The 72089-nt window shown below is 43.3% G+C and overlaps 1 protein-coding gene across 1 annotated transcript; it reads right to left on the bottom strand.

The window, feature by feature from the left end:
• Positions 1–30948: 30948 nt before the first annotated feature.
• On the bottom strand, positions 30949–44334 carry LOC103351983 (cancer/testis antigen 55). The gene is made up of 5 exons (XM_017349691.3): positions 44025–44334; positions 42502–42665; positions 36097–36241; positions 32227–32339; positions 30949–31336 (listed from the first exon to the last, which is right to left on the bottom strand). Exons 1-5 carry the CDS (start codon positions 44113–44115, stop codon positions 31151–31153), a joined length of 699 nt encoding a protein of 232 aa, XP_017205180.2. The 5' UTR covers positions 44116–44334; the 3' UTR covers positions 30949–31150.
• Positions 44335–72089: the final 27755 nt, after the last annotated feature.

The raw sequence follows: 72089 nt of genomic DNA, 5'->3' as shown, positions 1-72089 counted from the left end.
GGGACCTAGAAGAAGCTCCTGTCTCCTGGCTTCAGATTGGCACATCACCAGCCGTTGCGGCCATTTGGGGAGTGAACTAGCAGATGGAAGAACTCTCTCTCTCATGAACATTGCTTCTCTGTAACTCTTTCTTTCAAGCAAATAAATAATGCTTTTTAATAAAAGAATTTATTCCTAGGAAGCTTCCACTGTCCGTAGTTCAGCCTCCTAACTGTCCCTGCTGGGCACCCATGAATTGCTGTGTGAAGCTGTGGACTCAGCCACTCCTCCTATCCTGTCTCCCAGTGTGCCCCAGCACAAAACCTTTTCCACGCCTACCAGGAAGGGTCTCCCACATCTCTTTCCCAGTTATACTTCCCTGCCGGGATGATGGTTTCTCACCAAACTCTGCTGGGCTGTCTGCCCTCACAGGCAATTGAGTTAAGACGTGTGTGACAAGATGGCCCTAAACAATAGCCAGGTGCCACATCCCTGATAATCTGCAGCTGGTTTAACATCAGACGCTAGTGCTGAGGGTACAGGCCTTGAGCAGTGGTCAGGGAGGAGGTCCCCACATCCTGCTGCCATTGGGACCTGGCCCAGTGTGCAGTGAACTCCCCTGCATTCCTAGAGGGCCTGGGATGTGAGGGGTGAAGGAATTAGAGGGGGCAGAGAGGGGTCTCAGTAGGGGCAGAGAAGGGGGAAAGTCCCCAGGGTGCTCAGTGCATGTGGGAGGGGCAGTATCTGCTGGTGGGCAGTTACAGAGTCAGCACTCTGGAAGCCTCTGGAGACTGAGGAGAGACCCCTGCTTCCTGATGGCTGCATCTGCAGGGACTGGCTTCCAGGTCCTGGTGAAAGATGGCCCTGAGTTGTGGGGCTGCTTATGCTCTCCGAGGAACAAGGAGGCCTTGGGACAGGGAGCCCTTTAGTCAGCGCCCTGAAGGTGGCAGGTCAGGGTCTGGCCCCTGTGTTGGCTGGAATAGAGGGTGCAGTCTTTGGCAGACTTCAGATTTCTCAGGTGCACACTCCATGAGAGTTTAGGGTGGTCCTAGGCATATGGCCTTGAACCTCCAGAAGCAGTGTCCCAAATCATTTGTGTTGAGTCTGTAGATTTATAGCCCAAGGCTGAGATGGGTCATGAAGAGACCTCGGAGGAGCCTGGGTACAGACTTGTTGAGGGGATAATGAAGCTGTACCTGTGGGCCTGGGCCAGGTGCCACACCTGGGTAGGAGGAATCGCCACTTGTCACCCAGGGCTGCGTTTTGCACAGCTGGGGCTCTTTGTGGTGGGAACTTCATCGTCAGTGGTGCCAGTCCCAGGCGTCTTTTAGCAGTAGACCAAATGGGAAGTGGGCCCTTCTCTGTGCGGTGAGAGGCTGCAAGAACCATCTCTCTCTTTCTCCCCTCCTCCCTCCCTGTCTCTCCCTCTCTCATTTTCCTTTCTAATCGATAAGGAAACGTTTTAAAATGCAATGTGCATCACAGGCCTTTGGCAGACAGGACATAGGCAGGTGCTCTGAGGACGACCTGTAGCTGCTTCCCAGACAGCACGATGTTTCAACGGACTCCAACACTGACCAAGGAAACCTGTGCTGTGCCCAGAAAAGGGGTGAGCTTTCTGTCTCAGGACCTTTAGAAGAAGATGGATTCACAGCCCCATCCAAGGCTTGCCTCGCCCTGCTTGTAGACAGCATGAGTGTGGGGATGAGTGTGGGAATGGCATGTGCCTCCTGTGTCAATAATCCAGTGTGCTGTTAACAGGGTGTTCTTTGGTTTTCCCTGACGAACTCTTCAATTTTCCCTGTGTCAGATCACCACACATGAGTCTGTGCTGTGTCTACACCTGACTCAGTGCACACATGCACCGAACACAACCCTGTAACAACACTCGGGCTGCCTGGTGGAGAAGCCAGCCAAAGCAGCTGAGCCTTGTTTCCAGGTTGAAGTGCATCGCCTGATTGGCTGAATAAGCCCGTGATTCCCTGCCAGACTCTGTTGCATCCAACAGAAACCGTGTGGAAAGTGATGCAGAACTGTTTCGTGTGGAGCGCAATGATGGCATTGGACAGGGAGGGGCTTCCCCGCAAGAATGACCTGGTGTTTATGACTTTGGGTGCCATATTTATTCCCTACCAAATCGTTAAGAGAACGCCCCTATTTTATTCTCTCCACCCCTCATCTTGGGAGCTCCCAGTGTGCACAGTGCCCTCCTTGAAACAATCTCTGCTTAGCATTAGGGATGTGCTCACTCCACTTGCATCAGAGAACATATAGGAAAGGACGTGAAGGTCCTGAAAAGGAGTGTTGGAAGTTGAATTCATCGCTGGTCAATCCTGTAAGGTTGCTAGGAGCTAGCTCCTATGCTGTTGATTTCCCCTGCACATTCTAGAATGGTAGAAACCTCACTACATCTGCCAAACCACAAAGGTAAAACACTGTGTCAATCACACCATGCCCAGTACAGTGCTATGTGATCCCGGAGACAGCATCCTTTTCCTGCTGGGTCTGGCAGACTGGGCGAGTCAGATTTCAGACATGAGAAAAGACAAGACATGGGGACTAGGGTAGGTGCAGAGGTCTGAGTAGTGGACCTGGACATGTGGCAGTGGGCATGGGTGTTATAAACAGTAACACTGTAGGAGGTGAATTCATTTACTTACTTCGGTTTGAGATTTGAGTGGTGTTTCCAGGAGTATGCCAAGAGAGTGTGGCCTGTTTTCCAGTCAATTATTTCAAGTCATACAAAGATAATTGTGCTAAGGCAGGTCCATAGAGTGGTGTATCAATTTTGTTTATTGTTTTTCAGATCATCTCTGCATTTTGCTGGTCTTTTATATTTTTTGGTTCAATTTTGTTTATTTCTTCTCTAATTGTAATCCTTTCTTTCATTTTACTAATTTTGGGTTTGGTCTGTTGTTGTTTTTCTAGGTCCTTGAGATGCGCAGATAGCTCATTTATTTGATGATTTCCAACTTCTTCATGTAGGCACTAATTACTGTACACTTCCCTCTTAACACTGTTTTTGTTGTATCTCCTAAGTGTGATATGTCCTGTGTTGTCATCATTAGACTCCATGATCTTTTAATTTCACTTTTAGTTTGTTCTATGACCCACTCTTCTTTCATGTGTGTGTTTTCAGTCTCCATATGTTTGCATATTTCCTAAAATTCTTAGGTTGTTAATTTCCTGTTTCATTGCATTGTGGTCAGAAAAGATACACGATGTGACTTCAATGTTTTAAAATTTCAAAGACTTGCTTCATGGCATGGCATATGGTCTCTCCTAGAGGAAGTTCCATGCAGTGATGGAAAGAAGGTATAATCTTCAGCTGTGGGATGAAATGTTGTCCAGGTATCAGTTAAGTCCATTTGGACCATAGCATGAATTAGCTCTGTTGTTCCTTTCTTGATTTTCTGACTAGCTGATGTGTCCATTGATGGAAGCAGGGTGTTGAAGTTCTGCATTACTATTACATTGTAGTCTATGTCTCACCTTACATCCGTTAGCATTTGTTTTACATAGCCAGGTGCCCTGGAATATGATGCACATACATTTATCATAGTCACATCATCCTGGGGAATTGATCCCTAAATCATTGAATGATGCCCTTCTGTTTGTCTTTTAACAGTTTCTGTGTTAAAGACTATTTTGTCTGCTATCAGAATGGCTAAACGTGCTTGTTTCTGCTGTCCATTAGCATAGAATATATTTTTAAACCCTTTCGCTTTCAGTCTACATGTATCTTTGTTGATGAGCTGTGTTTCTATTATGTGTGCAATAGAATAGAATTCAGTTGCACAAACACATGAAGTACTGACACACACTACAACAAACATGAATCTTGAGACACATGTTAAAAAAGCAAGCACAAATCTCATGCATTGCTGTGACTCCGCATACATTTGGCATACGTTAAAGTGCGAATTGTATGTTTGTGAGTTTTATGACAATATACCTGCTTAAAATACACAGCAGACCCATAGAATGGCAGATGTCCTAAACAGCACTCTGGCCTCAGAATCAGCCCTTAAGGCATGCGGATCCGGCTGAAAAGCCCATGAGAGTATTTCAGGCATGGAAAGCCAAGACACTCTGGGGAAAAAAGAACCTAAATGAAAGATCTCCGCAAGTGAGATCTCAGTGGAAAGAACGGATCATCAAAGGAGGTACCTTTCTCTGAAGGGAGGAGAGAACTTCCACTTTGACCATGGCCTTGTCTAAATATGATCAGAGTCAGTGAACTCAGGGGGCTTCCATAGCCTTGGCAGCTCATGACTAGAGCCTCGGGTGATTACTGATGCCATAAACAAGAGTGTCAATTTGTTAAGTCAACAACAGGAGTCACTGTGCACTTACTCCTCATGTAGGATCTTTGTCCTTAGTGTGTCGTACATTGAGATTTAATGCTATAACTAGTACTCAAACAGTATTTTTCACTTTATGTTTCTGTGTGGGAGCAAACTGTTGAAATCTTTACTTAATGTATGCTAAACTGATCTTCCGTATATAAAGAGAATCGAAAATGAATCTTGATGTGAATGGAAGGGGAGAGGGAGTAGGAAAGGGGAGGGTTGCGGGTGTGAGGGACGTTATGGGGGGGAAGCCATTGTAATCCATAAGCTGTACTTTGGAAATTTATATTCATTAAATAAAAGTTAAAAAAAAAGAAAATTTCTAATTATTAGCTTGGTTTCAAAAGGTACCATCTTATAATGTGGGTACTTTGATAACGTTACGATCAACATGGGAGTGTAGATATTGAGGTGGTGATTTCCATTTTAGTATTCAAGCTACTATGGAACTAGTATTTGTTACTTCATGTCCTATGTCCTGCCGCATGAAATTTAGCCTTTTGAATCCATTTCAGCATAACAAAACAAAGGAGGCAGTGCAAACTCTGTTTTAGAGCAGATCAGTTAAATTTGTCATTCTAGTTATTCTTCATCAGTGTTTTCGTTTTTGAACTACTTCCTTTGTAATTGGAAATTTTTGGAGGCAATCATATCTTTCTTCGTTCCTTTTCTAAATATTCTTTATTGGTGTATTTATTTGAGATGTAGAGTGACACACACACATGTGGAGAGAAGGCGGGGAGCTCCTTCATCCAATGGTTCTCGCTCCAGGGCTAGGCCAGGCCACCAGGAGCCCAGAGCTCCATCTATGCCTACCACATGGGTGGCAGTGTCCCAAGCACTCGAGCCATCTTCTGTTGCCTTCCCTGGCCCAATAGAGGGAGCTGAGTCCACCACATAGCAGCTGGGACTGTGGACTTAAACCAGTGCTCCCATATGACATGCCAGTGTGGCAGGAGGCAGCCTAACCCGTTGTGCCACAACTGGTCCCCTTCATCCATTTTAAAAGCATCCTTCCTTCCCCCGGGTTAATTTCAAGTTTTCCAGATAGTTTGAAAAACTATCAATAGTTCCCAGCTTATGAACTGCATTGGACTGAATTCTCCCCCCCCCCCCCCCGAAGATATTATGTCAAAGCCCTAATCCCCAATGTGATGGTATTAAAATAGGGACTTCTGGAAAATGATGAGGTTTACATGGATCATGGTGAGCAGCCCCAATATGGGATTAGTGCCCTCACGAAAAGACAAAGAGACACCAAGTTGTCCTTTCTATTTGCATGCACACACCAAAGAAAGACTATGTGAGATTATATATGTGAGATTATAACCAAGAAGACGCTCTCACCAAGAATCCAACCACCCTGGCACCCTGATGTCAGGTATCTTCCCTCAAAATCATGAAAAATAAGTATTTGTTGGTTTAGATATTCTAACTATGGTGTTTGTTTAGCAGCCCAAATTGGTTAAAACATCAAGACTATATTGAGATTCCCTTCTGCAGAGATTTCATTTGCATCTGAAATAGCAACTTTGTTTTGCTCCCTCCTAACACTGGTCACCTAAACATTGTAATGGGTTCACTGTTGTGGTGCAGTGGTTAGGCCATGACTTGCAACACAGACACACTTATCAGAATGCCTGTTCTCTTCCCGGTTACTCTGCTTATCGTGCAACTCACTGCTAAAGCACCTGAAAAAGCAGAGGCAGATGACCCAAGTATTTGGGCCCCGGCCACTCACGTGGGAAATGCAGACAGTCCTGAGCTCCTGGCTGTAGCCTGGCCCAGCCCTGGCTGTTGCCGACATTTATGAAGTGAGCCAGCAGTGGATGAACTCTTTGTCACTCTGCCTTTCTTGAGACAAATACATGTTTTTAAAAATTGTAACACTGGCTCTGTTTCTCTGTCTTGCAGATCATGAACTTGTTCAAACTTGAAATATTCTCTTCATGTTACTTCCACCTACAAGTGGTTTCCATCACCCCCTCTCCCCTGTCCCTTCACCATCTCTGATTGTTGTTGTTATTTAGATAGACACTACCTTACCCACAAGACTAGTAAGCATTGCTGGAGATAGAAAATGAATGCAATATCCGTGTACCCATGGAAGCATAATGAGGTAGAAAAAGCACAGAATATAAAAACAGGAGACCAGAATTCGTGTGTAAATATGCCAGTAGTAGTTTATGGAATCCTGAGAAACTCATGTCCTACGTTTCCTTTAGTTTCTATGTGAAAGAGAAATAGATAGGGAACCAAGCTGAAAGAAGTATGTATGAACTATATTGATTCTGTTCTCTTTTTATTAATATCACATTAACATGAGAATTGGTTAGAATTTTAGAATAGCGGTTACCATACATTTGCTGTGATCCTGAGATTCCAATATGTTACTGAAGAACTTAAAAGTTATATAAAATAAATCCTAGGGACTTGCATTGTGGCACAGCGGGTAAAGCCACCCTCTGTAGTGCCAGCAACCCATAGGACACAAGACTTTAAAAAGTATAAGGCATTATGGTTCGTGAAGTAGCCATGGGGCCAGTCAAGACCAAAGTGGATGGGTGTGCTCTTGAGGAAGCACCAGAACGCGCTGTTCCCTTTCTGGTGGGGGCAGGTGCCACTCAGGGATCACACAGGAGTCAGGGTTTAGAGATAGAGACACGGAAGTGCCCGGGCGCGGCTCCTAGGGAGCCAGTGGAATCGCCCCGTTCCCTTTCTGGTGGGGGCAGGTGCCACTCAGGGATCCTACAGGAGTCAGGGTTTAGAGATAGAGACACGGAAGTGCCCGGGCGCGGCTCCTAGGGATCCCACGGAAGCGCCCCGTTCCCTTTCTGGTGGGGGCAGGTGCCACTCAGGGATCACACAGGAGTCAGGGTTTAGAGATAGAGACACGGAAGTGCCCGGGCGCGGCTCCTAGGGAGCCAGTGGAAGCGCCCCGTTCCCTTTCTGGTGGGGGCAGGTGCCACTCAGGGATCACACAGGAGTCAGGGTTTAGAGATAGAGACACGGAAGTGCCCGGGCGTGGCTCGTAGGGAGCCCGCGGAAGCGCCCCGTTCCCTTTCTGGTGGGGGCAGGTGCCACTCAGGGATCCTACAGGAGTCAGGGTTTAGAGATAGAGACACGGAAGTGGCCGGGCGTGGCTCGTAGGGAGCCCGCGGAAGCGCCCCGTTCCCTTTCTGGTGGGGGCAGGTGCCACTCAGGGATCACACAGGAGTCAGGGTTTAGAGATAGAGACACGGAAGTGGCCGGGCGCGGCTCGTAGGAGGCAGCGGAAGCGCTCCGTTCCCTCTCTGGTGGGGGCAGGTGCCACTGAGGGATCCTACAGGAGTCAGGGTTTAGAGAGAGAGACACGGAAGTGGCCGGGCGTGGCTCGTAGGGAGCCCGCGGAAGCGCCCCGTTCCCTTTCTGGTGGGGGCAGGTGCCACTCAGGGATCACACAGGAGTCAGGGTTTAGAGATAGAGACACGGAAGTGGCTGGGCGTGGCTCATGGGAGCCCGCGGAAGCGCCCCGTTCCCTTTCTGGTGGGGGCAGGTGCCACTCAGGGATCACACAGGAGTCAGGGTTTAGAGATAGAGACACGGAAGTGGCCTGGCGCGGCTCGTGGGAGCCAGCGGAAGCGCCCCGTTCCCTTTCTGGTGGGGGCAGGTGCCACTCAGGGATCACACAGGAGTCAGGGTTTAGAGATAGAGACACGGAAGTGGCCGGGCGTGGCTCGTAGGGAGCCCGCGGAAGCGCCCCGTTCCCTTTCTGGTGGGGGCAGGTGCCACTCAGGGATCCTACAGGAGTCAGGGTTTAGAGATAGAGACACGGAAGTGGCCAGGCGTGGCTCGTAGGGAGCCCGCGGAAGCGCCCCGTTCCCTTTCTGGTGGGGGCAGGTGCCACTCAGGGATCACACAGGAGTCAGGGTTTAGAGATAGAGACACGGAAGTGGCCGGGCGCGGCTCGTAGGAGGCAGTGGAAGCGCTCCGTTCCCTCTCTGGTGGGGGCAGGTGCCACTGAGGGATCCTACAGGAGTCAGGGTTTAGAGAGAGAGACACGGAAGTGGCCAGGCGCGGCTCGTAGGGAGCCCGCGGAAGCGCCCCGTTCCCTTTCTGGTGGGGGCAGGTGCCACTCAGGGATCACACAGGAGTCAGGGTTTAGAGATAGAGACACGGAAGTGCCCGGGCGCGGCTCCTAGGGAGCCAGTGGAATCGCCCCGTTCCCTTTCTGGTGGGGGCAGGTGCCACTCAGGGATCACACAGGAGTCAGGGTTTAGAGATAGAGACACGGAAGTGCCCGGGCGCGGCTCCTAGGGAGCCCACGGAAGCGCCCCGTTCCCTTTCTGGTGGGGGCAGGTGCCACTCAGGGATCACACAGGAGTCAGGGTTTAGAGATAGAGACACGGAAGTGGCTAGGCCTGGCTCATAGGGAGCCAGCGGAAGCGCCCCGTTCCCATTCTGGTGGGGGCACGTGCCACTCAGTGATCATACATGGAGGCGGGCTTCTGAGATAGAGACACGAGACACGGAAGTGGCTGGGCGTGGCTCTTGCGAGGACCGGAAATGCCTCAGTCCTTTTATGGTGGGGGCAGGAGCCACTCAGGGAACATACATGAGGCAGGGTCCTGATAGAGGAACAGAAGTGCATGGGCGTGGCTCTTGGGGAAGCCCCAGAGACGCACTGTTCTCTTTCTTGTGGGGGCAGGTGCCACTCAGGGATCACACAGGAGTCAGATTTTAGAGATAGAGACACGGAAGTGGCCGGGCGCGGCTCGTAGGGAGCCAGCGGAAGCGCCCCGTTCCCTTTCTGGTGGGGGCAGGTGCCACTCAGGGATCCTACAGGAGTCAGGGTTTAGAGATAGAGACACGGAAGTGGCCGGGCGTGGCTCGTGGGAGCCCGCGGAAGCACCCCGTTCCCTTTCTGGTGGGGGCAGGTGCCACTCAGGGATCACACAGGAGTCAGGGTTTGGAGATAGAGCCACGGAAGTGGCCGGGCGTGGCTCGTAGGGAGCCCGCGGAAGCGCCCCGTTCCCTTTCTGGTGGGGGCAGGTGCCACTCAGGGATCACACAGGAGTCAGGGTTTAGCAATAGAGACACGGAAGTGGCCGGGCGTGGCTCGTAGGGAGCCAGTGGAAGCGCCCCGTTCCCTTTCTGGTGGGGGCAGGTGCCACTCAGGGATCACACAGGAGTCAGGGTTTAGAGATAGAGACACGGAAGTGGCCTGGCGCGGCTCCTGAAAGCCAGCGGAAGCGCCCCGTTCCCTCTCTGGTGGGGGCAGGTGCCACTCAGGGATCCTACAGGAGTCAGGGTTTAGAGATAGAGACACGGAAGTGGCTAGGCCTGGCTCGTAGGGAGCCAGCGTAAGCGCCCTTTTCCCTTTCTGGTGGGGGCAGGTGCCACTCAGGGATCATACATGGAGGCGGGCTTCTGAGATAGAGACAAGAGACACGGAAGTGGCTGGGCGTGGTTCTTGGGAGCACCGGAAATGCCTCAGTCCTTTTATGGTGAGGGCAGGAGCCACTCAGGGAACATACATGAGGCAGGGTCCTGATAGAGGAACAGAAGTGCATGGGCGTGTCTCTTGGGGAAGCCCCGGAGACGCACTGTTCCCTTTCTGGTGGGGGCAGGTGCCACTCAGGGATCACACAGGAGTCAGGGTTTAGAGATAGAGACACGGAAGTGCCCGGGCGTGGCTTGTAGGGAGCCTGCGAAAGCGCCCCGTTCCCTTTCTGGTGGGGGCCGGTGCCACTCAGGGATCACACAGGAGTCAGGGTTTAGAGATAGAGACACGGAAGTGGCCAGGCGCGGCTCGTAGGGAGCCCGCGGAAGCACCCCGTTCCCTTTCTGGTGGGGGCAGGTGCCACTCAGGGATCACACAGGAGTCAGGGTTTAGAGATAGAGACACGGAAGTTGCCGGGCGTGGCTTGTAGGGAGCCTGCGAAAGCGCCCCGTTCCCTTTCTGGTGGGGGCCGGTGCCACTCAGGGATCACACAGGAGTCAGGGTTTAGAGAGAGAGACACGGAAGTGGCCAGGCGCGGCTCGTAGGGAGCCCGCGGAAGCGCCCCGTTCCCTTTCTGGTGGGGGCAGGTGCCACTCAGGGATCACACAGGAGACAGGGTTTAGAGATAGAGACATGGAAGTGGCCGGGCGTGGCTCGTAGGGAACCAGCGGAAGCGCCCCGTTCCCTTTCTGGGAACCCTTGTTTAGATTGTTAAGGAACAGGTTTCTTATTTTTTTTTACTTTACTTTTTTCTTTTTTTTCTGTTTCCTTTTCTTTCTCAGACCAAACCCGAGACAGAGAAGTGAGAAGGGGAGTGGGTTGGAGGATGGGGGCAGTGGGAAGAATTACTATGTTTCTAATGTTATGTTTACGAGATGCATACAAATAAATGAAAAGAATGAAATAAACCAACTGGCTGATGGTTTCTCTGAAAACTCCTGGGTTATCTACCCTCACAGGTCTTTCAGTAAAGCTGTGTGTGACAAGAGGGCCACAGGCAATGGCAGGGGCCACATCCCTGATAATCTGCAGCTGGTTTAACCTCAGACGCTAGTGCTGAGGGTACAGGCCTTGAGCAGTGGTCAGGGAGGTGGTCCCCACATCCTGCTGCCATTGGGACCTGGCCCAGTGTGCAGTGAACTCCCCTGCATTCCTAGAGGGCCTGGGATGTGAGGGGTGAAGGAATTAGAGGGCGCAGAGAGGAGGCTCAGCAGGAGCAGAGAAGGGGGAAAGTCCCCTGGGTGCTCAGTGCCTGTGGGAGGGGCAGTATCTGCTGGTGGGCAGTTACAGAGTCAGGATTCTGGAAGCCTCTGGAGACTGAGGAGAGACCCCTGATTCCTTATGGCTGCATCTGCAGGGACTGGCTTCCATGTCCTGGTGAAAGATTCCCCTGAGTTGTGGGGCTGCTTATGCTCTCCGAGAAACATGGAGGCCTTGGGATAGGAAACCCTTTTAGTCAGTGCCCTGAGGAAGGCATGTCAGGGCCTGACCTCTGGTGTGCATGGAACAAAGGTGCAGTCTTTGGCAGCCTTAAGATTTCTCAGTTATACGAAACATGGAAGTTTAGGGTTGTCCTCTGCATGTAACCTTGAAATCTTAAAAACAGTGACCAAATAATTCATGTAGAGAGTCTGTACATTTGTAGTCCATGGTTGAGACATGTTAAGAAGAGGTCTCAGTGGAGCCTAACTACAGCTTCTTCAAGGAGGGGATGTCAGCCGTATCTGTATTCCTTGGGTCACAAAGGCAGCTTTGTCCAGTGCAGAGTGAACAGTGAAGAATTGCTTTTGACATCCACAAGGAGGCAGCATCACCCCAGCACTTAGTATTAGTTCTGCAGTTGGATCAATGGCTGAAGTAGGGTTATCCTTTTGAATTGAATCTATGAAATATGTGAAACTTGTTCTCTTCATATCAATAAAATTATTTTAAAGGTTTCAAGTAAAAAATAAATCTTTTCTTGTTCATAGTAGACTATGAAATGCACACCATCCATTTGTACTTTTACTGCAGTTTGTCTCTAAGCAGCATCATAGTACTCCATATATTAAATAAAACAACTGCCACATGAGTTTGGACATAGTTCCCTGGGGAGAAAATTATTGGAATGATATACAGAGAAAATGAAACGCAGTTCTGAATAATTCACTTTTTTAAAAAAAAGATTTCTTTTTATTTGAAAAGCAGAGTTACACACAGAGAGAAGGACGGGCAGGGAGAGAGAGAGAGAGAGAGAGAGAGGTCTTCCATCCACTGGTTCATTCCCCAGATGGCCACAATGGCTGGAGCTGCGCTGATCTGAAGGCAGGAGCAAGGAGTTTCTTCTGGGTTTCCCACGTGGGTACAGGGGCCCAAGGATTTGGGCCATCTTCTACTGCTTTCCCAGGCCACAGCAGAGAGCTGGATCAGAAATGGGATGCTGGCATTGCAGGTGGTGGCTTTACCTGTTACGCCACAGTGACAATCCCAAATAATTCTCTCTTAAGTGACAAGTATATCTCTGGACTTTTATGGGCAATGTACACCTAACCAAAGTTTCTTTATTCTACTATTAGATGTAGTTTATTTTTTAAAGATTTCTTTTATTTATTTGAAAGAATTAGAGAGAGAGGTCTTCCATCTGCTGTTTCACTCCCCAGGTGACAGCAACGGCCAGAGCTGAGCTGAGCCGAAGATAGGAGCCAGGAGCTTCTTCCAGGTCTCCCACGCAGGTGCAGTGACCCAAGAACTCGAGCCATCTTCTACTGCTTTCCCAGGCCATAGCAGAGAGCAGGATTGGAATTGGAGCAGCTGGAACCTGAACTGAGGCCCATATGGGATTGCTGGCACTGCAGGTGGCGGCTTAACCCACTACGCCACAGTGCCGGCCCCTAGATATAGTTTAATGTCTGGGGCTCATCCTGGTAAGTTAGGAATGGTAAGACTGATGTGTATCTGTCTCTAAAACCTAGATTCCTGAAAGTACCAACCATATAATGTGGGTGGGCTTTTGAGAGAGTAATTGGCACAGGGTTCTGGTAGGACATGGTAGCTACTTCGAACCAGGTTGTAGAAAAGAATTCATGGGGCTGAAAAATGTCTTGTGTGGAAGGTTAAAGGGTAGACCTCAACAAGGAGAGGTGCTCCATAGGAGGAGGCAAGAATGTTGCACAGGAGCTGGGCTATGAAACATGGTCTCTCAGGGAGGAAAGTTCCCTCCTACCTGACTGGGCAAGACTGTGAGAGACATAAATGGGCAATAATGAGCATAGAAGAGAAGCCCAGAGCAGAGGATCCTAGATTGTGTGCTTTAGGATCTTTGAGAGTGAAAACATGAGTAACCATATCTCATTTTCATTTCAAATGTAAAACTTGAGTGTTAAATGTGAAGATCTTACTGAAATAGTAGAAAATGGGGGCCACAGATAGTAACATCCTTAGGAGGATTTTTGTGTCCAGGTGTGACAGGATGACTGCTGAAGCTTCCAAAAATGCAGGAATGATGAAATGAAAATCATGGGTAAAACACATAGAAGCTGATATTGAAGAGTTAAAATTGTATATGTGCAGGTGTAAAAAACTAAACTTAAGCTTACAGGTTTAAACCTTCCTGGTGCAGCTGTGAAAATAAGACAGAGTAAAGTAGCACCTTGACAGTAGGGACTCCATTTTGGAGCACTTGAGACTGCATTCTGAGAAAGCAACCCCCCACCGTGAGACTCTGGTCTGAAACTATGATCTCAAATAGTCGGACAATAGCAGTGCACTACATCACCCTTGGCAATGCACAAAAACCCCCTAGCATGATTGCTCAAGCTTAAAAGTAGAAAGGTTGCACCTGGGTTACCTGGGCTAATAATGAAGATGTGATTTGTCTATGTCTTAAAATCATAATTGCTGATTGTAAGATTTTAGCAACCGCTTAGCAACCGTGTATTCTCTCCCTCCTCCCGATTTTGTGGTTTTTGCCTTTATAAACCCTATGCTGTAGTTCCTCACTGCTCCTCTGTCCTTGTCAGAGGGCCCCAACATGTTGGATCAATAAATTTAACCCTTTGCTGGTTGCATGAGAGAATAAGTCTCTTGGAGTCGTTCCTCGGGCGGTGGGCTTTTTCAGACCCTAACATTTGGAGGTTCCACCGAGATCTGACTGCTGCCTGTGGACGCCTCCAACGGATATCTCTCGGGGTGAGTAAGGCAACTATTGTTTTTATTAAACGTGTACACTTTGATTTGTTGTTTGGTAAGGTTTGTTATTTGTTTGTAATCGGCAGCGTGGTTGTCAGGCTCGAGCGAGAGCTCCACCCGACTGTGGCGGGCAGACGTGCTCCAGAGCCACAGACCACATCCCGGGGGACGCCCTGGGAGAAAGGGAGAACTGGGGACGCCCAGTGTTTCCTGTTTGGTGGGTCGCCTACAGTAGGGAAATAGACTGCAGAGACTCAAGTTTTGTTTGTACTGCCGAAACTTTGGTATTTGATCGAGCTCATTAGTCTTTTGTATTTGTATGGGATGCCATAATGGCTCCCGTTTGGTAGACACTTTGTGTGGTCCTTGTGTTCTGCTTCTCTACGCTGTTTGTCTGTTTGTGTGCATTGTGTTGTTTGCTAACATGGGCCAGACTGTGTCTACACCTTTGTCTCTAACTTTGAATCATTGGTCAGAGGTAAGCCACTAGGCACATAACCTTTCTTTGTCAGTCAAAAAGGTAAAAGTGGCAGTCTTTCTGTGACTCTAAATGACCTGCTCTCAGAGTGGATTGGCCCCCGGAGGGCTCATTCCATTTACCACTCATTAGCCGAGTGAAAGAGGCCGTTCTCCAGCCTGGCCGTCATGGGCACCCGGACCGGGATTTTGAGAAGACATCGGAGGTCAGTATTCCTTCCCTCAAGCGGGACCGGATCTGTGGAAGTGACCCTTGAGTGTCCGGCACCCCACAGCTCTCCGAGAACGCGGAGTCCCCCCGGCCACGGCTTAGCTACGGCTGAAACTCCAGAGGGATTGTAAGGAACAGGAGGGAAATTAGGAAGGGCAGTTGGCTGAGAGCCTGGAGACCCCTTGAGCTCGCTTCGGCTTCCCGGCGGCCAGACTGCGACCCGAGGACCAGGTCTCTCTCTCGGAGGGACGCCTGGTCACACTGCCTACTGCTACGCGAGCAGGGCTTAGCTTCGGTCGAGGCTAATATTGGCCCTTCAGGTAAACTCAGACAACTAGGTAGTGGGTAACCTTGAGTGATAGGAGATTTCAAACCCCACTCAGCCCCCAGACATGAGGAGCTTCATTGCTTTCTGCCTTCCTCCTCCTCCCGGGGGCTCCCTCCCCCCACTCTTTTGCTCTCCTCATCTCCATTCCTATACCACTGGCCGGGAGAAAGGGAGAGGGAAATTCCACAAGTCTCTCCACCTAGGGAAAAGCTGTTATCTGTTACCTGTTAACCCTTTCCAACCTGGTAGAAAGTTTTCCATCTTTGCAGCTTATGGTAGCTCTGGTGCATCTTAAAGTTTTTTTGTGAACTATTACTGTTGCTAAGCTTTGACTGCCTGAGGACTAAATCTGGAAAAGAGCTAAAGTTAACTATCTGTTGTAATTGACTGAGTGTCTGCAGTAGTCCTAATTGATCTGGCTTTGGTTAAATTATAGGAGGTTCCAAACACTCTTAGTAAAACGGCGCACCTACTCAACCCCACGATTAGTCCTGCCAGGCCCTGGTGTGTGCAGTCTTCCCTGTAAATGGGGGACCACAGCCTTTCTCTGCACTCTATTCTAGTCCATGTGGCCTGCCGCACACAGGCAGGCATAGCCAAATATCTCTAGGCAGAGCCCCCACCCCAGGGCTGCTTTTTCTCTCCTCTCCTGGAGGAATTTCCAATTCAATACTACTGCTGGCCTTACCTAAGGGAGCCAGAACCTTAAGCCATTAACCCTTACCAACCTGATGGGTTTTTCTCTTTGCAGCTAATAAAAACCTAAACAATGGGTTATTCATCTGAGAGCATTCACCTGTCTTGAAGGTTTCGCGTTTTTCTATTGCCATTAGAGTCTTAATTGGGAAAACTACAATGCAAAGTTGTTTACATTGTTTATCTGTTTTTAATGTCTGAGTGATTACCCAACTGATCAGAAATGTACTAATTTTGGCTAAATGGTTTGACTCTCTGACAGCTTAAATTCTAAACCGAGTCTTCCAACTTTGGGCTGCCAGCCGGATCCCTGGAACTCTCAAAGAATGAGACTCTAAATTTGTTAAAGTAACAGCTGCTTGGGTCAATTCAGATTATATAAAATATATTAAAATGTTATAAATGGTGTCAGACCTATGCTGTATTTATGTTTTTGCTTTCCAGCTAAAGTGGTCTTATAAAAATAAGAGTAAATTCTGTGTATACAAGCCTTTATGTTATTAACTAAAGTAAGCCAATGCAGATTGGTTCAGAAAATTGAGGTAATGCAAACACGCTTCGGTTTGCTCAGTGGCTTGCTTGCTCAGTTTTACATGTCTTTGATATGCTTTAAACTTGTTTCTCTTAATGAGGAAGATCTTTTCAAAGTTGTAAACATGCACTAGTGTTTGCTGTCCAGGAGGTGTTATCCTCATGTTACTTAAAAACATAAAAATGTAATTTTAACTTTTATTTCAGATAATGGTGTGGTATTCATTAATAACTCAGTGTCTTAAGTCATCTAGGCATCAGTGCTAAGTAAAACTTGGGAAAATATATTATATATACTTTTAACATCTCAAATTCAATAAAAAAAAACTGTTTGAGTTTGTTAACATGTATTCTCATAGGTTGTCCATACATGACAATTCAAGGCTATGTAAAAGTAACTACGGGTATAAAGTTTCAAAAGGTGTAAACAAGTCATAAAAAGTTTTAAAATGTTTACAATTTTAAAATATTGTTTACAGAGTTGAGTGCTAATGCCAAAATTACACTAACCTAAAGTTAAAGTCTGATCTTCTGTTATAACAATGGGTTTTTTTTTTTAAAAATGTGTACTAATGTTAGTAAATATCTAAAAATGGTCTAAATCATAAATCTTAAAATCTGTTTTTGCAAAACTGTAACATCTAGTTTAACAGTGTCTGCTTATTCGGTTACTCTGCCATTTCTAGAGTTAGGTCCTGTAAGCTCTTTTTTTTGACTCTGTTAAATAATCCTAAATTATGTAAACTCTTACATACAAGTTTCTTTTTTTATTTCTGGTTTATTCGACAACAAGAGACATAAAATTCATGTTAATCCATTGTGTACTCTACTGTCTCTGTTAAGTTATGGTTATGTGGCAGATGCTAGAAAACTGGGTTCCAGAAACCCAAGAAAGCTCTAGTGTCCACAGGCTACACAGTAAATACCCGGAAGCCAAAGGATGACAGAGACCTCTGCCACAATTTCTCCTCTAAGTCAGGCTACGCAGTAAACACTGGTTAAACTGCCAGTTAAATCTAAAAGCCCAAAAAGTCAGGCTAGAGACCCAACTCGCTGCCTCACTTCTCCTCTTTTCTCTTCCAGAAGAGAAGTTACTACTGTTCTGCAGGACTCTCCACTGTGATGTACGGTTTAATCCCCAGACCTTATGTAAAGGATGACTGACCTTTTCTGTAATAATGCCTGGCCACAGTATAGGGCCCCAAACAACATAAAAAAAGAGGTTAAACTATAAAATAATGTGACAACTAGATCAATTTTTTGGTGTAAAAAGTTACACTGATGACCTCAAAGTATGCAAGCAGGTCACCACAGTTGATCTTACCTAAAGGGTCATAGTTCTCCTCATGGGCATGGTCTTAACTTGCAGGAAAATACTAAGTGTCAGAATTTGCCCATGACCATAGTTTTTCTAGCTCACCCTGATATTTAAAAAAATCTCCAAAAATCAGGGTTGGGTTGAGCACCCACTTGACTGACATCATAGAGGCTGCCTCCTTGGTCTACTTTATTAGAGACCAGGAAAACAAGGAGCAAGCTAGCAGCAGAGGATAGGCAACAGACCAATCAATGGCTGCTTTACACGGTGATTGCCATCAAGGAGACCCAGCAAGGCCAATGCACCCCAAACGGCACCTGTTGCTGATATAAGGAGCCAGGGCATTGGGCAAGCAGGTGTCGTGACAGCAAATGCCTTCCATCAGCTCTGCCAAGAGCACGGTCACTGGACACGGAACTGCCCTGGGTGTCAAAGGACTACTGGTTCAGAACCGCAGACCCTGTGGCCCTGAACTAAAAAGCCTTTGGCTCTGCCCAGCCTCTGCCCAGCTTTCAACTCCAGCCACTGCTATTGAGGGGATGGCCTAGGGTCAGTGAAACGCAAGTTGCCTATTTCTATCAGCCTCCTATTCAGCTCTCCTCCTAGTCCAGCCATGTAATGCAAGTCAACAGGGTGCCTCCCTTAAAGGAGATTTGCATCTCTTTCAATTCTCTTCCAGCACCCCATGGATAGGTCTGGGCCTCACATACCCAGCCAGGCCTTAAAAGTCTATCCAATAACATTAAGCTTAGAAAGCCCTCCCTGCCAGTTCCTAAAGACAGGGCTTTCAGTAACAGCTAACTCAGATAGCCCTACACCTATTTGGACAGGTCCTCACTGAGGACTTAAAGGGCCTATCTCTTAAGGGGGGTGCACAGTAATCCATAATATAAATGGTTAAATGTAAATAATTCATTAGTCTCTCTTTTTCCCAGCCTGAGACTCTAGTCTTGTACATTGGCTTAACTTCCTAGCAAAACTGGCTACTAAATATCAAAAAAAAAATTGTCTCTAGGTCAATCAGACTAGACAGGCACAATCCCAAATTTGTACTTTTCCTGGAAAAAGCCAAACAGTTCCAGGACCAGGCCAAGCAGGGCTGGGATTTCTGGCCTGACATCTGGTCACGGAAATCCTAGCTATTTCCTCTCCTTGGCCCACTAACTTCTGCAATCTTGATGCTTCTCTTTGCACCGTGTGTTTTTAATGCCCTTGTTCGTTTTGTCTCTAACAGACTAAAAGCTGTTGAACTCCAAATGGTCATCAGGCAAGACTTCCAGCCCATTTCACTGGACGACTTGAGCAGCCCTCTGGACCGAGCAACACAGTCTTTCCAAGGCCACTGTTGCACACCATAAGACAGGTAGCAAGAGGAAATACCCAAATCCCCCTCGACGCCCATATGCCAGCTTCGAAGAAGTTACAGAAAACGGAACTCCATCCATAATCCCAAAGAAGAATTTTGGGTATTACCTCTTGAGGGGAAAATATTAGGCAAAAAGTCAGTTATGAACTTATGTGTGTGTGACATAAAGGCCTAATGTGTCCAGCATATGCATCTACATCTCAGTCATCCTGACAATGTTTCACAGGCAGCCTGGCCTTTGCATCCTGCCCTGCCCCCTTCTATCTGATAACCTGCCAGGTGGAGATCCCCGCCCCTTCTGCCTGACAAATCTTCCACAATCTCCCAGATGCAGCCCAGTATCTGCATTTCAGTATTACAGAACAGGCGGGGGTTGAATCTCATTTTCATGGGGGGGGTGGTTATGCGCGGCCCTAAAAAAAAATGTTGTTTTTATGCCGACTAAACCAGGGTGGTTAGAAACTCCACGGCCAAACTAAAAAAAACGACTGGAAAAATGGCAACAGGAGAGGGAAACTCAACAGAAATGGTTTGAGTCATGGTTCGGCCGGTCCCCATGGCTTACTACCCTACTGTCAGCCCTAGCAGGACCCTTAATTTTTCTACTCCTAATTGTAACCATAGGACCTTGTGTGTTAAATAGACTCATCACCTTCGTGTGGGAACAAGTTGGAAATGTTAAACTCATGGTCATAAAACAATAACATGTCACATTAAAAGAGACAAAAACAAATAATCTCTAAGATTAGAGATTCTCACAACAAGGAGTGGGGAATGAAGAGTTAAAATTGTATATGTGCGGGTGTAAAAAGTTAAGCTTAAGCTTACAGGTTTAAACCTTCCTGGTGCAGCTGTGAAAATAAGACAGAGTAAAGTAGCACCTTGACAGTAGGGACTCCATTTTGGAGCACTTGAGACTCCATTCTGGGAAAGCAACCCCCCACCGTGAGACTCTGGTCTGAAACTATGATCTCAAATAGTCGTACAATAGCAGTGCACTACATCACCCTTGGCAATGCACAAAAACCCCCTAGCATGATTGCTCAAGCTTAAAAGTAGAAAGGTTGCACCTGGGTTACCTGGGCTAATAATGAAGATGTGATTTGTCTATGTCTTAAGATCATAATTGCTGATTGTAAGATTTTAGCAACCGCTTAGCAACCGTGTATTCTCTCCCTCCTCCTGATTTTGCGGTTTTTGCCTTTATAAACCCTATGCTGTAGTTCCTCACTGCTCCTCTGCTCCTCTGTCCTTGTCAGAGGGCCCCAACATGTTGGATCAATAAATTTAACCCTTTGCTGGTTGCATGAGAGAATAAGTCTCTTGGAGTCATTCCTCGGGCGGTGGGCTTTTTCAGACCCTAACAATATAGAGAAAATGTCCAGTTACTGCTATGTGAAAGGATGGAAGGATGGGGAGAACCAAAGACTTTGTTTTGGGTTACTGTCCATTTGTGGGTGCTGTTGCCTGGACAGACATTGATTACATCAACTGACATGAGAGCCTCAAACACTGACTATGTTGGGGAATAACAGAAGGAAATAATATATCCATGGTTCAAAGTTGGAGGAGTCTGCAAGATTCCAAAATGCACATGAGCAACTGATGATTGGAAGTAAACTTTGGAATTGCATCTTTCCCTTCATCCATAACAGCAACATGAAGGCCCAGTCAGATCACAGCCACCTTGAGGAATCTATAGAGGGAATCAGTCCCTTCATGGGACAAGACTCCCCTGAATCCCATAGAGAACCCCTCAACCTCTTGGTCAGGAATAACCCACAGCCGGTGACCATTTGTTCCCATGGAAATAAACACATGTAGAGATTAGAGCAGTGATGCTTAGAGAGATGAACTCATAGGAAGAATAGGGAGGGAGTGAGGACACCACAGCAGGCACTAGAGCTGACCTTTGTGCACAAGAACAGCTGAGTCCATGCCTATGGCCAAAGGAGACTTCTGCCCTGGGATTACCTGGCCACTTATGATCCTCCTTCATGAGCAAATCTCTTATACATTGCCTGAAAGACCAATCCTGAATATCATGAGATCATCTGCCATTCATGATTGTCATACAGAGATGCCTCCATGTTTTTCTGGCTTGACATTCCTGGTGTGCAGACCTGAACCACAAATGAATTGAAAAGGAACACTGAGGGGTGGGCCCATTAGCCACCCTCTAAATTGACTGTCTCAGTGCCAATACCTTCTCTCACCTAGTGCTTACCTTTATTAAAAGAAGGAGGCAGAGGGGAGAGGAAATCCACTAACATGTGTGTAGAGGCTGGTGCCTGGATGGTAGTCAGGGACAATTATCTTGAACTTAATCATGTGAGTTCTGTGTGTACATGACCCTTACATCACATCTGTTGTTCACACACATGCAAGCACTGGACTATGCTTCTCACTGCCCCAGGCTATAAAGGACTTCTCTTTCCTCTTCACCTTGATCTCCAGGACAATGGTCATATTGGAGGAACACATCGTCTGCTTCATAAAAATGCCCAAGTAAGCAATGTAAGTTACAATTCCTCGTTCTTGTGGGAAACATGCAACATCCCTTTTCATTCACTCACTCACTCATTCTTATTGAACTTGTGTTGAGCGTACATGTGAAAAGTACCACTCAGTCTCTTCCAAATACCACCAAGTGTCTCCGAGTTCTGCGTAATGAATGTGGACATGCATCAGAGGCTGGCAGTAGTTTACAGCCTAATGGACACTAGACATGATAATAATTGGGATAAAAGAGTTCCATCTGCCCAGAGGACCAGGAGAGAAGGGATTTTGAATCTTCAGGCAGGAAGTGGGACATTACAGTTGAGGCTCCTTTAGACGGTATGACAAGAAAAGAGCTGCTAGCCCCTGCAGCGAAGGTCTGTATAGAATCCCAGGGACACAGCTGTGCCTAATTGCTCAGTGTAGCAGAGCTGCAGGAAAGACAGACTGCCATAGTGTTGTTTTTCTTTCCCCAGGAGTGACTGTGAGGTTTTCATTTCAAATGCTGCTCAGGCAGCTGAAAACTACATCAGTATGCTCTCAGAAGTGGTTCCTGACACCAGTGTTTAATAAAAACTGCCACCTGACAAAGCCTGTCCAATATGCTGAGCTATAAAGAGGAAAGGCATTTAGAGTTCATTGAAAATTTTCACAAACACTAGTTTGTCACAGGCCTATTGGTCAGGTAAAACCACAAAACATCTGACACTGACTTATGAACTTGGATTTTGACTTTTTTGAGTTAGGTCTCACCTCTCTGTAAAAGTTGCTTACAGTAGCCAAAAACTGCCTTAGCATCATTTATTTCTCACCCATGAAGCTTTTCAGGGACAACACAAAGCCATTTGCAAGGGACAGAAACTGATTACTCTGGAAGAATTCCTTTAACCATGATTATGTCCATTGGATTACAAATAGCCCAGCTTCCCCCTCTCACATTGGAGATTAAACCGAGCTTGTGTGTTCTGCACAGTATCCCGGAGGGTCTCCCAGATATAGTCATATTGCCTATGCTGGGGACTTCACAGATCACTCCTCCATACCTGGTTGCTGTCCTTCACCTTACGATATCCTACCAGTGGTGGCTGGAATTCCTTCTCAAGGAAACTATTAGCACTCACAGGATTGTCTCATGATGCTTTTGGCCATCCCAAACTTTCACACCATATATGCCAATTTAACCTCACAGTGGGATTTCCACTCCAAATCTGAATTACCTGTATGGTCCTAGCTGTTTTGCACCAACACATGAAGGACACAGCATTCTTTCTCCCGGGCAAGATTAGATACCTTGTGATCTATGTTTTTCTTTTTCTTGATTTATGAATTATGTCAAGAATAGAGAAATGCATGGGCAGTAGTCAAAAGAATGTCTGTACATGCAAACTCCCATATCTGCAAATGAAATTTCACCCACAAGATCTTTGCTTGCTCTTGTTGTTCCATTGAATTCCTTCTCCTCTGCTGTCCTCTATCAATCTCAGGGTCAGCTTTTACTTTTTTGACTATGGCCATGTGTTTAAATGTTATTGTTGACCTTAGTTTTCCACTCATCTAGTGCTCAGTAATGTGTATCCAGTCCAAGGCCATAATCTGATGGTGTCTACCCTGTTGGGCCAGGATGGAGTCCACAGTAGGACAGGAAGTGAGGTGTGGTGTTCAGCTGGTAACTTGCCTCTCCACTTCTGTAACAATTTGTCCTCCACAGCTTGGTGAAAATGGGGTTGGAGGAGAGGTCAAGTTTGGAGATTTAATATATGGGCCTCAAACCCCATCCAATCCAAGTGTTCTGTCCTCTGTGCAGGGTGACCAGCAATGACAAGACATGTACAGGATACACAGTAAACTCCCAGAAGAAACAGCATAGCTTCAATTTCCTTGGTTTCGTCAGAGGAAATATGTGCTGTTCCACACTCATTCTTAGGCTTCTCCTGCTCCCCAGGGAGCAGATATGGGGAAATCCCAGGATGTTTGGACAAAGACCTAATCCTGCCTGTGTATGCATGCACAGCCTCTTGGTGACAGATGCATCATTTCTGTGTCACCCTGGCTGTCTTCCAAAGAAGAAACCCAGAACTTTGGAAACCAGGGCGGGATTTAAGGATACAACCTTCTCCCTTCTGAGACTCACTATGTGTGTGTTGGGAGGGGGGCTCACCTGGGAGTGACATGCACCTATGATTTATCATTCCCACTATGGCCTCAGAAGGACAGCATGACCCAGAAAGCCCAACAGATCACCTAGAATCCAAAACGATCTGCAGAATAAACAGCGTATGATCCCTGAACCACCTCCCACCCCCCACCTTGGCTCATGTGAAGCTGCTGTAAGGCCACATGGGAATACTACTAACAGGGGTTGGCTTCCTAAGTACACTTAAGGATACATCTAGAATCCCATTTTAGGTGTCTGGATATATACATCCAGTGGTGTTTCAATCACTCATATCATGCAGAGAGTCTCACATCCAGTGTGACAAACTCCCTTTCACTGATAATGCTTCTCTTTGGCTCTTGTAGGTGACTTTTAAAAGTAGTCTTCCAGTTCTACACACACTCAAACTCTGTTGTGGTTCACGACTGGAATTCCAATGCATTCAAAGCTTCCTGGAGAGAAACAGCAACAACACTTTAAAAATCAGTCTGCCTTTCCCTGGAAACTAACATTTTAAATATTGCTTCAGTGTCCAAAGTGGCAGCTCATAAAAGTTTCCTGTGTATTATCCTGTGTATCATTGCTTATCACATGTGGAACATGTTTTGCAAGTTTGTGACCAATGACAATCTGGTATTTTATATTCACAATGATGCCTAATTATTAGAATATACACATTTTTTACTGCAGTTTGCATATAGCAACCAACCTGCCCAGATTTATTTCTTAGGTGACTGCCTTAGTTTTGTGAAGAAGAGAATCTCATGAGAATGGAAAGAGAGTTTCTCCCTTTGTTTTGTTAATAAAATACTCGACACTGACCTCCTATTTTTGTTTCATTTGGTTTTACACTGAGCATTCCCTAAATCAAGGTAGGCTGTGTGTGATGGGGCCATCATTGTGGCATAGCAGGTTAAGCCATTGCCTGTGATGCCAGCACCCAATATGGGGCTGGTTTGAACCCGATGCTTTACTTCTGATCCAGCTCCCTGTTAACATGCCTGGGAGAGCAGCGGGGGTTGGCTTGAGTGCTTGGATCCCTGCACCCACATGAGACACTCTGATGGAATTCCTCGTTCCTGGCTTTGACCTAGCCTAGCCCTGGCCATTGGGGCTATTTGGAGTGAACCAGTGGATGGAACAGTGTTCTCTCTCTCTCTCTCTCTCTCTCTCTCTCTCTCTCCATTTCTCTGTAACTCTGCCTTTCAAATAAATAAACAAATCTAAAAAATACAAGCCATGTGCAATATGAGTCCTTTGCAAGGATCTACACCTCAACATCCTCAGGTATTCCATGAAACACAGTGAGGCAGCCAGTGTGATTACCATGTGTCCTGATAGTAGTCGTTTATCTCCTCAGGAGAACAGTACTGCATAAAATATCCATCTTTATCCACACCAGAAATGCTCTGATAGCCCAGGAAACTCCATGCTCCACCTCTAGACAATACTCACATGGAACACATGTGAATGCTGACAGTGTAGATGTTGGGAAGGTAACCAGGTGAGGAGTATGACAGCTCACAGCCACACTCTCTGCAACTCAATATCTAATTTATGTGCATGTTTACTGTCATAATTGACCAAGGCTTTGCCCAGGGATTGAGGAAGTGAGTACAAATTCTACTTGGGGCTGATTGGAACTGAAAATCAAAATTATTGTTCACTGTGGTGGGTGAGGATATATCACAGTTTCAGATTACCCCTCACACAGGAGGTTAATGGACGACTATGCAAGAGCCAGGGAAAGCCTCTGAAGCCAAGTTAACTAAGATTGCTATTCAGTGAATTAATGTGCAGGAGGTGCGCAGGCATGGCCCATGCCTACTCCCTCTCACACATTTCCCTTCACCCAACCCAGGCCTGATCCATGAGATATCACTGTGGGGTGGGGGCAGGGTATTTGAGGCATTTCTATGAGTGTGTTTCCAAGGTTCTGAGTGCCACTGGGAGTCATGAATACTGCTTTGCTGCTTCAGCAGTCACATTCTGACACTCAGAGGCTTAGCATGAGACCCAGAGACTAGGATCTTGACCTCTGCCACCCTTCTCTGTCCTCAAGATCATTCCTCTTGAGAAACCTGTGAGGTCTGAGAAGTAAAACATCCTAACAGAATTTGGTTATTCAGCATCTTATTGTACCACTACCACACAAATCTACCTAAAGAAATCCACCAGTGTTTGGTAATAGGGAGATGTAGGAGGCGGTCATTTGCTCACAGTCATGTAGAGATGCTCTTTATAGTAATGGGTATTAGCACAGGATTCAGATACATCCACTCTCAGTTGCATTTGCAGCTCTGGGAAGCTCTGTCAAATCATGTAATCTCTGTTGAGAACAAGGAATGAAGAACACAACGGGCGTGGAAGAAAATACAGATCCCAGCCTTTGCAAATGAGACCTGTCCAGATTTCTGAGGGGAGTCCAATCTTTGAACTGAGATGATGTGTCCAGAAGGAAACCCACTAGGATGGGCACTGGACACATCCAGCTGGTAGCAAGTTACACGTGTCAAAGGTGAGAAGCTGAGTCTGTTCCTTCCTGGGAACAAGGCTGTCCGACTAGTGTTCAGGGTTATGCACATGTGTGTGTTGGGTGGAGGCAGAGCTGTGTCTATAGCCATAGATGAACCCAGTTTTTTCCCTTGGTATCCAGTTTTGTGGGAAAAGGACAGAACTGGCCCTGATATAATTGCGGCCCTGTCCTGATGTACAGTGGTCCCCAGTGTCCTTGACATACCTCTTCTACACCTTAAAAGCATCCATCAGCTCTTAGTTTATGACATTACATCACTTCCTTCTGAAATGCCTATCCGGAATTCTCTTTAACTGTGTTCCTGGCAGACGCAGGGAGTAAGGCAGACTGATTCTGCCTCTACCACACATGAAACAAAGAAGGAAATCCTGCACTATCTCTAAGAGACAGGCAGTTGCTGTAGAGCATGAGGCTGCAGTGTCATTTTTTCAATTGTTTCCTGGGTCAGTCAGGAAAAATTGGTAAGGATGCCACACTTAGCATTTGAAAAGGAGCTGAAAGGTTTTGATGCAACAGAGTAGATTCTGGATCAAGATTTGTGTAGAAGACAGAATGAGAGACATAACCATGGCATTGCCAGTCAGAGGATGCCACAAAATAATATCTTCTGAGCAGTGCTGGTAGCTGTTGTGTGGATATAGTTGTGAATATTTGTGATCTGTGTGTGGCAAGGAGGTGACAATTAGATTGGTGCTCTTGTGTACACTTGATTATCTGAATTTCCTCATGTCTTTCAGGATTCCTTGCTATGTTGACTTGGGCTGTGGGTGTTGTTTAACAGTCATGGATATTGGATGCATGTCACATTGAGCCCCCAAATGAAGGGTACTCAGAAGAGATCAAACCAACTCTTCAAAAACTAGCGGACCTCCAACAATATACTCTGTTATTTACTTAGCAGACAGCTGGGGATACCTATAAATATGTGGATCTGTCCCAGTGGGTGCTGGTGCTAACATTAGAAACCCCAGGGTACACTTGGCCTTGGCCACAGGCATGTGATTATGTCTTGCTGCACTAAACTTTTCCATGTTTCATGTGATGTGTTTTTACTGACCACCTCATTGGGATCTACAGGACGGGGGATTCCCTCCACTCTATCATCCAATGCAGGAACTCCCAATCCGGGGGGGGGAGGGGATGGCTGTGAGATCACACTGCTCATCAGACTTCTTCCACTACTTATGTGAGGAAGAATGCATAGGCACAACTAGGTCATACAAGTACATAAGATGCTTCTGACTATTCATTTTGGGAGACGCCCATGGGTACCCTATCCAAGCTCAATGCTTGTTTTGGGAGACCGACACTCCTGAAGACAAGAGCTAGGGTGGGGGTTTTGGGCATTGTGTATTATTGCAGATGTCATGCCCATGTCATTTCCGCAGAGGAAATGATTGTGTTCATTTTTTAAAGATTTACTTATTGGGGCCGGAGCTGTGGCACAGCGGGTTAAAGCCCCAGCCCGCAGCGCTGGCATCCCATATGGATGCTGGTTCAAGTCCCAGCTGTTCCCTTTCCAATCCAGCTTTCTGCTATAGCCTGGAAAAGCAGTGGAAGATGGCCCAAGTCCTTGGGCCCCTGTACCCATGTGGGAGACTCAGAAGAAGCTCCTGGCTCCTGGCTTTGTATGAGCTCAGCTCTGGCCATTGCGGTCATTTGGGGAGTGAACCAACGAAATGGAAAATCTCTCTCTCTCTCTCTCTCTCTCTCTCTGGCTCTACCTCTCTCTCTGTAACTATTTCATATAAATAAAAGAGAAATCTAAAAAAAGATTTATTTATTTTATCTGAAAGGCAGAATTGCAGAGAGGCAGAGGGAGAGGCAGATGGAGAGAGAGAAAGAGAGAGAGAGAGAGAGAGAATCTTCCATCCACTGGTTTATTCCCAAAATTGCCCCAAAGGCAGGAGCTGGGCCTATGCAAAGCCAGGAGCCAGGAGCTTCATCATCCAGGCCTCCCACATGTGTGCAGAGGCTCAAGCACTTGAATCATCCTCCTTTGCTTTTCCAGACATGTTATCAGGGAGCTAGGTTGGAAGTGGAGATGCTGGGACTTGAATTGGTGCCCATATGGGATGCTGGTGCTGCAGGCATTGGCTTTAACCAGTATGCCCCAGCTCTGGCCCCGTGATCATGTTCTTTGTCCACACAGAAGTGGAGCCATAAAGTCAGGGACTTCTACCATGAGAAAAAAGCCTATTGGTGCCACAGCTAACTGGAGTAAAGACCACATTGAAGTCAAGACCCAAGTCAGCAGGATTGGAGAGACAGTGACCAATTAACAAGCTTCATCCCATAGGGAGGTGCTGAGCAGGGAAGATTCCACTCTGAGATGTGTGAAATGGGAAGCACACAGTGAGTTGAGAATTGTAAGGAGGGAGAGCCATAGCTGAAGGGAGGGAAGAGGTAGCAGTGGACATGGACAAGTCTCATCTGGACTTAGGTGCAATGGACGTGAGATTACCCCCTGCAAGTCCTGCCTTGTCTGTGACAGGCTCAATGACGCTTAGGTTCCCTGCTCTTTCATGCCTGTCCTTCCCTGTTTTGTTTTCTCACACCTGAGCTGCAGCAGCTTAGGGAAGAATCAATTTCCTTTATGCTTTAACACAGCAAATCCAGAATCTATTTGTCTTCACAGGGCAGATCCAGTTGTGGTGCACTTTAAACATTTTGCCTGGGAATATGTCAGTTCCTAGTCTCTGCCATAATTTTGAAGACAAGGTCCTTCATCAACTCACCTTCACTGGGGCACCACACAAGATAACCTCATTCGGAGAAGAACCCTAGGAGCAGGAATTAGAGGGCTGGCTTAGCAATGTGATTTGCACAGGTAGGAAAGAAAGGGTAAGAAGGGAGCTGCCTCCCAGATTCTGGGGTTGAAGTGCTCTGAGCTGGTGTTTGCACATGTGCTGATGTTGGATGTTTGTCAGCTCAGGAGAAAGGAATAAGACCCTGACCATGAGCAGGGCTTGTAAAATACAGCCCTAGGCCTGATTTTGGCCTTTTGCTTATTTTACTCTAAACAGCTTTGAGACATAACTCACACAACACGTCATTCTTCAGTTCAGAGTGTACAATGTGCTTTTCACATAGCCAAGGCATTATGTAATCTTCTTCCACAGTCTAATTTCACAGCATTTTGATCCTCCCTAAAACACCCCAGTACAGTTGGTTGTCTTTCTCTGTCCCTGCTGCTGGTGTGGAAGTAAGTTCCACGGTGTAAGAATTGTGCAACATCTGTTTTTGGTGACTGCTTTCATTTCACCGTGTCCATGTTATATTGTTACCATACAAACTACTTGACCTCTCCCATGACCCATATCAGCATGATAGCCTCCATGTATTATGCCTGTCTCCAGAGTAAAAGAGAGAGTAATTACTTTATGTAGCCACATGTTCTCATATCCTTTTCTTTGTCGTGTTTTCAGTTTATATAGAAGTTTTGAAATAAGTCATTTTCATGAGTTTCAGACTCAGTGATGTGTATGGTATCCCCTACTGGCAGAACTGAAAAAAACAGGTCTTTTACCCCCTCTTTTAAAAATTTTTTTTTTAAGATTTATTTACTTGAAAGGCAGAGAGAGAGGGAGGAGAGGAGAGGCACAGAGAGAGAGAGAGAGAGAGAGAGGTCTTCCATCTGCTGGTTCACTCCCCAAATGGCTGCAACGGCCGGAGCTGGGCCAATCCAAAGCCAGGAGCCAGGAGCTTCTTCCAGGTCTTTCGCACTTTCCCAGGCCACAGCAGAGAGCTGGATTAGAAGTGGAGCAGGTGGGACTCAAACTGGCACCCATAAGGGATGCCAGCACCACAGGTGGCAGGCAGCTTTACCTGCTACGCCACAGCATCGGCACCCAACACACTCCAAATATATATATTTTCTTACTTGAGAGAGAGAGAGAGAGAGAGAGAGAGAGAGAGATATTCTCAACTGGTTCATTCTCCTAATGACCAAAATAGCCCTGGCTATTTCAGGACAAAATCAGGAGCCAAGAACAACATCTGGATCTCCCACATGAGTAGCAGGTACCCAAGAAGTTGAGCCATCATCTGCTTCCTGCTAGTGTGCACACTAATAGCATTCTGAAATCTGAAGCCAAGCCAGGCCTGCTGCCCAGGTGCATTATTCCATGTCATTCACTATAAAAAATCTTACAGAGATAGCTGACATTCTCTTTTCCTCATTAAATTTTGGAGGTCTGCTGTGGAATTCTTCTGCACTTTCACAAATCTTACACTCTTCCACGGACAGACATCCAATACCTAATAATTGTTCTAATTGTGGAGTATAGGCAATAGCTTGAGTATGGGAGGCTGACAGTGTACATGAGAAGAGCCTAGCAGTGAAATTATGACTGTGATGATACTGTAGGGCTAATTTCCCAGCAAAACTCTAAATGGTATATCAACGACCCAGTAGAGAAAACTGTATTGAGTTTTATAGAAATTGCATTTAGTAGGCATAAGAAATGTGAACCAAAGCATAACGGTATTGACAGTTTCAAGGAACATATCAGATGTTGCTGGATAACTCCTCTGAAATTTTGGAAAGGCAATATGCACATGACCCTGAAATCTTCAAACTAGATACCCAGAAAATAAGCTACAGAAAGCAAAAGTGTTCTTTGGTCTCCGAAAACAACATCTAGTAGATATGGGAAAACTTTGTAAAAAAAGGAAAATTAAGAACAAGGCAAAACTGCTGGCAGCAGCATAACCAGGCAAACTATAAGGAAGACTGATATGTAAAATAAGGGTCCTGAGAAGGAAAACACCATGCAAATTAACTGAAACCAAATGCCTCTGATACAAACTGAGAAGCAGCAGTGAAGGTCATTAGGATGAAGAGGAAAATGCCTTTAATAATGAAAAACGATGAACATTTTCAGGAACACAGAATTCATTAACCTAACATGCTCAGCATTTGAAAATGTAAGAAATAAGTACTTAGGTCTACTAGTTGTTTTTTTTTTTTTTTCAAAACACACTTGTACTGTGCCCTGTGTTACCTATAGAATAAAGGATACAAAGAAAATAACCAAGTTGTGTTTTTAGTCTATTCACATGGGGTAATAAGGACTGCTCTGCAAATATAGCCTGCATGAACACTTTCCACTACGACAGCATTGACGACATCATGGATTTGAGGCATGTATCCATCAGGAAGTTTCACAGAATCCAAGGTGAAGAAGGTTGTATGATCTATCACCCCATTTCTTCCATGTACACTAGTAATGCGCACCTGTGGAGGTAAATGATGGAAATGACTATGTAAAGGTATCATACATGAAACTTGCTTGCACCTCCCTCTGGCTCTCAGCTGTACGTCACTCCATGCCTACCAAGGATTCTCAACTTACTTAGTAAATGGTGATCACCTGTTTGCTTTGTGAACACATGTATGCCTAGACTCCACCTCACCCCAAATAAATCTGAATCTCTGGGAAGGGTGCCTATGTCTCTGCTGACAACCCCTGTGATAAGCATTGCTCAGAGTCCATAAATTCTAAAAGTTAATGTTCAGAGAGTCAAGGAGACTATAATTTTCCCTACTTTCTCTGTCACATTCTGAGATCATTATTTCACCTGCACCATTGTTCAAACTGAGCTTTCTTGTATTCTCAGCTTCCACTACTCATCAAATCACACCTAAGCCTTACTGGTGAACACAAATACCACCACCCACTCCATCCATTTTTTTCCAAATAGTCTCTAAAGTGTGACTTGTTTTCTGCATTTGTTCTCAGAACACTGCATTACTTCTTTTTTTAACTTTTATTTAGTAAATATAAATTTCCAAAGTACAGCTTATGAATTACAATGGCTTCCTCCCCATAAATTCCCTCCCACCCACAACCCTCCCAGCTCCTGCTCCCTCTCCCATTCCATTCACATTAAGATTCATTTTCAATTATCTTTATATACAGAAGATCAATTTAGTGTATATTAACTAAAGGGCATACTTTAAATAAAACATTTTTGATAAGGACATAGGCTGGTCTTTGGAACAAAGATATTTTGTTTTAGGTTTCCCAATCCACCCAACAGAATCCTGAGCAGCAGAAATGATTAGTCCAAAAAATAAAAGGATAAACAGAAACAAACGACAAAGGCAGTATTGAAATCACTTACCTCACGCACGTGCCTCTGTCCTCGAGGCTTCACTGAGAGGACCTTTCTGCTCTGTGTGTCTGGCAGGCTAGAAAACACAACTTGCACGCAGTCCCGTGGATAAGGATCAAAATCTAAATCAGCGAAGGAGAGAAATGAAGTGGACATTGCTATTAGATTTGTTGATGTTGCATTTCACAAATGCTCTCAGGTTGTAATACCCAAAAGTAGTTCCTATTGCATTTGAGGCATATTCTTGATATTTTAAAGCAGTTAGTTATCCTATAAATTGTCCTGTCCAAAACGAAGTTTATCATGCTTTAGACAATGATTCTCCTGTACTGATGTAGCAAGGTCTGATGGGGGAAACCTGTCAACAACTGAACATTACACACAGGCAATCGTTTTGGGAGTAGCCCAGGATGTATTAAACAATCACAACTCTTCCACGAGAGGCAACCAAGTACAAAGGTAAAAGCAAAAGCCTAAAGCAGGATACCTGGGTTCAGCACTTACTCACTTTGCAACCATATGAAGGTGCTCATTCTCTGTGCTATGGTCAGCCTCTGAAAACTGAGAAGCCTAGCAGCACTTACCACAGAGTTTCAGGGGCAATTAGTCAATCACTATAAAACTCATACAATACTGTCAGGCACAAATCCACAGAAAGAAATGTTGATTGCTATCGGCAGTAGCATTAGCAGGAGGACACAGTGCAGTACAAAATTTGATATTAACTTCTCAGGTGTTTTGGACAAGGGATGGATTCTATATTTTTATACTGTATAGTTATAAATGAATATTTACAGGTGGTTTACAATAAGGCAAGAGTGAGTCTCAAGATACCAGGTACTAGGGAATATTTAGAGACAACATAATTTTCAAACATTGCTACTGGAAGAGTGAATTGACACAACCATGTCAGGTAGCTAGCGATATCTACTAAATCTCAATACTTCTGTACACTATGACCCAGTATTTCTTAGTACTTTCATAGTCCTTTCCTTGTCCTTCCTTAGTTCCATGACAGTTAATTTTAGAAGAATCCACATCATGCACTGAATCCCTGGCCTGTTGCACTCTCTTTTATTTTTCCTATATTTATTCCTTTTGTGGGGCTTTATATGATAAGCTGAAAACTCCAAAATGTATGCACTTGCAGCTCCAGTTAACCTCAGATTCATGGATCCAAATCCTTAATCAAATTATTAAATCCAAAGCTGAACTTCTGCTATTCTTCTCATGTACCCCTGTTTGCTCCTCAGTCTTTCCAAATCTGAAAAACTGGAAATTCTTCCCTTACCACTGCTCAGATAACTTTAATCCTCAACTCTTATTTATGTCATTCCAAATATTCAATGCATCAGCAAAGACATCCATCTAACTTACCTTTAAAGTACGTCCAGAACCAAACCTATCTGTGGGGAGCAATCCGGACTAGACTAAGTTACTGGAATTAAGACTTATTCTATGCATCTGCTCTCCCACAATATGGCGCTGGGAGAGAAGTAAACAGCTTCCGCACAGCTGCCTCCAGTTCAACCAATTAACTGTAGGACTTGCTCCTGATTGGAGAGCAGCGTACTCGGCGTGTGGGCAGCCGAGTTGGGATTGGCAGAGAAGGACTATAAAGGAGGAGAGAAACGGCATGCACCGGGTAACATCTATGGGGAACATCTAGCTGAAGGAACACCCGTGCAGCCCCCGAGAAAGCCGGCCGGCGGTGTGCCGCTCCCCTGCGGAAGTGGGGAATGCGGCCAGGGGGAACTGCCCTTCCACGGAGGTGGAAGGGATAGTAGCCAACCCGGGAAGAACCAGCAGCAAACCCGGGGAGGGCCGAGCAGACGAAAGAACAGCGCAGGGTCTAGTGTCGTTCCCCCACGAAGACGGGGAGCGACACCTATCCTTAACAGCCAGCCTCCACTTCTACATCACCTTACCCAAATGCCAATAATCACTCACCAGGTCTGTTGTGTTAGACTCTTATCTTTCTGTATCCATAGAGCCTATTCACAAAGCCACAGCTAACTTTAACATCTTAAAAAAATTCACCTTGGCCGGCGCCGCAGCTCACTAGGCTAATCCTCCGCCTTGCGGCGCCGGCACACCGGGTTCTAGTCCCCGTCGGGGCGCTGGATTCTGTCCCGGTTGCCCCTCTTACAGGCCAGCTCTCTGCTGTGGCCAGGGAGTGCAGTGGAGGATGGGCCAAGTGCTTGGGCCCTGCACCCCATGGGAGACCAGGATAAGTACCTGGTTCTTGCCACCAGATCAGCGCGGTGCGCCGGTCGCAGCGGCCATTGGAGGGTGAACCAACGGCAAAGGAAGATCTTTCTCTCTGTCTCTCTCTCACTGTCCACTCTGCCTGTCAAAAAAAAAATTCACCTCATATCTTGGTGTTAAATTAACGTTGACCTAACCAATCTCTGTATTTGTGTGATAAAGCATGTCCCAAATTCCCCTCTATACACAGTAAATTGCAAACCCCTCAAATGTGCAAGGAAGTTGTAACTTACCAAAGAGTATACTCTAGTAGGCAAGCAACTGAAACTCAGACAATGCCATGATGAAGGCTGCCAATATACACCCACATAAAGCAAAACCACAACTGTTTTTAATCAGGTAATCTCTCTACATCCCGTCTGTTATTTCCTGGTTATAAATACAGCTCATCCCACAGCAGGTAAGGGCATTTTGGACCATCTTTCAATGGGAATGCTGCCATACTTGGACGTTGTCCCTGTTTGAATAACCTTTAATAAGTTTAGTCTCTCAGGTTTTTTTTCCAACAAAAATTTTCTTTAAGATGCCCCCAAATTTAAAGCATTACAGTGACTTTTAAACCTTTTCAGTAAGGTCTTCCCTGGACAATATATCTGTAATTTTAACTCATTTGATATTAGATTTATATTTTTTCTTAAACTATGAATCAGAATTCTCATCCCTGGTGCTAATCATATTATCCATGGCAATCAAAGCTACCGATCTACAAAGAGACTTGCACAAAATTTCCTTTGCAATTTAATCTGTACTAGACAAAAGCTTCTAGCAGCTAACACGACCTTCAACAGGAGCATGGCAAAAACCATGATGTATTTGATATACTGGCATACTATACATACAACTACATAGATGTGTTCAAACACATTCTTTTTAGTGTAAAAAGTCTTACACAAAATATTATGTATGCTTGATTACATTATACAATATTCTCAAACAGTCAAATTAAATGTGTAGTGTGAACAAAACAGGACAGTATTTGGGAACAGGGACAGGTATTTACTGGGTGAAGGCATGAAAGTCATGATTAGGTGCAGCTGTGAATATCCAAAGAAATCTGTAACATTTCTAAACAAATATTTTATCTGAGTTGCTGGTACACATGCTGGAGTATTCAGGAGGCACTGAATAAACATTTCTCTATACTTTCAAATATATGGAAAAAACAAAAGAGTAGTAGGTCGATAGAATAATGTATCCATGGATGGCTATGTAATAGAACAAGTATAAGGAAATGTGAAAGGCAGAATTCAGGTGGTGGCTATGTGTTTGAACACTGTAAAATTATTTCAAATTTGCCCTATATTTGAAAAACTAGTTGAACATTATGGTTAGTAGGTGCATTAAGCCCGTGATTTTAAAATAAACAGAAAGAATGTTATTGCAACAATTAAAGAAAAAAAAGAGGGAAAATAATGGGGGAGGTGAGGGATGGAAGTATGGCTGTCTTCCTAGAGTTGTATCTATGAAATACATGAAATCAAAAACACCCTCATCAAATAAGTATATTCCAAATTTGACTCTGGAATTGAAACGTTTAACACATTTAATTAACAAGATTTTTAAAAAACCTAATCTCATCTAATTTTCAACTTTAAAAAATATGAACTGTACCTGTAGAAACAATATCCAAAGAGAAGTAACATGTATGATTACTGCAGTTAGCACCACCCATTCTAGAGCTAAGACAGCGCAATGAAACGCTCCTGTAGTACTCTCCTGGCCCATCATCGTGGGAGCTACGGCTGTGATCACCCGCCTGGAAAGCAAAGAAACAGTTACTTCACACACAGCCAAAGTTTAAAAGAAGCATATGCTGAAGTCATTGTTCAAGAAATACTTGAGGTAAGCATAACATACTTTGGTGTGTATATTTCAACTGACAAACACTTCACAGATATGAGTTCATAAAATAATGTCTGATTCATCATCTTTTTATTTCATTTATTATAGCAGTTCAGCAAGACTGTGCAGGGAGAAAAGAGTTCCCATAGACTTTCTTGCACCTCTAGTTTCCCCTATTATTAGCATCTTGCATTGGCACGGTACACTAATTACAACTGATGGTCCAATGACAGTTCATGATAAGGTCCATAGTTTATATTAGGTTCACTCTTTGTTTTGTACAAACACCTTTAAAATATGATGAAGAATGTTATTTGCTTAACTCAGCACTTTGTCATCCATGAGGGCTTTGAACTTACAATATTTGTTCTTTCCAATTTTTCCCATTCTAATGCATGATCATCGAAGCATAATCACTTAAAAATAGAAACAAATCTCTCTTGATCTTATTTCCCTTTCAGAATCAGTTCTTTCCTCCTCCTCACACCAAAAGATATTGAGCAAGTTGTCCATAAAACTAGGCAAAGCCTGGAAATCACCTTTATGTTCTCCACTAAGTGTATGCTGCTGCCTGAGCAAGCATAGTTCTACTTCCATGGTGGATAGATAGATGTGAAAGTCAGAGTATACTTGGAGACACTTACAGGAAGAGAATACAAAGGAAACAGGAACTCTGCCAAGTTGCCGGCCTGCAAAAGGGAAGGGGGAGCCAACATAAAAGACAGAGGGAGCCAAAATAAAATGCAGTCTTTAGAGGTGGGACTTATATTTTGTGAGTGAAGATTTAGCCATACTTAAATGCTGTTTTATCTTGTTGCTTAACAGAGGAAGAGTTTAAAATGACAACAAGAGAAGAGGCACTCAATAGCACAGAGGAGGGTGTGGACAAATAAAAGGAGAGGACATCGAAAACACTGGTACAGAGAATTGACCATAAGAGAAGGGACACTCTTTCCATTCTAACAGGACAGAAGGAGGCTGGGATAAGTAAAGATGCAGGAACACTTATAGATTTTGTCTTTGTAACAAACATCAAAATCAGAGACTTCACAAAATCTGAGCTCTGGGTAAAATGAACATAATTGCAAGGAAAAGTTTAATAAGTCACCCAACCCTATCCCTCAAGCAGTGGCTTGAGAGATGACTACTTTATGATCTTCATGGAATATTTAATTCTGACGAGGAATTTTGTAAAAAGTGAAGGAAAGCTCTTATTTTTATTTTTTAATTTATCTGCATACATTTCATAAATGTAACTTTAGGAACATAGTAATTATTCTGACCTTATCAGCCCTCACACCCACACTTCCCACCCTTCCTCCCCCTCCTTCTCCTATTCTCAGTCCTGTTTTTCACTAAGATCTATTTTCATCTAAGCTTATACATAGAAGATTAATTCTATTCTAGGTAAAGAGTTCAGCTCTTTGCATGAGGAAGACAAAAAAAAAGAAAGAAGAAAGAGAGAGAGAGAGAGGGAGAGAGAGAGAGAAACTAAAAAGAGAAAAACATAAAAAAAAGAACAAAAGCTGTTCCTCAACAGTCCAGACAAGGGCTGTTCAAAGTCACTGCATCTTAATGGTAACTTTACTTTTTTTTATTTTTTAGAAAATTATCTTTAAAGAGGGACCCAAGAATGATACATCTTTTGCAAGCACTTAGACATAACTGTAATTTATATGACAAAAGAATATTCTCTACTTAATACACTAAAATGAAGTAATTCTTTGATTACAAATTTTACTATTAAGTCCCATAATACAACTCTTTGAGGACAGAGGTCCTGCATGGCAAGTTAGTGCACAGTGACTCGTGTTGTTTATTTAACAATTAACAGTCTTATGCATGATGTCAGTAATCACCCGAGGCTCTCATTTTTCTATGAATCCAGTGTAACAGAGATCCCAAAAGCCAATAAAAATAGCATAAGGATAGATAACTAAAAATCAACTTAAGTTATGGAAATGAGGAAATCTAACTAAAAAATAAGCAAGCAAATTTAGCAGGACATTACAAGAATTATTAATTATAACCAAATGTGAATAATTCCACAAAACCAAATGGGCCTAATTCTAAAAAAATGAGATGTACTTTCTCCATATTAATATCAGTAAATATCAATTAAAAATCCCAACCTGGGTTGAATATTCATTTTCACTATATTTTCTAGATATTATGATTATCCTTTAAGATACTGAATTACACAATCTCTTATTAAACATCAGAGAAATTGTATTTATTGATTTTGTGGTAATCTATAGAAGAGGAATGGAGGTACGTGTACTTGTTTAATCCATGCAATACTGATTAAACAAAGAACAAAGAACTGCCATTTAGGAAAATTCCACATCTTTCATTATGAAAAGGAAGTAAATACGAACCAATATTGCCAAATTAAAAGTAGTATAGGGGCCGGCGCTGTGGCATAGCAGGTAAAGTCGCCACCTGCACTGCCAGCATCCCATGTGGGCGTTGGTTTGAGTCCCGGCTGCTGCACTTCTGATCCAGCTCTCTGCTATGGCCTGGGAAAGCAATGGAAGACATCCCATATCCTTGGGCCCCTGTAGTAGCGTGGGAAACCCAGGGAAGTCTCCTGGCTCCTGGCTTCAGATCAGCACAGTTCTGGCCTTTGTTGCCAATTGGGGAGTGAACCAGCAGATGGAAGACCTCTCTCTCTCTCTCTTCTTTTCCTTCTCTATGTAACTCTGACTTTCAAATAAATAAATAAATCTTTTAAAAATTTATTTATTTATTTTTATTTTTTTGACAGGCAGAGTGGACAGTGAGAGAGAGAGACAGAGAGAAAGGTCTTCCTTTTCTGTTGATTCACCCCACCAATGGCTGCTGGGGCCAGTGCACTGCAGCCGGCACACCACGCTGATCCGAAGCCAGGAGCCAGGTGCTTCTCCTGGTCTCCCATGAGGGTGCAGGGCCCAAGGACGTGGGCCATCCTCCACTGCACTCCGGGCCTGGAATGGAGAGCTGGACTGGAAGAGGAGCAACCGGGACTAGAACCCAGTGTGCCAATGCTGCAGGCGGAGGATTAGCTTATTGAGCCACGGCGCTGGCCCAAATAAATCTTTTTAAAAATAGTATAAGAACGTTATAAGTTATTATGCAAAATTTCCAAATGCTCCCAATAACAGCACTGTTAATTCTTAAAGTATAAGCCATAAAAGAGTCCCATGTCTGAAGAGTAATAATTGTTCAGGAGGGCATAAAGGATTATTTTATTTTTTATTTTATATTCTTCTAGACTTTGAATTATTTACCTATGGCTTTATGTGTAAATAAAACTGATCACATTTACTGAAAGCTGATATCAAGCATTCAATTGATAGTTGCTATTTTAATAATAATATTAAAGTATATCTAAATCATTTTTAAAAGATTCAACATGATCTATCACATTATGTAACATGAACTAATACTGTAGTATGCAGTAAGATTTAACTAATTTGAAAATAAAACATATAATGATTTTAAGTTATCCTTAAAAAGTTTATCTTAAAAATCTAAATAAGTAATTAAAATAAAATGTATAATGATAGCAGAACACAAATATTAACAGTCTGAGAAATATACTTGGGAAACTTAAAAAAAACCTCGTCGGAGAAATGCACAAAACAATTCAAAACCATACAAGATGAAAAATGTGCCTGTTGGAAAAAAAGACAATTAACCTGATGTTATTTCTCCCCAAATTAAATGTACAAAATCAAAGCCATTCCCCCAAAAAGTCAAGGGGTATTGTTCGTGTTGGGAGTGGAAGAACCAAATACAAGGATTTTTGTTTGTTTTTAATGATACAGAAAAGCCAAGAATACAAAGGGCCAAGAAAGGTCCAAATACATTTGATAGGGAAACAAAGATCCGAAACACTGAAAGAAATATGCTCTAATGCTTCAGTGATTCAAACATTTAATTGTATCTTTCAGGACAAGATGACACAATCCAAGGAGTATGATAGGATGTCCCCACAGTTTCAAATTCTTGTGAGATTGTAGTGACGATACAAGGGAAATTTCAACTTAATACAGGACAAATGTAGTGCCGCATTAAAAGTATGGGGATAGCAATACAAAAATTAGCAAAACAAAATCTGTAATCTTTTCTCAGTGGCTACACCTAAATCCATTACAGAAAGGCTGAGTATTTAGATGTGAACAAATAAATAATTTTGAGAGTAAAACAAAAATAATAATTCTGTGAATTATGCAGTGCAATGGGTATCTGTAAAGACACTTATTGAGCTTAAAAGTCATATGGATAAGACAGACACATTTATAGTATTTAAAAAATAAACTCCATGAAACAAAATTGAAATATGATCTTGGATAAATATTTGCAAAAGGGTCATGCCATCAATTTCCTATTAAACTTCCAATTTTCCCATATTAAAACACCTCTAATTTCCCCAATAAATAAATAACTCTGGAAAGGAAAGCTATTCCATACTGACAGTTTGAAATGTATGATTATGAGACTTTTTATTTCCTAGATTACTAATGAGTTCCAAGATTGACAATATTTCCATTCTTGGCAATACTGGCAACCAGGCAGTCTCACAGTCTGCTACTGACAGTGTAAATCAGTACAATATATTTGAATCATCATTTAATTATACCCATTAAAGTGACAAATACATTAACATAAGTGATACTCCAGAACTGAAGATTCCCTAGATATCACTGATTTATACTTATTTTACTTTTCTTTATCAACTGTGTTTCTTTTTTACAGTTGATTTTTTGAAGATTTATTTTATTTGAAAGACAGAGCTACAGGAGTTACAGAGAGAGGTAGAGATGGGGAGAGAGAGAGGTTTTTCATCTGCTGGTTCACTCCTCAAATGGTTACAACAACCGGAGCTGAGCAGATACGAAGCCAGGAGCCAGGAGCTTCCTCTGGGTATCCCACACAAGTGCAAGGGCCCAAGCACGTGGACCATCCTCTGGTGTGTTACCAGGCACATCAACAGGGAGCTGGATCAGAAGTGGAACAGCCAGGACTCAAACCAGCATCCATATGGGATGCTGCCGCTGAAAGAGAAGGGATTTAACCCACTGCACCACAGTACTGGCCCTGATTTATACTTATTTTAAAGCTTATAAATAAAATAAATCTTTAAAAAGGGGATGGGGGCGGAGCTGTGGTGCAGTGGGTTAAAGCCCTCGCCTGAAGCACCGGCATCCCATATGGGTGCCGGTTCTAGTCCTAGCTGCTCCTCTTCTGATCCAGCTCTCTGCTGTGGCATGGGGAAGCAGTAGAAGATGGCTCAAGTCCTTGGTCCCCTGCACCCGCATAGGAGACCCGGAAGAAGCTCCTGGCTCCTAGCTTTGGATTGGCGCAGCTCCGGCCCGTTGTGGCCATCTGTGGAGTGAACCAGCAGATGGAAGACCTCTCTCTGTCTCTACCTCTCTCTGTAACTCTTTCAAATAAATAAAATAGATCTTTATAAAAACTGAAGAATCTTATGAAGGATTAATTATATTTCAAAAAAGATTTTAAAAAATAATTATTAATATGTGGTGGCCAGCGTTGTAGCATAGCAGGTAAAACACTGACGCCAGCATCCCATAAAGGTGACAATTTGTGTCCTCATTGCTCCACATCAAATGCTTCTCCCTGCTAATCCCCTTGGGAAAGCACCGAAGATGGAAAAAGTGTTTGGGGCCCTTCACTCACATCGAAGACCCAAATAAATCTCCTGGCTCCTGGGTTTGTCCTAGCCCAGTCCTGGCTGTTGCAGCCATCTGGGGAGTGAACCAGCAAATCAAAGATATCTCTTGCTCTCTCCCCCTCCCTCTCTTACTCTTATTTTTCAAATAAATAAATGCATCTGTAAAAAAGTTAATAGCATGCACATTTGTTCACCTTGCAACTAACTGTACTTCAGCAAGTTCAGAGATCTCAGGATAGTACAGACTTGAATAATAGTAATTGTTAATCAAAATTTTAAATGCTGATATATAGATGTATACTTTAGAACAAAGAAACTGCTACAAAGATAGAAAAAATATCGTAAACAAAATGATTTATTAGTCTTCCAATTCCATCTACAAATATTATACCAGGGTACCCCAGAGAGGCTGGAAATAGTTATTCTGAGTGCATCCCCGGGAATAAAGATGATCCCCAAACACACATCATTCTTACACTGATGGCTTAAAATACCTGAGCTGTTCCATCTCCTTCCACAACAGGAGTAATGTTCTGCCTAGTGCTCAGAGGTACACGGCCAGACACATCAGTAACAAGGAAGATAGATGCAGCAGAGAGGCCACGATCAGCACAGGCACTTGCCACTGCACCCTGCAGAGCTGTCAGATCAGTGTTACCTATGAGACAAGCAAACAAAAGCTTTCATGAATTACTCTCAAAGCAAACACACATTACACATAAGCCCCATAGAGGAAACTGTGGGAGGCAATTATCTAAAACTAGAAATACAGTGGGTTGGAGTTGAGATGCAGATGACAGTACCAGTAGAACACAGTGATTAGTGTACAGGATGCTGGAGGCAGAGTGCTTAGGTGGAAATACCAGTTCCACCATTTCTCTGTAGAGCACAGTAGCTCAATACTCAAGCCAGTGTATTTGCAGGGTTAAGAGCACAGACTCTAGAGCCAGACTGTGTGGAACTGAATCACAGCTGCCATGTGTGCAACAGGGGGAACACTAGTTAATCTCTCTAAACATGTTTTCATTTGTAAAACCAGGATATTAACAACGTTTACCTTTGTGGACTATTATAAATATTAATCATCACACATGTAAACTGCTTAGAATAATAAATGTCTCCCACAGATTAGTATGTTATTTGTATTTACTTCTAGAGAGTTTTTAAGCATTCATTATTTCTGTGTAGTTTCATCATCCTCAACAGCAGCAGTAGTATGTGGAAATCCTGAAATATCTCACCATATAAAATACATAGAGATATCTGGAATTAAGTTACACTCAAATGTGAATCAGACTCATCTGGATTTATTTTGGTGCCTGAACCAACAGAGGTAAATAAGCCTCAGTTTGGGATTTGAAGCCAGAATTTTCAAAGCTTCAACTGTGAACCACATTAACTTAAGTATTTCCAAAAAGACAGGCATATGTGCTTGTGATGCAGCACATGATGACTCCGTACTTGCCTCCCTGCCAAGCACCCCACCTGAGAGATCTAGATGGAGTTCCTCACTCCTGTCCTTGGCCTGGACTTGCCCCTGCTGTGTTGGCCATTTGAGAAGTGAACCAATAGATGGATGTTCGGTTTGTCCCTTTATCTCTCTTACTATACTTTTCAAATACACACACACACACACACACACACACAAGAGCTAATCGTTAAAAATAATAATCTTGCTTTTTTCCACGAAAGCAAGATCCTTGATATGGATATCAAAAGAGGAATCTGTTACACAGTCACACAGCTTCTATGTAAGGTAATTTTCACAATTTTTGTAGAGTATCAGGGCATGTCTCTGCCTACGCCATCGCTGCGGAAAGCTCCTGGCAGTAACTAGATACTTACCGCAGACAACGGCACTAACGCCAATTTGCAACGCTTCCATTCCCCCACCTCCAACACAAGATGGTGCCTGCCATTGCTCTCAGAGTTCCTTAAAGCCCCTGAGAACCTCACACAAGCGGTGGGGCACAGCCCTATGGGTAGGTCCCTTGTGGGGAGGCAACAGGATAGGTACCTTCTAGAAGTCTCCATGGCGGCGCAATCTCTGCCTCCTGGTCTTCGCTCTCCTCCAAGAAGACAAGATTCATGGACACAAGCCGGAACATGGTTCTTCTGTTACACGGCCTAGGCACCGCGTCACAGTAAGAAAGAGACCTATTTCCGTCGGGATTTCTGCCTCCTAGCGTCTGCAGTCACAGTACCTACTCGCGGCCACACCTCTTTCTCCTCTGCTTGGCCCAACCTCTAGTCAAGACCCCTTTACCGGAAGTGGGAACAGTGTTCGAGAGCTTTCTTGGGTCTTGTGCCCACCCACCAGCCAGTGAGGGCGAAATGGGCTCTGAGGAAGCCAATACCAGGGCGTTGCTGGGCAGGACTTCCTGGGCCCTCCCACCGCAGGCTAGAGGGGAAGAGGAAATGGTACGCCAACAGGAAGTCAATTCCACTTGGATCCCTGTTCAAGTTGTAGGGTATAGCATGTCGCCCGTGGGATTCTGCAGGGAAGTAATTGGAAGGGGAAGTAACAGCCAGCCGAGAATGGAGGTGGGCTTCTGTTACAAGAATTTGGAGTTGGTTCTTTGTCTCACGGAGATGAATAATTATGACGGGGACAATGAGGGGGAGCAAAATGTAAAGCTTTTTTGAAAGATACATTGTATAGAAAATTGCAGAGAATTGAGAAGCAAGACTCCTTTCACCTAGGAGGAGCACCCAAAAAGAGGAGTCTATTTTACTTAATTTTATGCTTGGCATGAGGCAGAAGTCAACTTTGTTATTAGGCCTGTGGATATTCAGGGGTCCCAGCACCATTTCTTTGAAAACACTATGCTTTTGTTCATGTAAATCAGTTGACCCAAGAAGAGTTTACAGGTGTACAGGTTTATCCTTTTGCTAGTACCAAATGGTCTTGTTTATATTCTTTGTATTAAATGTTAAGTTACAAAATGTGAGTAATTAAAGTTTGCTCTGTGTTATGATTCTATGCTGGGTGTTTAGTATTTCCTCACGAATTTTAGGACCAGCACATCGATTTCTAAGAAAGTAAGTCTGAGATTTTAATGGAACTTATGTCGAATCTAATGTTCTATTTGGGGAAGACAGTCATTTTAATTCTATATACAGGAGATACATTTTCATTCATTTAGGTTATTGTTAATTTCTTGTTTAAAAAGGATTTATTTTATTTATTTGAAAGACAATGTTACATAAAGAGGTACAGACAGGTCTTCCATCAGCTGGTTCATCCACCAAATGGGTGCAACAGCTGGAGCTGGGCTTATCCAAAGCCAGGAGCCAGGAGCTTCTTCTGGGTCTCCCATTCGGGCGCAGGGGCCCAAGGACTTGGGCCATCTTTTGCTTTCCTAGGCCATTAACAGGGAGCTAGATCAGAAGTGCAGCAGCTGGGACTTGAACTGGCACCCTTTTGGGATGCCAGCGCTGCAGGCAGGGGCTTTAACCCACTATGCCACAGCACCGGCCCCATTGTCTTTAATTTCTGCCACCTGTTTTAGTTATCAGATTATATGTTCTTCTTTTTTATTAAATTATTCATATTGTATCTGATTAATGTTATTAGAAATTGAATTGTTCTCTTGATTTCCCTTTCATATTGTTCATTTCTGATGTATAGTCATACAATTGAATTTTATTTGTTGATCTAAAAGCCTGATACCTTGTTACACTCACGTATTAGTTCCAACATTTTAACATATTCCTTATTATTTTCTATATACAAGATGAGGTCATGTGAAAATATTGTCTTAATTTATCCTTCTCAATGCAGATACCTTTTGTTTTCTTTCCTTGCCTAAATGCACTGGCCAGAACCTCTGCAACGGTGATGAACAGGTGTGGCAAAATCAAATACTTTGTCTTGTTCCTGATCTTAAGGGCTATACATTTTTTCATGTTAGCTCTTTGTGTTCTTCAGTACCATCTATCACATTGGGAAAGTTCTAATCTCAGGATCATGTCATGAAAGGGAGTTGGTTTAAGTCATTTTTTTCTATTTGATTATCATGGTTTTTTTGGAATTTATATGAATAATAGCTGTCAAGTGAGGATTGTTTGGTTTATTGTAAAATATTTAACCAATCTGTGTTCTTAGGATAAATTCCACTGAGTTTTTATGAGCTGAATCGTGTTTCACCAAAACTCCTATGTTGAAGCCCTAACACCCGACTTCTGATAATGTGACCGCATTTTGGAGATTTATCTTTAAGTCTTTAAGGAGGTAATTTTTGGGATTTGTAAGAAATCATGCAAATTGTAAAATTAGGGGGTGGGGCTTTACAACAACCTCGGATACTTGCATCCCATACTGGGGAGTTTGAATCCAATTTCTAGTTAATCTTCTAAATACAGTTCTTGATAATGCACACCCTGGAAGGCAGTGGTGTAGGTTCAAACGAATGGGTTCTTTCTACCCACATGGGAGACCTCTGTTGAGTTTCCAGCTCCAAGCTTCAACTCAGCACTAGCACAGCCAGTGTGGACTTGTGAACCAGGGTGATGGAATACCTCCTCTCCCTTAATGTGGTAATACCCTAGCACACTGTTCTGCAATAAAAAGAATGAGCATTGTTTCTCAGAAGAGCATGGACGAATCTCCCCAGGAGAGTTCCATGTTGCAAAAGGGAAAATCCTGGGGCCAGCGCTATGGCATAGTGGGTAAAGCTTCCGCCTGCAGTGCCAGCATCCCATATGGGCGCCGGTTTGAGTCTTGGCTGCTCCACTTCCAATCCAGCTCTCTGTTGTGGCCTGGGGAAGCAGTAGAAGATGGCCTAAGTGTTTGGGCTCCTGCACCCACGTGGGAGACCTAGAAGTAGCTCCTGGCTCCTGGCTTCAGATCGGTGTAGCTCTGGCCATTGTGGCCAATTGGGGAATGAACCAGTGGATGGAAAACCTCTCTCTCCTTCTCTCTCTGCCTCTCCTCTCTCTGTGTAACTGACTTTCAAATAAATTAAATAAATCTTTAAAAAAGGGAAAATCCCCAAACAATGCATACATCATATAAAACATGATTAATATGACAATTTTATGGAAGTTGAGGCCAAGTGAGCAGTTATCTGGGGCAAGGGATGCGAGCACAGGTAGCAGAGGTAGATAGGATGGAGTTGGGTGAAGTTGGAAATCATCATTGGATGCAGTGCTCACTTTGATGAATTGCTTTGAAACTACACTGTGTCATGGTCAACATCTGCATGTGATGTTTTACAATAGTTTTCAAGATGTTGCCAACAGGGGAAACTAGACAAAGGGAAAAGTAACAACTGTGTTTTCACCATGGGTCATTCTACACTGATGTCATATTTACAAGTTTGAACTGTAAAAGGATTCTGGAAAGAGATCCTCCTGCCCCAGATCAATGCAGTCCAGCATTTCTCAAAGCTTCCAACCTCATTAAAGGAACTCGATCTAGAAATTGTGTTCTTTTATCAGGTGTTCCCAGTAGTGGAGGTGTCAACCAGGTCATTTTAAAGCCAATTTCCTCCCAAGTGCCCAGCTGTCTGAACCCTGCCCAACTTCATGCAGTCTTCAGGTCTTTTCAGTAGCTGAAGCCCAGTAGCTAATGCAGCCAGCCGGGGTTGAGGACCTCTGTCAATACCCTCCAGCCCCAACTGGGAGCACAGAATATATCATGATTTTTCCTGAAGAAAAGGCTCTTCTAAGAGCACTTGCTCCCAGAACATGGTTTATAATCAGGTAACCAATGTGCCACATATTCCAACACTACAAGGCCAGAGAAGAGGATATTAGTATAAGCATCTGTGGGCAAAGCTTCAGGAGAAAATAATGGCATACCATTTTGTGAACAACAGCAGAAAGAGATGACTTAAAAGTGAGCTATTTTTGATGCCCAGTTCATGAAAGACAATGTGTGTAGCACATTCTGTGGGGAAAAAGGCTGTTCTAGAGCACACCTACCCCATGAGTCCACTGATGTCTTTAACCTGTTCCCTCCCGACTTGCCAAATCTTATGGTCCTTATCACCAGCTTAGCTAACCTGGTGCCCTGAGGGCAGTGACCACAAACTTGTGTACAAACTGGATTTCCATATGCACAATTACCTGGGATCCAGCTCTGCAGACATGACAGACTACTGAACAAAATGTAACAGTTGACTAAGTGTAAGCTATGTGACTACCAGCAATGGGATTACAGTGTACATGCTGCTCTCTGCAGAGTACTGCAATGTACTCCGGAAGGGCATTTTAACTAAAGAATGTGGCCCACACAGCTGTACTAAGTTGCCAAAAATCACATACAGCAAGTAAGCAACACACCCAGGATTTGGATGCCTTTCATGCAACTGCAGAGCTGACACTAATTGTTGGAATGACACTGCATACCTGCGGACACCAAGCACAATTCTGCACTGTTCACCCTTCACTGAGGAAATCTACTGTCTCTGTGACCCAGTGGACACAGATAGGCTAACATTTGTCCTTTGAGGAAATTGTAGCTAGGCTCCTCTGAGCCATCTTCCTGATGGGTCTCAACGTTGGACTATAAATTGACAGACTTGCTACACAAATTGTTTAGGCCACTGTCTTTTTAGATTATTTGTTTATTTGAACATCAGAGGCATGGAAACAGGGAGAGACAGAGGGAGAACAAGGTTTTTCACCCACTTATTCATGCTTCAACTGGCCCTAACAGCCAGGGGGGAGCCAGGTTGAAACTAGGAGCCAGGAGCTTCTTCTAGGTCTCTGACATCGTTGGCAGGGGCCCAAACACTGGGGCCATCCTCCGCTGCTTTTTCAGGCAACTAGCAGGACACAGATCAGCATCCAGGACATGAACCAGCATCCAAATAGGTTAATGGCATCCCAGGTGGTAGCTTTACCTGATAGGGCACAATGCCATCCCAGGGCCACTGTTTCTAAGAGAACAAATTCACATGCCTAGGATTACCATAAACCCTCAGCTTGTGTCCACTTGAGAAATCTAAAAGCTGCTAAAGACTGCACCGTTTGTTCCAGCCCACACCAGAGGGCAGGTCCTGACCTGCCTTCTTTAGTGCATTGACTAAAAGAGCTCCCTGCCCCAAGGCCTCCATGTCCCTTGGAGAGCATAAGCCGCCCCACAACTCAGGGGCATCTTTCACCAGGACCTGGAAGCCAGTCCCTGCAGATGCAGCCATCAGGAAGCAGGGGCCTCTCCTCAGTCTTCTGGGGAGTCCAGAATCCTGACTCTGTAACTGCCCACCAGCAGATACTGCCCCTCCAACATGCACTGAGCACCTTGGGGACTTTCTCCCTTCTTTGCCCATACTGAGCCCTCACTCTCTGTCTTGACCTTTAATATCACAAACCCTCTAGAAATGCAGTTCACTGCACATTGGGCTAGGTCCCAGTGGCACCAACATGTGGGGTTCTCCTCCCTGACTGCTGCTCAAGGCCTGTACCCTCAAACACTAGCTTATGATGTTAAAGCACCTTTAGATGTCTAGGGATCTGGCTTCTGGTCATTGCCTAGGGTCCTACAAGCAGCCGAGACTAGAACCGGTGCCCATATGGGATGCTGGCACTGCAGGTGGCAGCTTTACCTGCTAAACCACAGCACCGGCCCCTAATATGATTACTTTAAAACTTAATCCTATTAATATGATAACTTTAAAACTTAAGATGTTACTTTTACCATCTTGCCCAAGGGTATTTGGGAACCCATGGCAAGGTTTTAAATTGTACCCCTAGAAATAAGTCCATGGGAATACATGCAGGACTACATAGCATTATAGTTTCTTTGTAAGACCTGAGACAATGAAAACAGACACAGCTCTTTGTGAGCTTAATTATCCTTAAGAATTTGACATGGATACATTGCATTAGTTATAATTCCTTTAACATTTGATTAAGCAATTTTTGTTCTGCAATACATATTATATATATATATATATCATTCTATTAATTGGGTGGGCAGAATATGGCAGGCCATGGAGGCCATCTTCAGGGTAGGAAGTGGAGCATCCACCATCTTTAACACTCTACCTTTCTGATGGTAACACATTTCCAGACAACCAAACCAGTTCTCCTGCCAGAAATTGACAATTGAAAGCATGCTCAATTTGAAAATCAAACACCCAGGAATAAAGCAGCAATTCTCAGAACCTTTTTAACCATCCATAAGAAAAAAAAAGAGTTTTTTAAGCTTCAAATTACAAACGATTTAGAACACTTAGAAGCTAGGCCTCCGTGAAAATCCATTCAACTCTCTGTTTGAATTCCATTAGCAGTAACACCACCTCCTCAAAGCTTGAGACTGTGAAAGGAAACCAATCCATGCTTTTTTTTCCAAAAGCTATCAGCAGACAAAAGAAAGCCCTCCAAGTCCTGCCATTTGTCTGTTTTGAACGAAATCTATATCTCTCTGTGAGATTCTTGTATCATATGTTTTAACATAAGGTCAATACAGAGTACAGAATGTTTAAAGGCTTCAGGACTACTAATGAGTCAGTTGTTTCAATGCATCTTATTGTGCGCTAAACCTTTGCCTAAGGGATAATTTCTTCTGCATCACGCTAAACCCAACATCTGGGAAAATGAGAGGATATAGAACTTTGCCAAACAAAGCTTAGGTTTCTAAACTAGAGGTAAATTACCTGGGATATGTTCTAACTCCAGAAAAGTGTGCTCTTTTAGTCAAAAGAAGAAAAGCTACTCTCAATATATGGTCTTCACAGACTCAAAAGGCAGCTAAAGATATTTCTTGGAATGGCAGAATTCTGTGGAATATGGATTCCGGGATTTGGATTCCTAGCTTTTGTATATAGCCTTAAAAGTCCCTGATGCAGACACTGTGCTGGAAAGGGTAGCTGCAAAAGTTGTTCCAAAGAATTAAGGAGCTTTTAACAGAAGTTCCAATATTGGGAATTGCTGATGGCAGGATTCTGTGGAATATGGATTCCAGGATTTGAATTCTAAGCCTTTGTATGTGCTTTAAATGGTCCTGACACAGACACAATGTGCTTGACAGGGGATCTACAGAAGGTGTTCTAAGGAATTAATGAGCTTTTAACAAAAGTGCCAACATTAGGAATTCATGAACAAGCCATTCAAAGAAAGATCCTCTTTAGATCAGTTGTAGCTTAAATGGAAGGGACCTTAAATGGAATGAACAAGATTACTTCAGTAAAATTAGCATTAAATATCTACCCCTTACATCTTCCCAGGTGAACTCAAAAGATATGCCTGATTATTCCTGTAAGCCAAACAGATAATTTAAGTAAAAAGGATAAATAAAGCCTTTTCTTTCCTCATATCAAAACTGCATCTTAAGGCAGACATGCTGTATCTGCCTCTTTTGATTCTCTCTGGGAACTATTATTGACAATAAAACTCCTAATGTGTTCTTAGTGTTCTATTATAATTCTCTATGCTCAAGCTAAATGAGTTTATAATCTATCACCACCCACTATCTGGGAGTCTGTAAGATATGTTCTTTTCATTTTATAGGGGCACTCCACTTGCAGTTGATCTTGTTCTAGTTTTGCTCAGACTAATTAACAAACTTATATGTTTCAAAACTCAACTTCTGGGAGTAACTGACCATGCAGGGGACACAGATATTGGCAATGACTGAGACAGATCCAGCTCACAAAGCCAACTTGTTAGATGAGATAGGCAGAGACTTCCAGACAGGCAGGGCCTGCACTGTGCCCCTCATAAGCAGGAAGCAGCTATAGAAAATTTGATGATTCTATGCCCTTCAACATCCCTTAGGATTAAGAGAATGGAGTCTCTGAGAGGGAAATGATGTAGGCATATAGGATTAGTTTTGTGAGCTGGAAGACCACACCTTCACCACACCCCATGTGTGACTTAATACCCCTACCTAACCACATCTGTGTACCCACCTGCCAATCAGAGTAATTAACCAGTCTCCTTTGGAAGTGGATTAAAGGCCTGAAATATGGTAGGCCCAGCCCCTTTTTCCCTTTGTGCTTCTTTTTCCTCCCTGCCCTTAATCCCCATGCTAGGCACTCTTCAATTTAACCCAAAGCTTATTGTGGGTTGCCGATTGTTGCTGTGGTGCACTAAGCAGAGTCACATCTGCCTAGTGAAAGACTACCCTAATGGGTGAGATTTTGGCCATAGAGATAGTCTGCCCTAAAACAGAGCAGGTAGATGTGGGTGATCCTGTACTTGATAGGGAGACTGACCATGCAGGGGATTAACCTGACTGCTAGCAGGTGGCAGAAGCCCCAGGCACATTTCCCCCACCTCCACCAATCAGGTAAACTGCTCCAGGTGTGGCCCAGGCCCATCAGGAAAGCTACGCAGCCTACCTTCAAGCTGATTGGAGAAGCATAGCAGCACCAATATCCTATAGAATTAGTATTGCTCTGAATTAGCTACACCCTTCTGCCTGCCCTTTAAAATGTGTGCTTGATCATTAATAAAGTGGACATGTTCACTGAAACTTGTCTCCAGTGCTTCTTGTTGAAGAACACCATGCCCTACCATCCCACAGTGTGCAGGCCTCACAGGATGAGCCTGCAATTATCCAGCCTCAGCAAACCTTATTTGTAAGAAATAAGACTCAAGTTATACCTACACCAGCAGAAGCACAGATTACTGCTTCTGGCTAAAAGCAAGCACAGACTCAATCTACACAACAACAAGCTCCATTTTTGTTACAAGTTGCTGGAACTAGGGATACATCATCTGAAGAAGGTGAAGATGAAGAAGATGATTATGATGATGATGAAGAGAAAGATGAAGCTGAGGATGGGCAGGTAGAAGAAAGCCAATCAATAGTGAAAATGTGAGTTATAAGGAAAGACAGGAAGTCTTTGACACAGAAAATGTTATTGTATGCCAATATAAGATACATGGAAGTAAAAATGAATGGAAGTTTCATCTTAAGGATGGCATTATGAATCTCAACAGAAGATATTATATATTTTCCAAAGCTAATGGAGATGAAAAATGGTGAAGAGTTTCTTCTTTTCAAGTAAAAGAAACTTAAAAAACCTATAGTGAATGGTTTGACACTTGGGACATAGACCAACCAGCATTTCACTTCTGCATGTTAGAAATGAGCAGCAGAAGCAAAGCTACTGGAACAAAGATAGATCATGACAACATAGACACAACTTCTAACTGGCAAGCCATGGACTTGTAGAAACATAGATTGATGGGGTATAAGGGGTGGGTTTCATGTAGGAAAACCATAATTGTTGATTTTAATAGAAGTACCTGCTGCTAGTAATTAGTATGTAAAGATTTTTCTATATTCCTTCCTCCAACTTGGGTTCAGACAGAAGATAACTTATTGGAATGAATTGAAGAAATCTCCCTTTTGATATATCAAATTGAAACTGCTTATTATATGTGGTTATTTTTGGTAAAAATTGCATGTGAGATTTTACAAAATGGTATGAATTACAGTGTTGAATTTTAATTCACTTTTATAAGAAAACAATTTAAAAGCCCACTCATAGCTCTTAAATATTTTTACTTGATATTCTCCCTCAATAATATGTACCTATTCCTTCCCAGCTTTATGAAACAGCTACTCAATATTTAACAGAAGTAATCAGTGATCAGTTTAGAGACATAATTTGACCCAGGTATAGATATTTATATTAATTATATTTTCACATTTAATGACTTCAATATTGTCTGTGTTGAGTGCAATTAAAATGACAACATTGATTTCTTTGCCAAAAATCTTATGTCTTTTGGTTACCACCTTAAAAAATCCAAATTGATTCCTTAGGAACTTACTTTTGTTTCACAAGGGACCATCTTGTCATTCAGATAACATTTTGTCCATTGATTGAAGCATAGGAGGACTGAACAAAGATCTAACAACAAAAATATTGGAGTGCAAGACTATACAGAAAGGCAAGGAAACATAATTTATTTGAAGTAGAAGCACAGCCAGGTTCAGCTGAACAAGACAGAGGGAAATGTGGGTCACAGGCAACACTCAATACTTCCCATGGAGCCACAAAAGATAAGCCCCACTTCTGAAACAGAAGGGGAAACAGTGCATCAGGGAGGTGACACTAATGACAGCAAAAGCAACAGAGAATGCTTCTCACAGCTCATTAATGTGAGAGTACCATGCAGCCGCAATGAAGGAAAAAGCCACCTATACCTGAGCTCAAGTTCCCAGGCATAAGCTAAAACTCAGAAGAATGCAGACATTGCAAAGCATCTTCCAATATCCACATTCACTAAGAAAAGTGACAAACAGCCTAGAACTCTTCAGAAATGACTCAAAGTTGAAAGAGGGATGCATTTTCTCATATCACATGTGTATTGTCTTCTGTGCCTCTGCTGTGCTGACACAGGGACATTGGAAGGGGCTTGGAAAGGGGCAGGAGGCATTTCCTCCTAAGTATGCATGCCCACCACCTCTCCCAGAACAAAGTCCTTGTCACTCAGCTCTCTGCATTTTCCTCATATTAAGCAGATGCCCCACATCCCTGTTTGAACACTCAATGAACATGAGACAGGGAAACAGTTCTACCACTCCCTGCTAACACTGCCACTCCACCTTATCCTGGTCACAGTTTCAGAAGCTGAGACTGCACAAGATGCAGAAGACCTACCCCATTGTGTCACCTACACTGTCTTCTTGAGAGAGCAGCAAGTTTCCCTGAGGTGGTACATCATCCCTCAGGGAGGACCAGGGAAATCTGGGTCACAGCAGCCAGGCAAATGCATCAGCACCTGGACAAGGAATGTGACACCCACATCTGCAGAGATGTGCCCTCTTCAGAGTGAGGACAGCAGGGCTTAAGCCTCAAGTCTGAGTTCCTGGCTGAGGTGGTTCTAGGACTTCCAGGATCAGCTACAGCTTCTTACAGGGCTTGAAAAGGAGCAGCTTCACATACAGTCACTGCCGGAACCTACAGGACTTGCTTCTGCCCACCACGGTGCAGAATTCTCTCAGCAAGAGAATGGGAAGGTCATAGAGAACCTTGAAGTAAACTCCACCTGCTTTCCCCTTCATGACTCAGGAGCGTGTCTTCACATGTCTTCACGCCCCTACTCTGTGCCCTGGGAACCCTTCTCTTCAGCACATTCCTGACAGCACAGACCACTTACAACAGGCCATAAGGAGCTATCCCCAGCCCAAACTCCCCACACGCTTGGTGCTGTCAATGCCAGGGGGAGCTTCCTGTATGATCTCATCCAATGCATTGGAGCCTCTGACACAGAGGAAAGAAGTGGTGGGGAGGATGATATAACAACATTCCAGCAACAGCAGTTTGCATTTGTAGGTTATAGAAGTAACCAGATTCCTCTCAGTGTAATCTGTTCACTTTACACATTAGTCATTGCTACCCAGAAAAAATACCACCTGTATCAGATGCTTCCCTCAGTTCAGACACCTGCAAGAGCAAAGTATCACTTTTTTTGACGGAAGGTTTACAGGGTAAGGAGGTCACAGAATGGGGCAGAACAATACAAAAGCATCACCACCAACAAAATCTAGAATTCTCAAGGAGAATGGAGTGTAAGGACCTGTCCCCATCACAGAAGTCTCACCTTTGCCAGAGGGCAATATTTCCTACATCACAGACAAAAAAACTGCTTTCTAGTGGGGTCAGACAAGGTCAGGAGACCCTCCCTTGAATACACCAGGCTTTCACAGCTGTCCCTCCAGAGCCCCTTGCCTTCATCGTCCAAGAGTAGCTCTACACAGTGCTGTAGTCTCAGTCCCTTCCCCCTTCTAGTCTGTAGACCCCAAAAAAGGGCCCACAGACAACGTATTATTCCATCATTTCTGATCTTACCACCTACCCCAACCCTCTCAGTCTCATTTAGGTTCTGGAAATCATTAGTTTCTACAGTGATGTTAGGATAAAAGAAGTACCTAACGCTCAGGACTTTTATAGGATTAGGTGAGAACCAAGGATGAGAACTGAGCTCAAGCCTCTGTTGCAGACAGCTTCTTATAAATGGTAGCCCATGGCTGATTCATCACCATCATCACCACGTTCAGGATTTCACAAGAAAATGAGGTGCCTTTGAAAAAGCTTATTGCTGTCACAAGTATGCTACAGGATGCACAAAACAGGCATGTATTTAACAGTTACTCTACTGCATTTTTTCTATGGGAAAATTTTCAATTTTCTCAGTGAGAAAGTATAAATTAAAATGGTGGATGTCAACACCCAGTGTCCTGTTACTATAAACAATAACTAATAGCTATCATAGAACAGCCTAAAGAGAAGTGCAACAAAATGGTCATAGTGTCTATATGTCTGGTAAGTCAGATTTGCAGAGACTTTAATAATCGCTAACACCCAGAACATCTCTAACCCTCTACAGGAACACGTATTTCATCTATGAACAGAAAGTCATTTTAGAAACAGATGAAGACTGAGCAATTGGCCCTCATATGCATTGCACCATTTCAACAAATTCTGACAAAAATCAATGGCCTCAGTCTACACAGATATTCAACAGAATTGCAGCCAAATCCTTTGCCTGAAAGAGTCCATTATAATTTACCTTTTCTCATTATTCCTGTAAATAAAAGGCATGAAGAACACCTCAAGGCCACTTTGAGGTTGTCATTTAAGACGTCATACCAAGAATTTACAGCACATTATCATACCCAGTCCTGGGAGATTTCATTGATCTATTGTCTTATTTTTCTTAAAAGATCCTGATCCCTGAGACTGCAGACATAGAAACACACACTTTTTAGGATTCCTCTATCTTGTGAAGACTTCTTCATTGTTAGTGCTGAGCAGAGCTGCCCACACATTTAGGCCTCCACAGAGCCTACTCTCACAATAAAGACAATCAACTTGATTAAGCCTTGGCAGAGACATAGTGTATAAGCCTGTAATCACAGGGAAGAGGGGTCACTGTGACACTGAAGTTCCACAGCTGCTTTTGACTTGGAAGCAAGCCATCCTTGGAAACCATCACATGGGCTGGTTTAGAAACACATTTGGATTTTTCCCACTCTCCACATATATAAAATAAATCATTGCAATCTGTTTTGCACTCTTCTGAATTGATTAATAATTGCCAACACTGACAAACCATGTGGGACTTTGGGCATCAAAAGTTTGAAACTGATTTTGGATCCCATACATACAACAGAGAACATTAGTAATAAGTGACCATGAAGCACTTACCACACAACTACACTATTGGTGTTGTTTGTCACTAATCAGTATGATAGTGAGTTGAAAAACTGCTGAATGTAGAGTCTACTACCAATAACAACAATTTCAGGAATACAGAATATATTAAATAAAATAACTATCAGATGAGATTGAACATAGTTCCATGAGGATAAAATAACTAGAATTATATACAGAGAAAATGAAATTAAGATATGAGTAATCCACTCCTAAGAGGCAAGCATGTAATGTATTTCAATGGGTAATGCATATCTAAACAGAGTGTGTATTCTACATATAGATATGATTTAATTAATCAGACTCCTCCTGACAAGTTAGGAATATTAAGACTGACTATTGGTCGGCGCTGCGACTCACTAGGCTAATCCTCCGCCTGCAGCGCTGGCACCCCGGATTCTAGTCCCGGTTGGGGTGCTGGATTCTGTCCTGGTTGCTTCTCTTCCAGTCCAGCTCTCTGCTGTGGCCCGGGAAGGCAGTGGAGGATGGCTGAAGTCCTTGGGCCCTGCACCAGCATGGGGACCAGGAAGAAGCACCTGGCTCCTGGGTTTGGATCAGCACAGTGCGCTGGCCATAGTGGCCATTTGGGAGGTGAACCAGCGGAAGGAAGACCTTTCTCTCTGTTTCTCTTTCTCTCTCACTGTCTAACTCTGCCTGTCAAAAAAATAAAAATAAAAAAATAATAAAAAAGACTGACTATTATCCCAGTCTGTAAAACCTGTTTTATTGAAAGTATCAACAATACAGACAAAGCAAATCTGAAGCACATTTCTAAGTGTAACTACAGTGGGATTAGAAAATGGCATCAACATAAGAGTCATAAAATTATTTCAATATGAATACATATGAATAGTTCAAATCAATTTCAAGAATCAACCATTAAAAAGGCTAATAAACCGAATGATGTTATAAGAAGTGTCAAGTTATCCTCACTGGTTAGAATATTCAAGGTTTAGTGGAAAACAGCAATTATTTTTATGATATGTAATTCTATCCTTGAGTGCACATTCAGTGTCATGTGATGGAAAGATGAGAATAATTAGGAAAAAAATGAATATTACTAAAGCCAAGATGATACTATAAGAGACATTATAGCACAGTAAGCAACTGTGCCCCACAGGGCAGATATAGCACCCTCTCTGATCATGGAGGAGCAGGATGATCCTGTTAATAATGTGCAGATCAATACATTGGCACAGGCAAAGATGTCTTGGAAAAGACCCCAGAAGCACAGATAATAAAAGCAAAAAATAGACAAATGAGATTACATCAAGCTGAGAAGCTTCTGCACTTCAAAGGAAACACTCAACAAACTGAAGAGGCAACCAACAGAATGGGATAAAATATTTTCAAACTATGCAACTGATAAATGATTAATATTAAGAATCTATAAAGATATCAGGAAACTCAACAACAACATAACAATCCAGTTAATAGGCAAAGGACTTGAAGTGGTATTTTTCAAAAGATGAAATTCTAATGGCCAACAGATACATAAAAAATGTTAAATATCACTAGCCATCAGGGAAATGCAAATCAAAACCACAATGAGGTTTCACCTCACCACAGTTAGAATTACTATCACAAAGAAATCAAAAAACAATAAATGCTGGTGAGGTTGTGGGGGAAAAGACACCCTAATACAATGTTGGTTGGAATGTAAACTAGTTTAACCATTGTGGAAGACAGTATGGATAGTGCTCAGAAATCTGAAAATAGATCTACTCAGCCATCCCAATCCTGGGAATTATACAAATGAAATGAAATCATCACATGAAAGAGTTATCTGTACCCCTGTGTTTATTGCAGCTCAATTCACAATAGCTAAGATATGGAACCATTCCAATGTCCATCAACTGTTGACTGGATAAAGAAAATGTGGCATATATATATTATGGAATACTACTCATCCACACAAACACACACACACAGAAAAAAAAAAACACAAGAAATCCCTTCTTTTGCAACAAAATGGTTGCAACTGGAGACTATTATACTTGGTGAAATCAGCCAGTACCAAAAATAAAATATCATAAATTTTCCCTGATCTGTGGTAACTAATATCATACAAGAGATGTAGTGTATATGAGCAAAATTGATATTTTGAGATTTGATTATTTCACAGCCCTTGTAACTACTGTTGAGAAACGGTATTTTTTCTTCTTATTATTTATTAAATTATTTACTTAATGGAGCATTAAGCTTATGGTTATAAAATAAACTGAAATTTTGTCATTGTAAAAATTAAAAGAAAAAATAAGAAAGGAAGGAGAAAGAAGTGTAGGAGCATGGGCAGAAGGGAGTGTAGGGTGGGAAATATCACTATGCTCTTAACCTGTATATATTAAATACATGACATTTGTACAGCTTATATAAATAAAAACTTTTAATAATAGTGTGCAGATCAGTTTGATTATTAACCCCTTCAACCTCTTAATAAATAGAAACTGGAAAAATGTTTTTTTAAAAAGATTATTTCTTTGAAAGGCAGAAGGAAAGGGGCGGGGAGAGGTCTTCCATCTGCTGGTTCACTCGCCGAATAGCCACAATGGTTGGAGCTGGGCCGATCCAAAGCCAGGGGCCAGGTCTCACACATGGCTGCAGGGTTCCAAGGACTTGGGCCATCTTCCACTGCTTTCCCAGGCCTTAGCAGAGAGCTGCGTTGGAAGTGGAGCAGATGAGACCCAAACCGTTGCCCATATGGGATGCTGGCACTGCAGGCAGCATATTTACCTGTTACAACACAGCATGGGCCCCAAAATGTTTTTTAATGTAAGAATACTTGAGAGGAAAGACTCAGATCAACATTTAATGAAATAACTACACAATAGATTCATAATTATGATTCTATAATAAAATTCAATTACCTCCAAGGGCACACTCACTCCCAAAGAACAGAAGAGCACTCATTCTGAGTGGGAATTTCCTTATTTGTAACTTACAAAGCCCCATAATTTCATAGGAATTCCATGAAAACACTCATGATGGAATTGAACTGAATAATCTGATATTCTACACATAGTCAATGTAGAAAAATAAAATCCCAATTGATACCAAATTTTCAGAAAATTTGTTGTCACATCACCAGCATTTCTGGGCATCACTGTCATAATTGGTCAATCAAATCAATGCATTACATGACATTATTGGAAAACAATGTGGTGAAACTTTGTGTGCTCAGGAGCAGTGACTCACATACGCATCCGTAAAGGAATAAGGCAAGTGTGTGGTTCCCTGTATGTAATATGCATCATTCATACATGTTGAGAAAATGTTTACTGCAAATTATCTGGAAGGGAACACAAGAAATAACAGACTCCCTCTGTAGTTTAGAAGTGGGGAACAGAAGGCCAGCTTAGTGGCACAGTGGATTAAGTCTCTGCCTTTTGCCCGCATCCCATATAACAGCTGATTTGAGTCCTGGGTGATCCACTTCCAATCCTGCCTCCTGATAATGAGCCTGGGGAGAAAAAGAAGATAATCAGATTACTTGGGCCTATGCCATCAAGGTAGGAGATCACAATGAAGTTCCAGGTTCCTTGTTTTGTGCTGCCCCTGACCTGGTGCACTTCCAGCAGTTGTGGCCATTTGAGGAGTGAACCAGTGAATTTAAGACCTCTCTAAATCTCTCTCTGTGTGTCTGCTTTTCAAATAAATAAATAAATCTTTAAAAAGGAATAAGTGTGGAAGAGAGAGATCTGCTTTTCACTGTAACACCTTCACATATTTCCATATTTTTCAATGAGAATTCAAATATTTTACATCAAAATAAAGAGAGCTTGTGTAGGTATTGCTGGTATAAAATGATATGGCATAGCTGAAAATGAAATAAATTACAGGGGTCCAGTGCTGTGGCGCAGTGGGTTAAAGCCCTGGCCTGAAGCATCAGCATCCCATATGAGAGCCAGTTTGAGTCACAGCCGCTCTTCTTCCCATCCAGCTCTCTGCTATAGCCTGGGAAAGCAGCAGAAGATGGTCAAAGTCCTTGGGCCCCTGCACCCGCGTGGGAGACCCGGAAGAAGCTCCTGGCTCCTGGCTTTGGATTGGTGTACCTCTGGCCATTGCAGCCATCTGTGGAGTGAACCAGCGGACGGAAAATGTCTCTCTCTGTCTCTACCTCTCTGTGTAACTCTGCCTTTCTATTAAAATAAAATAAATCTTTATTAAAAAAAGAAATAAATCACAGTCTACAGTTGGCTGCAATCATTTTCTCCATTACCTGCATGCCTAAAGATAGCGAAAATCTCACCTGTGGAGCTGTATGTTACAGTGCGCTGCAGACGATTCTTACAGTGATCTTAAAATGCACACAATGTTTACAGAGTACAAAGTATGTGAGGTTCTCAGTGGGTTTACAAAATTCAGCACTGAGCTCATGGTAATCTACAGTGGGTCATAGAAGAAATCAAAAGAGAATTCAAAAACTTTCTGGAAGCAAATGAAGATAACAACACAACATATCAAAACTTACGGGATACAGCAAAAGCTGTGTTAAGAGGAAAGTTTATAGCAATAGGTGCCTACATCAAGAAATTGAAAAGGCACCAAAAAAATGAGCTATCAATGTATTTCAAGGATCTGGAAAAACTACTGCAAATCAAACCCAAAACTAGTAGGAGAAGAGAAATAATTAAAATTAGAGAAGAAATAAACAAAATTGAATCCAAAAAAATTACAAAAGATCAGCAAAACGAAGAGCTTGTTTTTGAAAAAATAAACAAAATTGACACACCATTGGCCCAACTAACCAAAAAAAAAAAAAAAGGAGAGGGAAGACCCAAATCAATAAAATTAGAGATGAAAAAGGGAGTGTAACAACAGACACCACAGAAATAAAAAGAATCATCAGAAATTACTACAAAGAGTTGTATGCCAGCAAACAAGGAAATCTATCAGAGATGTATAGATTCCTGGACACATACAACCTAACTAAATTGAACCATGAAGACATAGAAAATCTAAACAGACCCATAACCAAGTCAGAAATTTAAACAGTAATAAAGGCCCTCCCAACAAAGAAAAGCCCAGGATCAGATGGATTCACTGCTGAATTCTACCAGACATTTAAAGAAGAACTAACTCCAATTCTTCTCAAACTATACAAAACAATTGAAAGAGAGGGAATCCTCCTAGTTTCACTTGCACTGAGAATGTGAGGTTTTAGCTATTGTGTCTGTCTCTACCCCAGTAGATTGGATACCCGCGAATCCCACTGTCTTGCCCCAGTGACAATGATTTCACACAATCTCAGAGTATCTCTCCTTCAACAATTCAACACAACTATGTCATTGTGCCAGAGATGTCATAGCAAATGATCATTCTGTAGTAGCTTAAGACAACAGAAACTGATACTCTGTGAGCAGAGAGGTGGAGGTGCAAAATCAAAGTGTCAGCAAGATTGATTCCTTCTAGAGAGCTCCAAGAGACTACTGCACTATTCTCTCCTTGCTGGAGGGTATTGCAAATATCCCAGGCATTCCTACATCTGCAGTTGTGTCAGTCCTGTCTTTGCTTCATTAATCTCATGGGGCCATTCCCTGTGTGTGTCTGTGTGTCTACATTTCCCTCTCCTTATAGGACCACCACTCATCTGAGCACTTTTCACTATATTCCTTAACTTAGTCATATTTGCATACACAGGTAACAGGTATCTGAACATGAGTAGATACTATAGAGGGCAAAATTCAACCCATTTGAAAATACCCCTAGAATTTTTTATTCAAAGAAAAGGGTGTAAAGTTCGGGAATTGACTATGTGTCCATTGTACAGGCCACAGTAGAGTGGTTCAACACCCTTTCATGATGAAAACTTTAAGCAAACTGGGTATGGAAGGAACGTTCCTCAATACGATCAAAGCAATCTATGAAAAACCCACGGCCAATATCCTATTGAATGGGGAAAAGTTGGAAGCATTTCCACTGAGATACAAATTGGGAAGGAAGAACTCAAACTATCCCACTTTGCAGATGATATGATTCTTTACTTAGGGGACCCAAAGAACTCTACTAAGAGACTATTGGAACTCATAGAAGACTTTGGCAAGTCAATGCACAATGCACAAAAATCAACAGCCTTTGTATACACAGGCAATGCCACGGCTGAGGAAGAACTTCTAAGATCAATCCCATTCACAATAGCTACAAAAAACAATCAAATACCTTGGAATAAACTTAACCAAGGACGTTAAGGATCTCTATGATGAAAATTACAAAACCTTAAAGAAAGAAATAGAAGAGGATACCAAGAAATGGAAAAATCTTCCATGCTCATGGATTGGAAGAATAAATATCATCAAAATGTCCATTCTCCCAAAAGCAATTTATACATGCAATGCAATCCCAATCAAGATACCAAAGACATTCTTCTCAGATCTGGAAAAATGATGCTGAAATTCATATGGAGACACAGGAGACCTCCAATAGCTAAAGCAATCTTGTACAACAAAAACAAAGCTGAAGGCATCACAATACCAGATTTCAGGACATACTACAGGGCAGTTATAATCAAAACAGCATGGTACTGGTACAGAAACAGATGGATAGACCAATGGAAAAGAATTGAAACACCGGAAATCAATCCAAACATCTACAGCCAACTCATATTTGATCAAGGATCCAAAACCAATCCCTGGAGTAAGGACAGTCTATTCAATAAATGGTGCTGGGAAAATTGGATTTCCACGTGAAGAATCATGAAGCAAGACCCCTACCTTTCACCTTACACAAAAATTCACTCAACATGGATAAAAGACTTAAATCTACGACCTGACACCATCAAATTATTAGAGAGCATTGGAAAAACCCTGCAAGATATAGGTACCGGCAATGACTTCTTGGAAAACACCCCAGAAGCACAGGCAGTCAAAGCCAAAATTAACATTTGGGATTGCATCAAATTGAGAAGTTTCTGTACTGCAAAAGAAAAAGTCAGGAGAGTGAAGAGACAACCGACAGAATGGGAAAAAAATATTTGCAAACTATGCAGCAGATAAAGGGTTGATAACCAGAATCTACAAAGAGATCAAGAAACTCCAAAACAACAAAACAAACAACCCACTTAAGAGATGGGCCAAAGATCTCAATAGACATTTTTCAAAAGAGGAAATCCAAATGGCCAACAGGCACATGAAAAAATGTTCAAGATCACTAGCAATCAGGGAAATGCAAATCAAAACCACAATGAGCTTTCACCTCACCCCGGTTAGAATGGCTCACATTCAGAAATCTACCAACAATAGATGCTGGCGAGGATGTGGGGAAAAAGGGACACTAACCCACTGTTGGTGGAAATGCAAACTGGTGAAGCCACTATGGAAGTCAGTCTGGAGATTCCTCATAAACCTGAACATAACCCTACCATTCAACCCAGCCATCCCACTCCTTGGAATGTACCCAAAGGAAATTAAATTGGCAAACAAAAAAGCTGTCAGCACATTAATGTTTATTGCAGCTCAATTCACAATAGCTAAGACCTGGACCCAACCCATATGTTCATCAACGGTAGACTGGATAAAGAAATTATGGGACATGTACTCTATAGAATACTATACAGCAGTCAAAAACAACTAAACCCGGTCATTTGCAACAAGATGAAGGAATCTGGAAAACATCATGCTAAGTGAATTAAGCCAGTCCCACAGGGACAAATATCATATGTTCTCCCTGATTGGCAACAACTAACTGAGCACCAAAGGGGAAACTTGTTGAAGTGAAATGGACACTATGAGAAACAGTGACTTGATAAGCTCTTGTCCTGACGGTTGATGTACAATGTAATACTTTATCCATGTTAGTATTTTTTTTTTGTTCTAGTACCATTGGTTGAACTTTGTAACTAACACACAATTATTCTTAGGTGTTTAAATTTTAACTGAAAAGTGATCCCTGTTAGGAATTTGTAAAACATTATGCTGAGTGAAATAAGCCAATCCCAAAGGGACAAATACCATATGTTCTCCCTGATCGGTGACAACTAACTGAGCACCAAAAAGGAAACCTGTTAAAGTGAAATGAACACTATGAGAAACGGTGACTTGATCAGCCCTTGCCCTGACTGTTGATGAACAACTTAATATGTTATCCCTCTTAGTATTTTTTTGTTTGTTCTACTTAATACTTTTGGTTGAATACTGTAATCAATACACAATTCTTCCTAAGTGCTGAAACTTAACTGAAAAGCGATTGCTGTTAAATATAAGAGTGGGAATAAGAGAGGTAAGAGATGTGCAATTCGGGACATGCTCAAGCTGACTTACCTCAAACGGTAGAGTTAGAAACATACCAGGGGATTCCAATTCAATCCCATCAAGGTGGCATGTACCAATGCCATCTCAATAGTCCCAGTGATCAATTTATGTTCACAATTGATCATAATGAAAGGACTAAGAACCAAAGGGATCACATAAACAAGACTAGTGTCTGCAAATACTAGCTGATAGAATAAAAAAGGGAGAGAACGATCCAACATGGGAAGCGAGATACACAGCAGACCATAGAATGGCAGATGTCCTAAACAGCACTCTGGCCTCGGAATCAGCCCTTAAGGCATGTGGATCTGGCTGAAAAGCCCATGAGAGTATTTCAGTCATGGAAAGCCAAGACACTCTGGGGAAAAAAAAAAAAAAAACCTAAATGAAAGATCTCCGCTACTGAGATCCCAGTGGAAAGAATGGGTCATCAAAGAAGGAGGTACCTTTCTCTGAAGGGAGGAGAGAACTTCCACTTTGACCATGGCCTTGTCTAAACATGATCAGAGTCGGTGAACTCAGGGGCCTTCCTTAGCCTTTGCAACTCATGACAAGAGCCTAGGGTGATTACTGAGGCCATAAACAAGAGTGTCAATTTGTTAAGTCAACAACAGGAGTCACTGTGCACTTACTTCTCATGTAGGATCTTTGTCCTTAGTGTGCTGTACATTGAAATTTAATGCTATAACTAGTACTCAAACAGTATTTTTCACTTTATGTTTCTGTGTGGGAGCAAACTGTTGAAATCTTTACTTAATGTATGCTAAACTGATCTTCCGTATATAAAGAGAATCAAAAATGAATCTTGATGTGAATGAAAGGGGAGAGGGAGTGGGAAACGGGAGGGTTGCGGGTGGGAGGGATGTTAATGGGGGGGGAGAGCCATTGTAATCCATAAGCTGTACTTTGGAAATTTATATTCATTAAATAAAAGTTAAAAATAAAAAAAGAATGAAATTAAAAATATAAAAAGAATAGTTAAGGTATACAAACTTCATACCTTTTATATATACTGATTTAGAAACACAGTGATACTTCCCACCCTAACCTCCCTCCCACCTGCAGGCCAATCATTCTTGATCCTCCCTCTCCTATTCCCATTCTTAGTTTTTATGAAGATCTATTTTGAGCTTACTTAATGATTGTAAGTTTCTTGTATTATTATAATATGCCTCATCATCATCACAACGCTGTCAGCAACTGCATCTCCAGCTTCCTATCATCTCATCAGACCAATAATGGAATATAATCTGGAGATTAGTCCTGACCCCAAAGTACCCCTAGCTAGTTTGCTGTTGTGCACAATCATAGCCCTTAAGTAAAGGTTTCGGAATTGATTCCATTAGTTGATCTGCAAAAGTGATGCCATGGTTTCCTAAGGACTAGATATGTGACTCACCCAGTTACTTTACAAACTCACGCGTATCAGATGCACTAACAAATTCATGCACAAATGAGGCAGTTTCACTTCTGGAAAGGTAAAAACGCAGGGGATGAATGAAGAAAGACAGGAGTACTTCAGCCCAGGGCCTTCAGAGACAACCCTTCCCAATTTGGAGGAAAAGATGTAGAGGCTTGGGTGCAGACCAACGTGGCTCTCAGGCATTCATGCATCTGAGACACAACAGGCACACATATGCACATGTGTGAAAGCAAGCACACAAGATGGAGCCTCTCCCCAGCATGTGACAGATTGAGCACCCATAGTTCTATGTCAAGTCTAGGAGAGCCATTACATGCATGTTCATTGTGCGTGGACCATGGGACACACTGAGAAGTACATTACAAGGAAACTGGCTGCCCATCAGCAGGTTCCTCAATCTTGCAACAAAAGATTATTGGTGCCGGCGCCATGGTGCAGTAGGTTAATCCTCCGCCTGTGATGCTGTGGGCGCCATATGGGCGCCGGTTCTAGTCCCGGCTGCTCCACTTCCAGTCCAGCTCTCTGCTGTGGCCTGCAAAAGCAGTAGAAGATGGCCCAAGTACTTGGGCCCTGCACCCACGTGGGAGACCAGGAAGAAGCGCCTGACTCCTGGCTTAGGATTGGCGCAGCTCCGGCCGTTGCGACTATTTGGGGAGTGAACCAACAGAAGGAAGACCTTTCTCTTTGTCTCTCCCTCTCAATGTCTGTAACTCTAACTTTCAAATAAAATAAATAAAATCTTTAAATAAAAAGAGAAGGTTATCCTATGCATTAGAAGCCTGAGCATGATTCTGTCCTGAGCATAGAACTACACACTGCATTAACTTGATGAAGCACAGGGCTTCCTTTTTCCCTCGGGTCACAGTAGCCCTCAGAATCTCACCTAGAGAACTGCCACCTGCTAGGAGCAATCTTCTAGCAATTTGCCTCCTGAAGAAACAGGGGCACCAGTGCAAACACCCCAGGAAGCTGTCCTGTGCCTCTCATTCTCTAGCTGGTCCTTGCAAGGCTTTACAGTACCCAACATTTGCTGCTTTACAGGCAATAGAAAAGAGTAGGGTGAAGTGAGCTTCTACATCCAATAAGAGTTTGTGTGGGAGAACGTCTTTGCTTCCTCCACCCACACTGAATGCATCATTAGAAAGTCCTCAAAAACATGGCTTGAGGGCTCTGACTATGCATGTGTTCAGCATATAGGGTACAATTCTGGGAAGTTTCAGTGAGTGTAAGAGTTCTGTCTGTCTTGGAAGTGTACCCTCAAGTTGTGCAAACGAAAAAAAAAAATCAGCCCAACTCATTGAATCCTGGTTCTCAACATAATGACTGAATTTATGGTATGTGGTTAGTGATAGCTCCACCCAGAGTTCAATTAAAAGACTGTGTGCATGGTGAGTTCTGAGGTCCAATGTGTATACAATGTTTTATAGATGCATCTCACCCACTCCCTTCAATCTACTGGACCATGGAGGAATGAACACATGACCTCCCTATTCCTGGGCTGCTGGGCTTTCATGATTCCTTTCCCTCCCTCATACCTATTCTTCTCTCATAGCCTGAAAAAGTTCTAAGCAGAAGGAGATCTGCTAACAGCCTGCACTGCCTGGATTTCTTCTTAGCTGATTGAAGACAGCACTGACTCAAAATCTTTTACTGTTTTATTGTTATGTATCCTGGCAACCTCTTTAGGGATCTAGCCAGAATGTGTGCTCTAAGATTAATGAACATGTTCTTGGTTTATCATAATCTTTAATTTTGTTGTTAACCCACACAAAATCGAATTCACATTCACATTCCTAGACTTGTACAGTTATTAGTGATTCTGAACTTTGGGTTTTTTATTTCCAGTATGATCCATAATTATTACAAACATGTGCACATTTTTTTCTGCAGTTAACCTACAACAATCAACCTGTCCAGACCTATTTCCTAGGTGTCTGCCTTGGTTTTGTGAGAATGACAATCCCTTGTGACAAGAAGACATAAAGTCCCTTCTTTTTATTAATAAAATACTCAACAGTGACCATCTCTTCCTTGTTGGTTTCACACTGATCCTAGGTGTCAACATATCCCCCACATGACTTAAGCTAGCAGAAGTACACCTGAAGGACTGAGCCTCCCCTGCCATCAAGTCAGACAGTGTGATCTGGGTCCTATACAAAGATCTATGCTTTAATCTCCTCATGTGTTACATGAGACAGAATGGGGTGGTGAGTGTGGGGATTTACTTGTCTCTTCATAGTAGTCTTTTACTTCCTGAAGATAGCAGTACTACATAAAACACAACCTATAAATCTCCTTGTCCCACCTCTAGAAAATATCCACCTGGGGCACCTACACATGCTAGCAGTGTGGATGTTAAGTGTCAGACACTGGAGAGATATGCATGAGGAGTATGACAGCTCACAGCCACACTGTCTGCAACTAAACACCTCATTTTACAAGAATATGCACTGTCATAGTTGACCTAGGATGTGCCTAGAGATTGAGCAAGTGAGTACAAACTCTATTTGGGGCTAACTTCCTAATTGAGAATGGAGTTCAAAATCATTGGTCACTGTCCATTGGGCCCTAGGAGACATCATGATTGTGGTTTACCCCTCATACAGATGATTAATGGAGAGATGTTCATGAGCCTGGGATAGCCTCTGAGGCTAAGATAACTGAGTTCTGTGCAGTGTATATATGTACAGGTGGTTCACAGGAGGGTCCACATATCTCTCTCTCAGGCCCCTTGCCATCACCCTACCCAGGCCTGATACATGTGATGTCACAATGAGGAGAAGAGGTCATGGTGTTTGGGTCAGTCCCCTGAGTGTGTCTCCAAGTTTCTAAGGGCCATTGTGAGTCATGATGACAGCTTTGCTGTTTCATCAGTCATGTTCTCGGACTCAGAGGAAGAGAGAGAAATCCAGAGGCAGGGTCCTTGACCTCTGATATCCTGTCCTGTCCTCAAGATCATTCCTAAAAAAAAAACCTTCGTGATCTGAGAGGTAAAACATTCTAACAGAATTGGGTTATATAGCGTATCTTCTGTGCCATTGCTAAATCAATCTACGTGAATAAGGGCAACAGTGTTTGATATTGGGAGAGGGTAGGGGCAGTCTTTGTTCACAATAACGCAGAGATGTTGTTTACAGAAGTGAGTAGGAGCTGTAAGTTACAGGCAGTCAGCTCCAATCACAGCTAATGGGAACCTGGGCATACCTATAATCTCTTGTAAGCCCAAAATGAAAACCACAATGGACATCAATCCTAGGTTTTGGAAATATGTTTGATTCAAATAAAATATTGCCCCACGTCTTTTAGAGACATTCCTGGCAAGATATCAGAGGGGCAGATATCTTGTGAACCACTCAGATGACATGTCCAGGAGGAAACCATGTAGGATGACCACTGGACACAGGCAGCAGATAGCAAGTCACACATATCAGAGTTGAGAAGCTGAGTTCTCTCTCCTCGGACTGACACTGGCAGACAGTACAGGCCTCTTCACATGTGTGTGTTGTACAGGGATGAAGCTGTGTCTAGAGCTGTTGTGCTCCCTAGTTTCCTCTGTTGGTGCCGAGTTCTGCCTGCTAAAGACAGAGCTGGTCATGACATGCTTCCTGCCCTGCCCTGATGGGCGGTGGTCCCCAGTGATCTTTTTTTTTTTTTTGACAGGCAGAGTGGACAGTGATAGAGAGACAGAGAGAAAGGTCTTCCTTTTCTGTTGGTTCACCCTCCAATGGCCTCCGCGGCCAGCGCACCGCGCTGATCTGATGGCAGGAGCCAGGTATTTATCCTGGTCTCCCATGGGGTGCAGGGCCCAAGCACTTGGGCCTTCCTCCACTGCACTCCCTGGCCACAGCAGAGAGCTGGCCTGGAAGAGGGGCAACCGGGACAGAATCCGGTGCCCCGACCGGGACTAGAACCCGGTGTGCTGGCGCCGCAAGGCAGAGGATTAGCCTAGTGAGCCACGGTGCCGGCTTTTTTTTTTTTCTTTCCCCAGTGATCTTGACCTACCTCTTCCATACCTGAAAGACATAAGTCAGTTCTTAGTCCACAGCATTAATCACTTCCTTCCAAAATTGCTGCACTGGATTATCTTTAACTATATTCTTGACAAAAGCAGGAGTAAGGTAGACAAGGTCCTGCTTCTAACACACTTGAAATAAAAGGGGGTTTGACCAAGGGAACAGCCAGTTGCCACATGGCATGAAGCTTTAATGACAGCTTTTCAATTGCTTTCTCAATCAGTCAAGAAAAATTGATAAAGGCTTCCACATTTAGCATTAGAAACAGGAGCTGAAAAGATGTCAATTTAACAAGATACAGATTTCTATAGAAGTCTGAATGAAAGGACAACATTGACATTGCAAATCAGAGGCAGCACAGAACAATATGTTCTGAGCAGTCTTGATAGCAATGGTATATGCATGTGAGTGTATTGCAACTCTGTGTGGAGTAAGGAGATGACAATTAGCATGTAGCTTCCATGTCCACATTATTGTCTGTATTTCCTCATGTCTTTCAGGACTCCACAGTTGTATTGATTTGTGCAGGCTGTGAGTGCTGTTGAGCAGTCATGGATAAAGGACAATCAGAGGCACATCCCAGCAATCCCCCAGTGAAGGGGACCCAGAAGGAGTCAAACCAATTCATAAAACGCCAACAGACCTCCAATAATATACTCTGTTATTTACTTGGTAGACAGCTGGGGATACCCAGAAATATGTGGATCTGCCCCAGTGGTTGTTGATGATGACGTTAGCAACCCCAGGGTGCAGTTGGCTTTGACAACAGCACATTCTTATATCTCCCTGGAGTGATGAAAAAAGAAAAGAAATCATTGAGCAATAAACTTCTTCCATATTTCATTTGATGTATGTTATATATTAATGTTAGCCGTCACAAAACACACCGAACACCGGAGTAAGGGAAAGGGTTTATTGGGGAAAACTCAGTAGACCGGAGGGAAGGGGCAAAGAGGCAAAAAGACAGAAGGAGACTGTAAGAGAGAGAGACAGAGAGGAGAGAGAAGAGAGATGAGAGGAGGAGAGGAACCAAGAGAGAGAGCCAAGAGAGCCACGTGTTCAGGAACAGGCCCTTTTAAAACTTTGCCCGAGGGTGGGCAGGGAAGCAGGAGCAGCGAATCCCATTAGGATGGGGGGTGGAGCTTGACCACAGAGGTTGGGCCATGTGGCCACCTGGCTTCCAGCAATGGTGGCGGGGGCTAGAGCTTGGGATGTAAATCAGGGTGTAGATCGCGCCATAGATAAAACTGTGCCAATTTCCTAACGATGTATGCT

The sequence above is a fragment of the Oryctolagus cuniculus genome, chromosome X (genome assembly GCF_964237555.1).
Source record: "Oryctolagus cuniculus chromosome X, mOryCun1.1, whole genome shotgun sequence".
NCBI classification, from domain to species: Eukaryota; Metazoa; Chordata; class Mammalia; order Lagomorpha; family Leporidae; genus Oryctolagus; species Oryctolagus cuniculus.
The sequence above is the reverse complement of the archived record's forward strand: the minus strand, read 5'-3'. Positions and strand labels throughout refer to the sequence as shown.

Bases quoted from the DNA above. Each gene is read 5' to 3' on its own strand.
- LOC103351983 (XM_017349691.3), bottom strand. From the start codon at position 44,115: ATGTTCCGGCTTGTGTCCATGAATCTTGTCTTCTTGGAGGAGAGCGAA. The intron at 42,666-44,024 runs GTACCTATCCTG...CTTGTCTCATAG, and splicing joins GCCATGGAGACTTCTAGAAG to GTAACACTGATCTGACAGCT. The intron at 36,242-42,501 runs GTATTTTAAGCC...TTTGCTTTCCAG, and splicing joins AAGGAGATGGAACAGCTCAG to GCGGGTGATCACAGCCGTAG.